The following is a 72089-nucleotide window of genomic DNA, read 5'->3' as shown; positions in this document are numbered from 1 at the left end:
GAGAATTAGGGTTAGGATTATTAATTTTAGGTTATTTCAGAAGAAGAAAAGAAAAAGAAAATGTATATATATTATTATTGTTTTATTATTATAATTTTTCAATTATTTTTTTATAATATTTTCATAATTAATATTATATGGACCACTAAAAATTTGTCACATGTACACGTAAACAGTGTACCGTGACACTTAACAAAAACTTTTAGATGGAAGTATAAAAACCAAAACAAAAGTGCACTTCAAGTTTTGCCGCTAAAAAATTAGTTTATGTAGTTAAGTATTACAAACCATAAAATTTAAGTAGTTTTGCTATCAATATCCCTTATTTTTTTTTAAATTTATTTTGAGCACAAACAGACTCACGATCGTAGATGAATTGACAAAATGAAAATTAGATATATTCTACAAGTCTATAATTTTTATCTAAATTAATTCATGCAACAAGAAAAAGGATAAACTATGGGTCCCCATGAGTGACTGACTCAGCTTATCAACTGGCTACAAATACAAATGATGGACAAAGATCAAGTCATTTCCATTCCCATAATATATATTGAGGGTTTCCCATAATAATTATATAGATAATTACAAAATGCACATGATGTGGGCCAAGGTAATGTAGGAGAATAAAAGGTAAATAAATGACTGTAGATAAATATGAACTTGTTAGGAGGACCACATTAGCCATTTGAGATTCGCAATCAGCACTTACTTGTTATTGGAAATTATTAGCTTTTCTTGTAAAAAAAATAAATAAAATGATCATACAGGTATGTTGTACAATCAATCTTGAGTTTATGTTCTTGTCCTAACATGGAGAATCAACACACAAAAATAGTAATGAGAAGACTAGGCATTATTCCAAATAATCAAATATATCAATATCATAAACCACCAAAAGAAAGAAACCACATCACACTGTTTAGAATTTTCCAATGCAAAGAACAATACCAAAAGAAAAAGAAAAAGGCAAACAAGTATTTTTTGTCAACAGAGCCAGTTCACTTCAGCCAATCCATGAAATGGAAACTAGAATAGCATTTCACAATGTATACATAAGTTTACAAGGCATAAACAATAATTTAAGGTACAAAAGAAGGTATAGCATCATGGCACATTTCTAATGGGGAATGACCTTTTATACCCCACATGTTTTTACACCCCAAAGAACACAAAATTCAGCATCTAACAGAAATTGAAGACAACATTGAAACAATTGAGTGAATTTTCTCTTCTTTTTTATTTTAATTTTTATTTTTGCCCCTTGAGAAAAAATAATCAGGAACTAAACCTTGACATTAATAAATTAGATAAAGGAACAAGAGTAAATTGATGGATGTCAATCTATGAAAAAATGATCAAATGGTGTGTCATGGACAAACTCAACAGGTCAGCAAAGAGTTTGCCACGAAATGTGGCGCTACTTTCACTTGCAGAGAGCGAGGGACCTTCAGACTTCACAATAGATGAACCTTTGTTACTGATGTCAAGTCCCTGTAACCGACCAACAGGATAATTCTGCAAAAATTCGGAGGTATTATTATGAGAATTTGATTGTTGAAGATGGTGAGCTGACATGGTAGCCTGGGAATGACTGAATGGAAATTGCATGTTTTGGTGGCCAGCTTGTTGTGGAACTGGAAAATAATTTGAGGAATTGCATGACATCTGGTGCATTCCCATGTTAAATGATTCAGAATGGTTCTTCATCTCTCTTGTGGCAATCTTTAACCTCTCAACTTTTGCTTAACAAGTTATCTCTTAAAGTGAATTATGGAAATTCACTGGTAAATGGTGGGACAGAAACTCCATGGATGTGCTGAGGCAGCCACAGTTCACAGGAGCAACAAATGTATCTAATGTATATACAATGAATGGTCAACATGGTGAACAGTGAAGAAGCAAAGAATAGCCTAATTCTACCTCAAACTAAAATTAACCTTAAATTACCATGTTTGGACCTGATTACCCACACAAGTTACACTCATTACCCATACTGAACAGTCAACACATTACAAAATGCCCTAGAAACTATTATGTACTCAAACAGAAGACCAAAACTAAAGTTTGATAGAATCATCTCCACTCTACACAAGCCACTATGCCACAACCTTCATGTTGCACTTGAAATATATTCTATTGCCATTAGATTTTATACTTCATTCTATCCAAGGTGGGTTCCAGTGATCTCTTTCACACCCAAACAATGTGTTCATCTGCATTCTTTTTAAAGCATCTAAGTCAGAGGTGAAATCCTCAACGAAAACCACCACTGCATACCTTCAGTATAAGGCTACATCTTGCAAGAAAGGAAAACCAGCTCCAAGACCAATTTTACTGCAATTACCAGCATTCAACGACACAACCACTACAAGGGCCTTTACTAATGGGCTCAGAAGTCTTTTGAAGGCTGGTCTCCCTACGAAACATGAACCTTTACTTCACAATGGATTTAGGACTACCAACAAAACTCCCTTGTTCCCAAGAAAACCTCTCAAATATAGGCTTCCTACCAAGGAATACTTGGAGTCTTCACCAATTAATTTCCTTATGTTCCCCTGTGCAGTTTGATTACACAAGTAATGTGTCACAAGGACTATGGCAGCCATCTACTGGAACGAAGCTCTACAAGCTGAAATACGATTACAATGTACAAATTGTATTGCATGACACAAGTATTGTCACAGCAGAAGACCATCCCATCCCATGCATCTTCACGGATACCATTTCTACATTATTGGATCAGGTTTCGGCCTCATCAACCCACAAAGTGATCCTGCTAGGTTCAACCTCTTTGACCCACCACAGAAGAATATCATTAGAACTCCTTTAGGTGGATGGGTAGCCATTGGTTTTGTAGCTGATAACCCATGTAACTTTCTTGCATTATCATGTGAGCAGACATGCTTTTATACCAAGCAACCCTGCCAAATAGAATTCTCCCTAATTCAATACTTCTCACTCATTGTCTATTTGTAGGAGTTTGGCTGATGCATTGTCATCTTTTTGCTCACCTTTCCCTTGGTTTGGCAATGGCTCTTCTAGTTGAAAATAAATCTGGACGACTATAGTCTGTGAAACCTCCCTCTCCAGATCTTTCCATGTTAAATTATCAATAGGGACACACCCACTAGAAGGATTTGTTGTTTCTTCTTGTGTGCTTATATTTAAAGATGTTGGACATGGATGTTATAGATTGAAATATATGTATCCATTTGGAGTATTAATCTAGAATTAGACTTTGTTGAACTAAAATAGATCAACCGTGGTCGTGTTCTTAGGCTTATGTAATTTATTCTTTAAATGAAAGAAAGGATTACAATATCAAAGTAGAGGGTTTCATTTATTTTTTTCTAAGATTCTCACCTAACCCTACAATATTTGGGGACTCAACCCTCAAACATATGTGATTTCTTTCAGGAAAAAGACTGGAAATTCAAAACCAACATTCATTATTCATACAACATAGAGTTCAAGCATCCATTTTCACTATACAAAATTTTTCACCACTAAAGAAATCAAGCAACAAACTTAAGACAACGAGTATCTTTATGTATATAGTTTGGCAACCACATGAACAAAAGCGTACAACACACCTCACACACGTATATTTAGCAGCAGAACCACAAACCGTACAATAATGAGGTTGAGCTCGGAATAGTATCTAAACAAATTGTCTAGTTCATTCAAAAAATATGCACACTAATCTATAAACAACATGAATTAAAGATACTCTTGAAAATTTAATTCTTTTAACTATTTTTTAGCATTTATATAGTCCTTTTTTTTTAGATTTTTCTTTAATATAATTTTAAAAGGAGAAATTTTATTTACACCCCACAAATTTCTAAAGAAATTCTATTTTAATAATTTTTATTTTATTTAAAATTAATATCTTTAATTCTACTAAATTTTTTTAACTTTTTTCTTCCAATTCATATTCTTAAAAAATATACCTATCAAACAAAATTAAATTATATTTTAACATATTCTTAAAAAATATACCTATCAAACAAAATTAAATTATATTTTAAATATTATGGCAAAAAAATTAAAATAAAAAATTATATAAAATTTTCTTAGAAAAAAATAAAAAAAAATATACATGAGTTAGAAAAAATTATGAAAATGAAATCAAAATAAGTATTGAAATTAACATAAAATAATGTGAAAAAAAAATTTAAAAAATATTAAGAATACTTTCTAAAAATTATTTAAGTTTATATTTTTTTTAATAATGAAGTGTATTTATAAATTTATGTGGTGCAAATAAAACTCCCTTTTTAAAATTTCTTAATTACAATTATACCATTCACTCTTTCTCCTTCTTACTCCTCCTCGCACAAACCCATCTGAGGCGGCAGCCACCTCCACTCCACACTTCCAACATCGCTAGACCTCATCTCTAGTCCCATGTTGTCACACGAAACCTCTTCTCAAACCTTCTACACCGCTATTTAGTGGGAAAAGTAAAAAAATTACAATAATTTAAATTGTTTCAACTTAAATAAGTACAATTTTCTTCTTCTCTTTATACGGATATTTTAATCATTTTTAATTTTATCCACATACTATTTAAATATAATCTAATAGATTTATACATTACTTAAATGACGAATCATAAGAAAAATTTCACATTTATCATTGCACTTATATCAATTTGTATCTATAAAAAATTAAGCAGCTATTTAGTATTTTAGGTACAACTATTTTTATTTCATATTTATAAAACTTAAGATTGTTAAAGAAACAGCTTTAAATTATGTTATGACAGTGAAAAGTTCTTCCTTTTATTATCTTTCTTGTTGGATTTTAAGCTGCCAACCAAAAAACTAACCTTCATCTATACAACTCAAAAGACTAAAGTGCTTCCAAGTTCCAATGTTACTAATATGCAATAATGCAATGTGCTTCAGAGTCAGTCTAAACTAACCAAAATTATATTATATACGACATAGTAACCAACTCTCTGTATATACATTATATGGTAAGTGAATAAGAAGTTTCTCTTAATTATCTTCTTCTATTTCATTTATTCAAATTGTATATACACACTGTTTTTCTAGATCACCCTATTTAACAAATTTCAAAGGCCACCTCAGATTCCTGCATTGATATGTGAATTTAGTTTACATCAAACTAATTATATGTGCATCATTTATCTTCTCCCAAGAGCTAGAGAAACCATAGAAAGGGATTGAACTGGTGAGTTATTAAGAATTGATTGGGTGTATCTATCACTAAGTATGAACATTTATGAGAAACTGATATATGTTGGGATGTAAAATAGAATATGTGGAATTTCAATTAAGTTTACTATTAGACAAAAAGGGTCAAGATCAAGTCCTTTCCATGCCCATGATAATTATATAGATAATAATAGAAAGCACATGACGTGGGCCAAGGTAATTTAGACAAATAAAAGCTACTAGTTCAGTAGTACTAGATAGATGACTGTAAAGGTGGACTTTTTAGGAGGACCACAGTAGACATTCTAGATCTGCAATCAGCACTTGCTATTGGAAATTATTAGCTTTTCTTGTAAAAATTCAAATAAAATAATAAAATCAGAGTTCATCTAGAATAGATACAACAGGTATGGCTATAAAATAAATCTTGAGTTTATGTTCTTGTCCTAACATGGAGAATCAATACACAAAAATAGTAATGAGAAGAAGTCTAGGCCTTTCAAATAATCAAATAATATCAAGAAACCACATCACTCTGTTCAGAATTATACAATGCAAAGAGCAATACCAAGAAAAAAAATAACATCATTTTGTTTTGTTTTTTTGTTAACAGAACCAGCTCACTTCAGCCAATCCATGAAATGGAAACTAGAACACTTCATAATGGATACATAAGTTTACAAGTCATAAACCATAATTTAAGGTACAAAGAAAGGAAGGGATAGCATAATGCTACATTCCTAATGGGGAATGACCTTCCATACCCACATGATTTTACCCTTTTAAGAACACAAATATCTAACAAAGACTGAAGATAACATTGCAACAACTAAAAGTGATTTTTCTTCTTCTTCATTTTTTTTTTCTTTTGCCCCTTGAGGAAAAAATATATCAAGAACTAAACCGTGACACAAATAAATTAGATAAAGGAAAGGAACAAGAGTACCCCCTCTAAATGGATGGATGTCAATCTATGAACAAATGATCGGATGGTGTGTCATGGACAAGTCAGCAGGTCAGCAGAGAGTTTGCCTCATAATGTGGCGCTACTTTCACTTGCAGAGAGTGAGGGACCTTCAGACTTCACAATAGATGAACCTTTGTTACTGATGTCAAGTCCCTGTAACCGACCAACAGGATCATTCTGCAAAAATTCGGAGGTATTATTATGAGAATTTGATTGTTGAAGATGGTGAGCTGACATGGTAGCCTGGGCATGACTAAACGGCAACTGCATGTTTTGGTGGCTAGAATGTCTGGCTTGTTGTGGAACAGAAAAATAATTTGAGGAATTATAGGACATCTGGTGCATTCCCATGTTAAATGACTCAGAATGGTTAATCATCTCTCCTGTAGCAATCTTTAGCCTCTCAACTTCCTTCTTAAGTGCTTCATTCAAAGCTACATAACATTTTAGATGATATCAATAAGGTATGGCACTAAAAAAGAAACATTATTTACGTACCTGAGGACAAAGAAAAAGATACAGTACATTACATACTTACCGTCACGTAACTGAGCCTGTTGCTCCATAGCTTGTAAGCGAAGCTTAAGCTCTGTGTTTTCTGTACTCAGACCTGTAGTGTCCCTCTACATAAGATAACAAGAATTGATAAGCTCATGGCTCAATGATGTGATAAATAGTAAGATGTACTTAAGCATGCAGAGGGGATCCTCAAAGAATAACAGGACAGATAAAGTTCAAATTATGCAGCAAGAACAAACAAAAAGTTGAAAAAATTCTAACATCGACCTCATATAATCTATTTTTTTCATTAAGAAAATTGTATGAATACTTTAACTTTCCAACGTATAGGTTCCTCGTGTCCTGTGTGTGGAATCTTTAAACAAATTGTGAATAAATGCCATGCTAAAAGCTCACCAGTCACCAACACAAACCTGGAAGAGTGTGAGTTGGGCAGATAGAGTTGTAGCTTCTGTTTGAAGAGTCTGAACTTTGCGCTCGAGTTCTTGTATATACCGGGCTTTCCTCTCCTTTGAGCGAGCAGCAGACTGCCGATTAGCCAGTATCCTTTGACATATAATAAACATGTCAGGGGAAGAGAGCATACTAGGAAATGGAAAAAAGTAATACAATATATAGAACTTAAAATATAATGCAGGAATTTAGTTAGCGTCAAATTCTCAAAAGAATCATATTTTGCTCTCAGTTTTAGTATCCAAAACCTTTTACAAAAGAATACATTAATTAATTGCCTGCCCTTACCATATATAAGGTTATATAGCATGATAATTTCATTGACCTTCCTAGTCTCATCTTCTAACTAGTGTTATATTCGTTTTACTAAAAGCTAACAAATTTCCATGATGATGGCTACCTTTTCAAAACCCCAATAGCTACCTGCAGCCGTTCTGGTAATCAAATATCAATATAAAGCAAATACTGCATTCTTACATCCTCAAGCATAGGATGCTAAATATTATTATTTTCACATTTTCAACATTATCTGCCCTAATTCAACAGTTAATAACACATGATTACCTTTCTTGTTCTCAAATTCAAAGATAAAAGTCAGGCAATTCATAGTAATGACGTAAAATTACACAAGTTTAAAGCCAAATCTCAAAGGCACTTTGTGAATAAAGGAAACATAACTATGAGATCTATGATGAAGCAAACGTATATTGTTACAAGATCAAAAATAAAACAAATTCATTTGAATTAAAACATTCAATATTCCAAATCACCACATTCCACTCGAAAATACTAACAATAAACAAAGAAAGAATCACTCAATGTCTGTGTTTCTCGGCATCAAAACATACAAAAACAAAACTTTCCCAATTCCAATTGATAAAAATCAAAAGCATGTCGTATACCTTTTGGCACGCTTGGGATCTATCGTCCAAAGTTCAGCTAGCTTATCAGGCGGCATAGCCTTCTTGGCATCCATAATCTCCCCAAACACACTAGTCGACGTCGAAGACCCATCAACCGAGCTGCTATGCCGATGCCTTGGTCTCCCACTCCAATTCTTCTCTCCCTCACCACCATTATTACCTTCCGCTTTAACCTCGGCACCACCACCACTGCTCTGATCTGCACAGTTTCCTCCGGTAGCATTCCCGCCAAGCTTTTCAACGTCAATGTAGGTGGAAAAAAGGTCGTCCTCGGACCCGATCTCCTCAAAACTAGCCGTTGACGATCCACCGGCGTTGAACGGATCAGACGACGACAGATCCATCATATCCTCCGGCATCCGAAAAGTGACTTCCGAGTGAGCCCTCCTATGTCCTCCTCCACCGGAATTGTGATTGGGGTTAAGATTAGGTTGCATTGTGGTTGTGGAGGAGGGTGTGGCGGGGAATGCCGGTAACGGTGCTAAGCTATTTTTGAAGGTAAAAACGCCATTGTTGTTGTTATGGGTAGAAGGAGAAGTAGTAGCAGAAGAAGATTTGGGGAAAATGGGGTTTGGGGTTGAGGAGTCGGATTGTGGATCTTGCATCTCTTTCTTCCTTCTTCTTCCGTGGTCATCTGATATCGTTTCTTTCTCTCTCTCTCTTCTTTCTCTCTCTTACCCCATTTGTTCCGCTCGCTTCTTCTCTTCGTCACGAGGAATAATTAACCGCCTTTTTTTATTTTCCTTTTTCAAACAAATTAACCTTTTTAAGTTTTCTATTCATTTTGGGATAATTATTTGTTTATTTATATAAATTTAAAAATATATATAAAAAAAAAACATAATAAATTAATGGATTTTTTTTTATTTTTACACCTCAAAATAAATTTTTTTTATTTTTACGGAATTTTACATAAAAATCTATATTGCAACTAACGAAGCAACCTAAATTACAAGCAAAATTCGTGTAGCGACCCATATAAAAATCACCGGAGAAACTAAGAAACTCAAACCGTAAATTTAAAAAAAAAAAAAATTAAAAAATAGTATATGAGGTAATTTCTCTACCATTGAAGGTAATTTGCAGCAAAAGTCTCAAAAAAAATTTACTTTAATACAAATTAGTCCTTAATTTCGAGAAATTTTTCGTAAGTCTATTAGCCTAAAATTTAATTGATTTATTGCCACATATCGAAGTATTATTAGTCTAAATGATAATTTTAATTTTAAAAAATAAAAAATAAATAAATTATTTGAAAATCTTAAAAATTACTTTTTTTTCTGTTCTTCTTCTACAATTCTAGCCCCGATTCATCCCAACCTGACCCCCACTCTCAGCTTGGATCTTGTCAACAAGCCACCAAAAACTCACCACCCACCTTCTCGGTCTCTCCTACCATTTTCTTTTTTTTCTTTGGGCATTTTTATATACACAACACCAAACCAAAATCTCTTCCTTTTTTTAATTCTTGAAAAAAAAATATATTATTTTTTATTTCAATTTTCCTACCCAAGCACCTTTAATCCAGCTATCAAATTGGAATTGAATTCACCTCCAATTCAATTTTTTGTAATTTTTATTTGTTAATTCCATTTTTGGCATATTTAATTGACAAAAATATTGTATTATTTATTGTATATTTCGGCTGGTATGTATTAATATGGTTTCCTATTTTGTGTATTCAAACTTAGAAGGAAAGTTGTCTAGCTTTCCTATTTTTGGAAAAAAGGTAAAAATGGTAAGTTTGGTTACCCATTTCTTTTTTATTTAACCAGCTGTATAATCTGATCTTGTGTTGAGTTTCCCATTTTCTTAGATCAGATTTCTTGAAGAGAAAACCGGAGCTAAACTTTCCTTTTCTATAAAAGGAAAGTTGTAGTTACTGCCCACGATTCTGTAGGTACAAAAACAGAAATTCCTGGACTGATTGAAGAATTATTTTAGGGAAGTTTCTAGTGGGCTGAGGTCTTGATCAGACCGAATGTAAGCTGTCAATAAGATGTATATTCATTATAAATACATCTTATAGCAGCTAAGTTTTGAATCTCTTTTATACACTTAGAATTGTATTCATATCTTAAGAAAAGAGTGTCTTTGTTAATCTCTTTCATTCACTTTCATATCTTAAGGAAAGAGTGTCTTTGTTATGTAGAGAAGAGCTGTTCAACTCTTACTCTGTTTATTTGTTGTTTGTATTGTCTTGAGTCTGTATTCAAGTCTACAACGAAGAAGAACATCAGTGCACCTTCGCAAGAAGGTATTTACAAGCTTTCGAGAGATTGCTTTTGAAGTCTTGCATCGGGAGGATACAAGCACACCTTCGGGAGAAGGGTTTTACAAGCTTTTGGGAGATTACTTTTGAAGTCTTGCATCGGGATGATACAAGCATACAACCTTCGGGAGATGGTTGTATAGGCTTTCGGGAGATAGCCTTTAAGCCTTGAATCGGGAGGATTCAAGCACTCTTCAAGGTGATCGAAGGGAGTTCGAGCTCTTGGAGTTTTATCAAGATTCGGTTAGTAGGTGGAATACATCAAGCTTGCGGCATACAATAAGAGGGAGTCTATTTATGCATAAGTCAATTACTTTGTATTTTTTATACCAATCTATTGAATCTTATCTCTGGGCGTGGCCCCGTGGACTAGGGCTGTACAAAAAAGTTTGTAAACCGCCTAAATCAAATAACCCGCCCAAACCGAACCGAAAAAACCGATAAAAATTACAAACCGAAATAACTCGAAAAAATTACAAACCGCCCAATCTGTTAATTGGGCGGGTTGAAAATAGGTCCAACCCGCCCAATTAAACCGACCAACCCGATTTTGCACCTTTATTTTTTTTAAAAACTTTTTAGTTTTTATTATATATAATATAAATGATTAAATATATAATAATATAAAGTTATATACTTAATTATTAGTTTTAAAGTCATATATATGGTATTGTACTTTGGTGGAATGTGATATTTTTAATTTATTTTTTTAATTTTTGTTGATTTTGACTTTTAAAACTAAAAAAAAAAAATTGGCCGGTTTGGGCGGGTTAACCCGACCAAACCGCCCAAACCGTTGGTCGGTTTGTAGATTTTTTTTTTTTAAATTGGGCGGGTTGCACTTAAATTTTAGCAACCCAAACTTTAGATGGGGTTAGAAAATATATAGGATAAACCGCCCAAGCCGACCGATGTACAGCCCTACCGTGGACTAGTAACAATCTGAAAGGATTGTTGAAACCACGTACAAAAATCTTGTGTGTTTTTACTTTTATGCATTGTTTGTTTTTCTGGATTTCTCTGGAGTTACAGAGTTGTATTCTATAACTACGGAAAAACTGTTTTCAGTACCAGTTTCATTATTCCGCATTTAATTAATCACTTAATTAAATAATTAAATTGGGAATATTAAAATACAGAATTTCAGTATTAGATTCATTGAGATGACTTGTTTTGCATTGGATTCGAACTGTATCAAACCTTAGTTGAGAATGGGCACCATTTCTGGTGAATGATTTTTTATTTTTTATAATTTTTTCTATGAAAGTTTGAACAAAATGTCGATTTAGCGCAAAGAAATGACCAATTCAATAATGGTTCATCGCAAATGTACTAGTTTTCTTCGCCCAATAGTTTTTGGTCGAAGAATCAATGTTAGTTGCAACGAGGCCTCTCTACCAACGGTGTCCGATCACAACGAGTCACCACCCACCATCAACTTTGAAAAAGGGTACCAATAACTCCAATCCCATTTCAGTGGAGGAGTACAACAGGCAAACATCAAATTCTAAACACTGAGAGTGAAAAGGGAGAGATCGAGAGGGTCAATGGCGAGTTTTTGGTGGCTGGTTGACAAGATCAGGACTAGGAGTGGGTTAGGTTGGGGTGAATCGAGGCTGGGGGGTTGAAGATGAAAAAGATGAAGAAGAACAAAGAAGAAAAGAAAAAAATAATAATTTAAGATTTTAAAATTATTTATTTATTTTTTAAAAAAAATTAATATTATAATTTTGACCAATAATACTTCGACACCTGGAAGTTTTTGAATAATTAAACGGATCAATTAAATTTAGAATCAACGACTCGATGTTGGGGACTAATATGTATCAAAGTAAATTTTTTGATAATTTTTACCGCAAATTTTCCTAAAAATAATACAATAAAAAACATAAATAATTAGAAAAATTATATATGTATAAAAAAAAACGTATTAAAAAAAAATTAGAATTTAATTCTTTTTCACTTACTCGGGTAAATTTAAAGTGTCAAGTACTATAAAAAGTGACATATTATTTTTTTTGTGTATTTCAATACGAGGGAGCTATGAAGCTAAAATTCTTAAGTGCTTTTTACATATGAGAAAACAAAAATTAAAGTTAAAAAAATAAGACACAAAAAATAATATCAAAATATATGGGACCCAAAAAAATGTTAAAATTAAAAAAAAAAATGTATAAAGTATAAAATAGAGATACTATAATAAATTATAACAAATCACAAAAATCTTTCACGCAATTCTTCTGTCGTTTGAACTTTTTCTCCAATTCTCCTTCTCTCTTTCATAGATTGATCGTTGTTGAAGCTCCTTCAACTATCGATCGATAATAAATGTTGATTGTTCTTCATCAACTCCGATGACTGCTCCAGACAACATAGACCACCATTGTTGATTGTCTTATCTAACTTCGGTGACCTACAACTTTAGTCCTGCGAGTCCTCTTTTGATCATAATCTGCATCAAACACCACCAAAAGAAAAAAAAAGAAGCAATCACATATATTGTTATGCCCATATTTCAAACAATAAATATAGTCGCGACACGTGTACAAGAACCCGAAAGTAAGTAATCTTGCAAGCTAAAAGAATTAATGTGTTGTTTAATGCGTCTCTGTAATACCCTAAGATTAAGAGAAATGGATTAGCAAACCCTAACTAGTTAAATGTATATTATTGTGGGATTATATTATTAAATAATCTATTATACGTGAATTAATATGATATATGACATGTTAAGATCCTGTTGGTGAGCTAGGGGCATTTTAATAATTTTGACCTTCTCGAGTAAGACTGTGAATTTAATTTGATTACGTGCTTATGGACTATATTATTATATAGTATGCATGTTTTGTTATTTTTTCTGGTGTGTTCTAACAAGTTGGTGTGGTATAGTCACAACCGAATATTTCGGGCCGAACCGGGTTTGGGGCCAAAATATAATTTTGGAGTTATGTATTGGTATTTTATTGATGTGTTAATAATCTAAATTTATTTGAATACGTGAAAGTGTATTGGGAATGACCTATTTGCCCTTAATTGAATGTGTGTGTTATATGGCCCTAGGGGCATTTTAGTCATTTTTGGACATTTGATTTATTTGCAAAAAGGATTTTTTGGCATTTTAGGAAAAACCAATTTTCGCTTTGTTCTAGCCCTAGCCGAACCTCCCCCTCTCTCTCTCTTTCTCTCAAATTTGCTTTGCTTTGAATGTTCCTTGTAATTGAATTGGTGGTATTGAGGCTTGGCATTTAGAGCTTGGTTTTGTGAAGGTTTGAGGTAATTTTCATCTTTGATTCTGAACTTAATTGCTGGAGTTTGAAGTTGTTTAAATATGCTTAATTATTGTTTTGCTCTTGAATGCATGTTTAAAGAAATAGATGAAATTATGATGCTTATGTCATTCCTTGTAGTTAGATGGGATTCAAATTAATGTTGTGATTATTGGGGAACTTAGACTGACTTTTAATGAGTGAATTTAAGTTTTGAATCTTATTTTTATAAGCTGAAAGTATGGCCTGATGTTCAAGTTTAAAGGTGTGTATTTGAGATGAATTTTTCTCATGTGGTGAGCTTGTTATTATAGTGATTAAACATGTGATATGAAGCTTGTATTAGGGGTATTCATCCGTACCAATCCGCACTTTTTTGGTCAAACAACATCCAATCTGCACTAAGTGCGGATTTTATATTTTAGATCCAATCCGATCCACATAAGAGTTTAAATCCAATCCAATCCAATCCGCAATAGTGCGGATTAGATCGGTTATTTTTTTCATAATAAATTATTTAATATTTCATAGAAAAAAAATTAAAAAAAACTATTGTTTCTTAATTTCCAATAATAATCTATTTCCATCTCTATTTATATACAAATTAAACCAATATACATATATATATATATCAATATATATAACTTATCTTTAGATTTACACTAAAATATATATGTATCTGTTACTAAAATAAATAAACTAGTATATATATATTTAAACTTTATGTGTATGTGTCTATATGTGAATAAGAATTATTTTTTTTGTATTTTTTATTACAAAATAAATAAAATGCACCAACTCAATATATTAGTAAAAAAGATTAAGAAATTAGAAGTTTGTGTATTTTTTTAATTAATATATATATAATTAAGTGCGGATTGGATTGGATCGGTTACTTTTTGAGGTCAAACAACATCCAATCCGCACAAGTGCGGATTTTAGATTTTTCAATCCAATCCAATCCGCACAAGTGCGGATATCCGCATTTTGCGGATTGGATTGGATTGGATTGGATCGTGCAGATTGGATTGGATCGGATACTTTGTGAACACCCCTAGCTTGTATACTATGATTTTGAGCTTTATGTATGTGTTTCAACTCTCCGTATGTATATTGATGATTTTAATTTATGGTTTGAGGGTTTGATTAAGTTTTGAGCATGAATTGGTGTGTTTGAGCATGAATTTTCGAAGCTGAAATGGGAATTTTTCTGGGTTTGGAACTCAGGGGCCGCGGCCCGCCCCTGTTTTGTGGCCTGGGATTCGAACTCAGGTGTCGCGGCCCCATGTGGGAGTGCCGCGGCCTGCCCTCATGTTGGATAGCATGCATATTTGTTAGGGCGTTACAGTCTCAGATGTTCAGATTTTGAAATCTTGCCTTGTACCATACGGATAAGTCAAAATTATTAATCATTAAGTAGTATGTGAGTGAGGCCAAAGACCTACAATATGGTCTCCTCAGGAGAAAACACTGTGCATATAAACACATGGCTTCTACAGACTTGTATCAATAAAGAAGAGGAAAACTAAGTTGGTTGTAAGATCGAATGTTGTGATCACAAGAAGCACAAGAGATACAATTTGAAAAAGTTTGCCTATAAGTATTATACAAAAATTCTCCAAAACCTCATTTGGGATAATTCCTTACTAGAAGAATGTTTGACGAGCCACTCTAATTGCAAGAAGCATCCCAATGGTATATACCAATTCATCTACGTTATTTGCGAGGAGAAAAAGTATTGAACAGAATGACATTTCGATAAATGACCATTCAAAGATTAAAAGTGGCAGTTATTTGGCATTATTCAAATTTAGATAGTTATTAATATTATTCCTACATGTTAAAATAACATGAAACGTGGTGAATGTTCATGTCTCATGAACCATCATTTAGATAAGAACAGAAAGAATAACTGCCATAGTAAATTCTTATAAATAGTGACAAAAATCATTGTAATGATGACAGCGCATTCTTCTCTGATAGAGAGAAATTTTGCTAAGTTTTATCTTGCAATTAGAAAATTCGTAAATAAGAGTGACTCGTGGAGTATGTAAATTTTGTTAGAAATTAATTTTACTAGGATTTAGATTTACTAACATGTATGTTGATTATAATTATATAATTTAACATCCTAAATATGAAATTCTTAAAAACGATAAATAAACACATTAGGGATTAAGAAATCTTTACCGTGATAGCAGCAGAATAATATGATTCATTCTGTTTAGATCTCTAACCATCGATCCTTTTTGTTACAAAGTATGATCAAGATCTGAACTTGGATTCTCCTTCTGCGATGATTGAACTACATAGTCTTCCTCACTATGCTGAGTATTACTTTGATATTTGTGGGTAATCTCTCAACACCAAGGAACACAAAATTTTGAGTAAGAAACCAAGAGAATTTCAAAAATAATGAATAGAATAATAATAGCTTTCTTTTTTATTCAGATTTTGTTAGACAAAGAGAGAGTTAATAGTCTTTGCATCAAAGGCGAGTATGTTCTATTTATAGGGAGATACTAAGGTTAGGCTTTAGTTTAAATGGGCTGAATAAAATAATAAATTGCTTAAAAATTCAACCCTTGGCCGAACTCAACATCAAGGCCCATGGGTTTGAATTTTGACACTTTTACTTCCAAAAGTGAGATAATATTTTATATTTTAAAAATATCATTTATCTATTCTAATTACTTAAATGCTAACTTTATCTATTTAATAGTTATAATTAATTATTAAACAAAATTCTCATTTAAATATATTTATTAATTAGACCCTCTAAGGTTTCTTAATTAATAAACAAACTATGAATTCTCTTTTCTTCTCAATTATATCATTCCTTAGTAAAGTTCATAAATAAAGTTATTATTTAGAATCTTAATTGATTAAATAAATCAATTAATTGAGATTACAAAATAATATTGTTTCAGTTAGTGTGGGGACTATAAGCCTATGTAACCAAGCTCCTAATAAATAAATTTTCTACCTTATTAATTCCTCCTGAATTCACTACAGATTTGGAATTACACTCCTGATTACACAAAATACCCTATTTACCAAATATAGATACATTATGAATTATCTATTGTTACAATCTAAATAGGCAATGATCCTCTATAGACGATTTACATTGAGTAGGGATAAATTTATTATTTTACCCTTCAATTATTTTATTCTTAAAACACTTAGCTAATTGTAAAATGATATTTCAGTAAACTAATATAAGTACTGAAACGAGCGCTCTATCATTTATCACATTAAGCCAAACTCTAAGAAAACTATCGTTTCACTTCTAATAGCTATAGAAGTTATAAATTCCATATCTATGATTCTCGCTTCCCCTCAATTGCATTGTTGAATTTCCAAGATGTAAGTATGGGCTAGTCCTACGGACAAGCTAGAAACGAACAAGTCAAAGAATCCATATAGTACAATTAAGCTAGAATTTAACCATCTTAGGATTGAGATCAATTGATCTAAGATCAACCAAGTGACATTGACTTAAAAAAACATAACATTAAGTTTATGATATCCTTTCCACTGTCAATATCAGTCCAGTCCATTGTAAGATGATACATCCGATATTATTACTTTGCTAACGCCTTGGAAAGGACATTTCACTTATACAAAAGTAAGTAAACCACATCGCTGATTATCACGTTACTTTAAATCCAGTACACTAATGAATCGTGGGACTAAATAGTTTCAAGCATATAATCACGATTATGTTCCACTGTACAGACAACACTGGACATTCCACTTATACAAAAGTAAGTAAACCACATCGCTGATTATTACGTTAATATATATATAAATTCAGTGCACTGGTGAATTGTGGAACTAAATAATATGAAGCATATAATCATTATTATTTTTCACTGTGCAGACAACACTATAATCATAAATTTAGTGCACTAATGAATCGTGGAACTAAATAATATGAAGCATATAATCATTATTATTTTCCACTGTGCAGACAACACTATAATCATAAATAACTATATATTCAGGATTTAATAGAACTTATATAATAAACATATAATCATGAAATTAATCATTTGAACCATGCAACATAAAATGAATTCTGATCTTTTAGTAATGTTGGGTTTTATGCCCTAAATAAAACTCATTTCAATATAATTAGATTTACTTATTAATATAGATCAGAAATAACATTTAATGTTGCATGGTTCACATGATTTATTTCATGATTATATGTACATAATGTATAAATTCATCTGAAACCCTTTTCACATACTTGATCCTGTTTATTGTGCCGTCAACACATTGGAAAGTAAACATGACTATGTGAATAAAGTTTCCTAGATTTATCAGACACAGGGTTTTACTGATATGATAATCTACAACAAGAGTTTACTTGTATTTGGAGAAATACTATGTTCTTTCCAGAACATTGGTTAAAGTAAAGCTCAGGTTGGATGCATGGAGTATGCATCGGAAGGGACCGATATTGAACTTTGACTTAGATTTAATTAAACTTACCGTAAAATCTATTCAAGTCAATATCGCCTAGTTGATCCTAGATCAAATGATCTTAATCCTGTTATGATTAGGCTCAATCTTGAAAGGCTATTCGTGTTCCTTGAATTGTTAGTTAAGCCTACCTTTTGGTCAGGGTGATACGTACTTTTTGGGAACATGGTAGTGCAATTGAGTGGGAGCGCTATCATAAACATGGAATCTATAGCTTCTATCTGGCGAATAGTAAGCAAAGGATGATCTCCTTCGAGCTTGACCAAACGAACATAAATGGTGGAGTACTCATTTCACATAAGCTGAAATATCATTTATACGGGGTCAAGTGTTTTAAGGAATAAATACATTGTAGGGTGTAACGGTAATTTAATCCCTTTACAGTGTAGATCATTCATATAGAGGATCATTGATCACATTAGGATTATAACAATGGATAACTAATGATGTGTCTATATGGTGGAACATATAGAGCATTCTATATAACTGAGAGTGCAATTCTAAGTTCTATGCGTGGATTCAACGAAGAATTAATAAGTTAGTGAATTTTAGTGCTAAATTCTTGATCTACTTATTGGAAGCTCGGTTATATAGACCCATGGTCCCCCCACTAGTTGAGATAATATTGCTTGTAAGACTCATGTAATTGGTTTTGATTAATCAATTATAATTCTCAAATTAGACTATGTTTTTTTTGTGAATTTTTCACTAAGTAAGGGCGAAATTGTAAAGAAAGAGTTTATAGGGGCATATTTGTTAATTATGATACTTTGTATGGTTCAATTAATAAATATGATAAATGACAATATTATTTAATAATTATTTATAGTTATTAAATAGTTAGAATTGGCATTTAAATGTTTGAATTAGGAAATTGGCATTTTTGAGAAAATCAGATACAAAAGGTGGTAAAATTGCAAAATTGCAAAACCCAAGGCCCAATCCACTTATGTATGGCCGGCCACCTATATGTATATTTTAAATTGATTTTTTCATTATTTTAATGCCATATAATTCAAATCTAACCCTAGTGGAATGCTATAAATAGATAGTGAAGGCTTCAGGAAAACAAGACTTTTATTCTGACTTTTTCTATTCAGAAAAACTGAGCCTTCTCTCTCCCTATCTTTAGCTGACCACTCCCTCTCTTCTTCTTCAATATTTCGAAATCCTTAGTGTATGAGTAGTGCCCACACACATCAAGTGATACCTCAATCATAATGAGGAAGATCGTGAAGAAAGATCATCAGCAAAGGAGTTTCAGCATCAAGGATTCAGAGAAAGAGATCCAGGTTCAGATATTGATAATGCCCTGCTACAGAAAGGAATCAAGGGCTAGATATCTGAACGGAAGGAGTCATATTATTCCGCTGCAACCAATGTAAGGTTTCTTAAACTTTATATGTGTTTAATTTATCGTTTTAGAAAGTTCTTATTTAGGATGTTAATAAACATACTTCTGAGTAGAAATTTCACGATCGAACTACCAAAATAGAATGGGAAGATCCTGGTAAAATTAATTCCAACAAGTAATTAGTAAAACTGATTATATTAAAATGAGTTTTATTTAGGGCATAAAATCCCAACAAACTCCCACTTGCACTAATATAAAACTAAAAGTACATTTCAATTAATATTATCTCCTTCATGTCCAAATCAAGTATAGTATGTAGTATTATCTTTGTAATAGGATCTGACAGATTGTATTCAGTATCAATCTTCTCCACCATTACATCCTCCTTAGTCACAAAATTCTTGATGTTGTGAAATTTCTATCTATATGTTTACTCCTCTTAGGGTATTGGATTCTTTACTATTTGGCAACTATATGTGTTATCAGAAAGTAACACTAGTAGTTAATCCATGACTGAAATAATGCCAAAAATTATATAGAACTTTCCATAGGCTGAATAAGTATCTGGTAGCCTTCTGGGCCACTTTAACATTCAGTCTCACTAGTAGAATTAAAGACTTTGGATAGGTTTTTACACTTCTCCTAAAATTACTGCTCCACCCCCAGAGTAATCACAATCCTAAATTTAGACTTTCTAGCATTAATACAAATCTAGAAATCTTAGTCAATGTAGTGTAAAGAGTTTCAAAAAATCACCCTTATAAACTACCATATAGGTCCTACTTTAATCTTAAGATTTATTTGATTATTTTTCAATGTTCTTTTCCTGGATTAAACTGATACCTACTCATAACTCTCACTCAACAACATGTGTCTGGTCTAATGTATACAGAAGTATACATGAGACCTCTCATTATTGATGCTTAAGGAAATATTTCCTTGGCCTTTATCTTTTTTGGAATGGTTGAAATTGTTCCTTAGATAAATAAACTCTATTTTTGAGAGCCAAAAGAATTCTTTTAGAGTTAGCCATTACAAAAATGCTTCAGCATCTTACTGAAGTAAGTTGCTTGTACCAGAGTAAGTAAATTATAAGGTATACCACAAGCTATAGGTTCAGATAGTCCCAAACCTATGATACTAGGATCGAGAAGTTTGCTTAAGTATATTGAATAGACTTATTATCAGAATTTCTCTTCTTGTCCTTGCAATAGAAAACTTATGGTTGCTCCATGTAAATGGTTTTTACCACAGTTATCTTGGATTTGATTCTTAGTTTGTATCCTCGGGGTCATTGGTGTCTCCTTCACCTTCAACATTCACCCTAGAAGCTGCCTCTTCTTCTTCTGGATCCTTTGGGTAATTAGGTTGTTGTGGAACGAAGTGTTCCTTGTCACCACCATTGTACCATGAGGCTATTTATGATTTCCTCTTTTGGTAAGCTTTCTACAACTCTCAATGAAAGTACTAAAATATTGACCGAGGTTTTCAGCAACTATTAATTAAAGTTGTGTGAAGTAATTAATAAATGTTAGAAGAGAGGATTTTTACGTGGTTGGGGTATTAATGAGCCTTAGTCCACGAGTCATTGTATTAATGAGAGTATTTATTATAGAGAATTTCCTTATCCCCTTTGCTATACATCATTGGAGTATTTATAGGCTCTTAATGGTGGTAAAAGACCACCATTGTCGTGTTTGTATGAACCATACTTTGCACAATTTCCTAAATTTAATCTTAGGACATGATTACCTACTGCTTATGGTAAATTGGGGCCGTCTATAGGTATTTGGTGAGACTTGACTTATCCCTTATTTATGATTTGAAAACTCATTTATGCAGCCATCATTTGATGTATGGGGTCTCGTGAAGTCAGGAAATTATGGATTTAAACCCTTAAGCATGTTTGTTCAACATAAGGTGTCAGATGCTCTTCCCCATACCGCATTAAATGTGTGTACAGTAGTTTTAGCCTTGAGCAGTGTGTTACACTCCACCTGTCCTCTCTTATCCCTCTCCTAGTCGAATTCACTCACGGAGAGAAAAAGACAAGAGATATCCGTTCTCTAGTTAGACCCTCTCGGAGATTACTAATCTGTCATTATTCTTTTGAAATATTAGACTCCCGGAGTAATTTAGGTGGCGTGTCCCGTAGTGTGGGTCCCATTGCTACCTGCCTCGCTCCTGAATTGCCACATATTTTGGGAGAAATTCTAGGCAAAAACAACAATAACAACAACAACAACAGTAATAATAATAACAAAAGATTGGGATAAAAATCAAGGGCTTACATATGCAAGCATGCACTTCCTAAAACGATGTCCCGGGTTTACTTCTGTCTAAGATGTTCTTGCAATCCACAAAATGCCATAGTAACAATTTTGAGGACCCCTTTCATTGACGGAACCAATCACTCCTTTCGACCTTCCACGACCAAGCTATTGTAAGAACCCTCCACGTCCATTCTTCTCCTACCACGATTTGAATCTTATAAGCTTCCTCTCGATTTTCCCTTCCAACCACCGCTACTGTAAGAACCCACACTTCGATTTTACCTTTGGCTACTATGAGAACCTTCCCTTCAAAGCTTCCTCTCGATTTAGGAATTAGGCTTATGTTTTTCTATAAAGGTTTGGGTTTAATAAAGGGCTTTTTTTTTTTATCAAAGGGTTTAATAAGTATTTGATTAATTAGTTGTAGGTTTAATTTTTAACTTTGTAATTTATTTTATGTTTTCATTTTATTATTGAAGAGAAAGCAATAAAACAAAAAAAGGGGATTGAAATTTAAACTAGAGGTGTATACGTGTAAGTTAACTTACACTAACAGAAAGGGAATGAATGAACTTACAAGATAAGCGAGCTTAAGTATTATTATTGATAATTCTTAAGATTAGGGACTAATCTGCAACAAAGTGAATAATTTGATGACTTTTGCTGCAAATTTTCATAAAGATTATTATGAACAATATAATATAGAGAAGAAAAAAAGGGAGAAAGTGAAAGTAAATAATAATTTCTACTCGTTTATTTCAATGGTGTGAATTTTTATTTATACAATAAAACAAGACTTAGCAAATAAACATAAAAGAGTAATAATATGAGATGAGAAAGGACAAAAAAAGGTATAGTAAAAGATAGAAAGGTCGAATAATCATTTAATCAAATTGTAATTTTTATTCGTCATATATAGCTATGTAATTAGGATTCTAATAAGTAGTATTAGAATTTGAGATATGGTGAATGTGGTTCCATCTCAAAACCAATTGACAATAGGAGGAGTAGCTTATTCATCTTATATATGATAATTTATTTCTACACATTAGCAATGTGGGACTAACTCTAATACACTCTCCTCACGTTTGGGTCTGGAAAGTATGGGTATAATAAACGATCTTTAAGAGACCACAGGGTCGAACGTATTGGCGAAAAGGTCCCAAATAGAGGTTAAAGGGGAGATAGCAGAAGTATTTTTTTTGGACCGACAGTACTTTAGCTCACAACGAATCACAAACAGTTTTTTGGACCAGTGACAATTTGGGCTCACAACGAATCACAAGTGACTCTGATACCATGTTAGAATTTGAGATAAGATGAATGAGGTTCCCAGGGGCGGAGGTATATTGTAGCCAAGGGTGGCCCTGACCCCCCACCCCAAATATATATGTACACTATTTTATTCATAGTTTTCTTTGGCTGTTGTTAGTCAAACCAAAACTAAATATAAAACAATTTGAAAGTAAATATTAAAACAAACGTTGAGTGTAAAATAGCTGCATGTATATAATATACACATATATGATATTAGTATCTGTATATAAAAATGTAATGATATGGCAAATATTAAAAATTTTAATATTAAATAAAAAGTTAAGAACAATTTTAATACTTGCAAAAACTTTCTATTTTATAGTTTTGGCAATTATTTTTAACTTAAGATAGTGGTTGGTAAAAATAGAAAAAAAAATTTCTTATATATAAAGTGATAATTTTTATTCTTATACTAATAATTTTTACAATTACCACAAAATAATCTTTTTCAATCATGAATATAGTGAAGACTACATTTTATAACAACATGAAATATAAATTCTTAAGTGAATTTTTGCTATAGTCTATATTAAAAAAACAAATTCTTGAAAGAATTTGTAAAATAATCATTTATAGATGACATTCTTGATATAAAAAAGAGACGCTTATATTTTAATTTTAAGTATTAATTAACAGTACTTTTCAAAAAATTTGTTACTTAAATTTTAATATAGTTTTGGCCACCCCTAATATTTGATCCTGGTTCCGCCCTTCGAGGTTCCATCTCAAAACCAAGCAATGGGAAGACTATCCCTAATATTTGATTCTGGTTCCGCCCTTCGAGGTTCCATCTCAAAACTAAGTAATGGGAAGACTAGTTCATTCATCTTATATATGACAATTTATTTTCACACATTAACAATGTAAAATTAACTCTAATAAGTAGTGTAATATACATTACATTAAAATTGAAACTTCCATTCCATTCCAAAATTGATTACACCAAATCAAATGGGATGTAAGACTATACAATCAAGAATTTTTATAATATTTATTTATGTAGTATAATATCTATACCTTCATCTGTTTTAAAATATATCTTTATATATTAAAAGTGTCTATCTAACGGTAATTCTTGGTTTAACGATGTTGTTTTGTTTCCTCCGTTAACTTTAACAGAATATTCCCAATTTTCCCAATTAATTTATATTATTTTTTTAACAAAAGTTTAGTCAAAAAAATACACATTCCGTTAACATAACATTATTTTATTAAAAAAAAAAATACACATTCCGTTAACATCCCAAAAATAACCAATTATGCTAAAAATTAGGAGAAGAGAATGAAACAAATTGTTAGACTTATTAGTTAAAGATAAAGATAAAAGGGTGAACGAATCATACATAATTATCCTGTTTCAGAATTATCTTCTTCTTTTTTCTTATATATATAGATACAGATTCATTTATTGATTAGCAAACAAACCTCCCCGTAATTATTTTATTATTTCTTTTTAAATAGTATTTATATTAATTAATATATTTTCTTTGTATAAATTAAATTTTTAAGCAATTTTAGGGTTACAGTAGATGAGAACCAAGCGACCCCAGGCGAACGACCACAACCTAGCTCTGCGTGTGATGATCATCTCACCCTCATCCGACCTCTCTGTCAGTCTCTTTATGTCTCCTTCACAATAACCTTCGGTGTTTCTCCATCTTAACAGAGTATGTGACATAATTCATATTAATTTTTAAGAAATATAAATAGAATTTTGGAAGAAATTAGATTGATAGAAATTGTAATGTTATTTCAGTGATTAAGTGGCTTTGTCAGTATTTCCATTAGACAAATTAAGGAGCAAGATTATTTGCAGATCATGTCTCTTTTCTTTTACTTAATCTGTCTTTCCTTTCCATTCCCAAATTTGCAAATGCAGTTTGATATTTTATTATAGAATAAAAGGGCATCGAGATCCCCACCCTTCAAAATATCATACCCCTATAATTTCTGCCTCCCCAATTATAACCTTATTCTCTATATCAGAACTTGAAAGAACTTTGGGTCTAATCTGTTGTGACCCAAATCTGGAACGATCAGAATCAAGAAAGAAGAAAAGAATGAGTTATCATGAACTAGCCTGAAAGGAAAATGTTCAAAAAATGGTGAGACAGTGAAAAGAAAAAAAAAACTCTTACAAATATTTTTATTTTAATTTTTATATAAATTATTTATTAATTTTTGCAGGACCAACACCGTTACCGCGAATGTTAATTTGGAAACAAAGTACGCTACCGATCAGATCCGTTTTGATTCATTTACACTCCTACGAAGGACCAAAGGAGTCGAGGCTCCTAACCATGCTTACATTTGTGTGAGAAAGTCGCTCATCGCAAGGGTGTCGCGCACCGGATCAAACCATTTGAATATATTATAGTAATGACATTGAATATATTATTATTTTTTACTATTATTTTAGTTAATTTATTATCAAATATAATATATTATTATTAAAAATAATAATATATTATATTTAAAATTACTATTATGGTTTCTACTTTGACAATAATATTTTTTTTACTATATGTGACATTATTTATTATAATTATTAAAAATAATAATATATTATATTTGAAAATATATTAACTAAAATAATAAATTAACTATATGTGACATTATTTTTTACCATTTGAATATATTATATGTGACATTATTTATTATAATTATTAAAAATAATAATATATTATATTTGAGATAAATCCTAATATTTTTCTTTATATTGCTTACTTGACAGTGGTATTACCAATTGTGGGGTTAGTGGAGAGATTCCTTCTACCTTTGAAAATCTCTAAAATTTGTAAGAATTGTATACTGTTTATTCTATGTACCATCTCATGATGATATGCCATGATTTAAAATAAGTTTAAAAAGTTTGTTGTCGAATTATAAAATGATCATCTTTTATTTACCAGTTATTTCCTTTTTTTTATAACTTGTGTAGATGGGCATTAGATATTAGACTTACAGGCAAGATACCTGATTTAATTTCATAGGAAGTTGGTCAAATCTTACTACCTTGTAAGGCAAGATGAACAAATATCTGTATTTTGATGATGTTGCAATATCTACATCCTTATTAACAATAGTTAACTACTTGTTTGTTTGATGCAAGGTATCCTAAGGGAACTCTTTCCAAGGACCCATACCATTCTTTACTACAACAGTGAGAGTTAACAGGACTCAACAGAAATTTAACTATATATTTCAAAGCTAATAATCTTACATGTGAACTATATATATAAATATTTATATAGGCGATGTATTTACTGCAAGCTCTTCTCTTTGATTTATCATTAATATGAAGTCTCTTTCAATCTTCTAAGTGTAACATGTTTTAATCATAATCATAAGTACAGTTTATAAGTACATCATAAGTTTATATATACAATTATGGCATTCTTAACAAGTCTATTTTTATAAAATAAATAATAAAAAATAATTTACAATTAGTTACCGAATTTTTTTAAAAAAATCACTAAAACTTAAATAAAATTAATATTTACGTAGCTCGTCACGTAACTTTCATCTAGTATATATATATATATACCATCATAATCTTCCTTATTATAATGATTGTAATAATTAGTTAGTTGACTTTAGTATTCATGTAAATGTGTGATGAATAACACTAACTAATTTGTATGAAAATACATATAAATAATTATATACGGTTCATGCAATTGTAAAGAATTAACTAATTAATTTAGGTTTGGTTTGGTAAGTCGTATTATATTATATTGTATTGTATAATATTATATTAAATTATATTTTATATAATATTTTTATGTAAAATTATATGTAGTATTAATTTTTATAAGCACTTAAATATATAATATTTTAGTATAAATTAAAATTTAATATAATATTATATAAAAATATAATATATAATCTAATTTAATATAATATAATACGACTTAATACAAAATATCTTAATTAATAAATAGAATGGTACGTATGAAAGAAATACTAGTCTTTATATATACATATCTTCCTTAATTTCAAGGGAACTAATAATTGATTGCACGGAGACTTTCGTTGATGGAGATCGAACATTATTATAAAATTCTGCAGCAAAAAAAAAATAAAAAATAAAAAATAATTACTATTATTATATTATTCACATGCATGGTATGTAAGCCGTTGCATTATCACATGGTCGTATTAATGATTAAATTAAGTAAGTTTACCATGTGATTAATTATATAAATATCAACCCTTTCCTTAATTATTTATTAAATTAAATCTCCTGGAATATTGAACCGGCCTATAGTACATTTTACCACCATAAAGAAAATTACGAAAAATACAATGTGATACACACCTCACCTACCTACCCAATCAATATAATGTTAATGTTTGAACATAAATAGATATATAATAATTTTTTTTTTAAGGAAATAGATATATGGCAATTTGCATAAAATATTTTAAATGGCACTTCTTTTAATATTTTTACATTTTTTTTTTTAAAATTATTACTGTAATATTATATTATATTTTCGTAATTTGATTTAAAGTATTATTTTTAAAAAATAATATAAAGGCCAGCTTTTTTTTTTTATATATAAAAAGCAATAATCTTCTCAAAAAGAATTAAAAAATTGTAAATTCTTAATTTTTTTTTTATATTTATAAAATAATTTATTATATTTGTTTTGATGTAATAATTCATAATATTTTATTACCGAGTAATAAAAAAAACTATAAATTAATTTTTAAAGACAAGTAGGCAATATTTGTCTATGACAACTATCATTGATTAGGTGTCAAATAAAGGACACATGGCAGCACATAAATTGGATACAACCACTTGTCGCAATAAGAGCGAGCGAGTGTACCTTGGCTTAACTCCGTTTTTTGGCTTTAAACAAGCGAGGGTGAGAAAGCGGTAGGTAACAGGCGGTGTGAGATTATCACAGAAAAACACAGTTAAAGAGTTAAAACTAAAAAAACGGAGAAAGGGGAGGACTTTCTTTGTTTATGGAGAGCGGTGAGGTGAGTAGTAGTAGTGTGTTCAAGTGTCGTGCATGCATTTTATGCATCTGTTGCTTTGCATGCACTCTCTCTCCTCCTCTTTCTCTCTCTTCTTTCTCTCTCTACACACACAAATAATAATACGCTCTCCATCTCATACGCTTCCACGCGTTCTTCTTCTTATTATTTACTCATACAAATCAGCCGTTTTCTCTTTCTCTCTCTATTTGTTTTTATTTTTCACTGGTAACTGCCCAGTTGACTCGTTTCTTCACCCCATTATATATAGTGGATTTATGGGTTTGGGTTAAATAATCAGAGCAGAGGTGGAGTTCTTTTTGGGGGTGTTTTGATGTGTGAAACTTGTTCTTCTTGTTTTTGTGTTTCGAGATTTGGGGTCGTGAATTTGGAAGACACCCAGGTTGGTTGGTTGGTTGGTTTTTACTGTTTATTTATTTGTTTTTACTAGTATTTATTTTTCAATCTGAAATGCTGGTAACTGGCGTTGTATATATCTGGGCGATGAACTTATATTGGGTTGCTGATTCAAAGCTGGGTTTTTAATCAAAAAGGGGTTTTAGGGATTTGATTTTGATTTCTTTGTTTTGTTTGGTTCAAAGGGTATTGGAAAAGATTCCAATTTGGCTTAATGGGGACTAGGATTTGCATGAATGCTTCGTGCGGTTCGACCAGGACGCTGGAATGGAAGAAGGGGTGGACTCTGCGATCTGGTGGATATGCTCATCTCTGCCATTCTTGCGGGTATTTATACAAATATGTTTACTTTTATCCTCCATTATAAGTTGTTAGATTTTCAAATTTTGATATAGCAGATAATTTCGGGGATTTATGTACATCATGTTTATGGTTTTTTTTTTCCCTCGAATCCGAGATTCTATGCGTATTATGGGTTTGTTTATAATTGACTATTGATTTTGTGACATCTGATATTTATCAAGTTGAGAATTTGGGTCGTTGGGTCGTTGCCTATTTGCGTCTAACCGTTACAAACTTTATTTTGATTTTACAACAAGGAATTAACAACGTTTTAGTTGATAATTGTAAATATTATGTAACCATTTATTTTTTTGGGGCAGATTAGTATTAGTATTAGGATTTTACGTTTTATTTTTGTTTAAAAAAGAGATTCTAAAAATGTGAACTTTTTATGATTGGAGTAGAACTCCAATTCACGTACGGTCTGAGCAAGTGAAATTGTTGGCTCCAAGCAATTTTTTTTCTAATTTATAATCTTTAACTACTGATTGACTCCATTTATGCAAATGAATTAGCTAATTTCTCAGGAGTCGGATAATGTAGCCGGTCTAAACTTGGGACAACCCAAAACAACCTACATTTCTTCTTATTTGATTATCTGGATCATCTTCTTTTGTTTGTTGTATGTATTTGTTCTCACTTTGATTTGAACTTTTTGGTTTCAATTGTTACACTGAACTTCTTGCTGATCGATATTATTATGATGTTCAATTGTTACACTAATTTGTGTTGTATTTGTAATATGCTAATGCTACTTTGGTAAGAGACACTTGTCTACTTACCCGTGTTGATCTATATCCTCTTGGTGGTGTTGAAGTATGTATAATGCACAAAATTGCCTGAATGTTGTTGGAAATTGTTTGGTATTTATATCTTTTTTGCTTCTATTTGGCTGGTGCTGGTGTGGCGGGCATGCTTCTCAGATCTGCCTATGAAAATTCTATTTTTTGTGAAAGATATCATTTAGACGAAACTGGTTGGAGAGATTGCAGTTCATGTGGCAAGGTGAGTTGGTGGTGTTTATTGATTTGATCTCGGTAGTCCTCTTATTTTGCTTTAGATCTTAATTTTTGAAAACTCAATTGTCTGTTGCAGCGTATCCACTGTGGATGCATAGCCTCCAAGTCCTTGTTCGAGTGCCTCGACTTTGGGGGCGTTGGATGTATTAATTGTGCAACTAGTTCTAGACACCGCCTAGTAAGATTTACTAGATCATATTATGTATTATCTATGGCTCTGTTTGAATTTATAAAATTACATCTGTTCAAACTTCGTGAATCTAAGCAAATAAGTGCGCGTATTTCTTATCTAGCCAAAATCTCTCCTATGTTTAGTAAAACATCATAACTTGAACAAACTATGTGTTTACAATTTTATTATTTACTAGTTGATTCCATTATTATGTCTTCTGACTGCCTCTTGGTATTCTTAAGTATAACAATGATTAGCTATATTGGTACATTTTTTAGAATTTTCTATTGCCATGCATACACTTTTCTGCTTTGCATGCATAAATGCATTCCATTTATGTCATGCAGATTCAGATTGATGAAGCAGCTAAAGGATTTGGTGGATCAAATGATGCCGGTGAGTCACAATCGACTATAGTTCAGACTAGGATAGTCGGCGATGCTGTTGATGAGGGAAGATTGATGCAACTGTGTAAAATAATGGAAGCTAATGAACCCAACATCTTGCCTCGATTTCAGCAGGCTGAGATAAATGCTTTTAGTCAAACAAAGCGAGATGACATGATGCATCAATTGGGAGATGTTGGCCGGGAATTTTCGAGTTTGACTCAGTCATCCATTGGATCATTAACATTTTCCAAACCAAACAATAATAAAACATTGCTAGAGGTTAAAGATAGTCACGAGTCTCATCTTCAACCATCTTTGAATATGACTTTAGGAACCCCCTCAAGGACCTCAAGCTTTGTTCTTCCTTATACTGGTGGCGCTGTTGATGGGAAAGAACTGAGCAAAACTCCCTCTCCCTCTTTTGAACCACATAGAAGTCGTCCGATACTGCCTAAACCTTTTAAATCTGGCATCAATGCGAGTTCAGAGTCAAATAAAACTGTTGTTCCTCATATGCGCATAGCTAGGCCACCCGGTGATGGTCGGGGCAAAAACCAGCTACTTCCACGATACTGGCCAAGGATTACTGATCAGGAGCTGGAGCAACTATCTGGAGAGTATCCTTAATTGGTACTTGCTGTATTTTGTTTCCTTTTTTCCATTTATTTGGTTAGATAGTATCTTTCCCAGTGGGATTAGTAGGCTTCTGTTTATAAAGTTTACCTTAATATGTTATCTTTAAGTTTGAACTCCACTATTGTGCCACTGTTTGAGAAGGTGCTAAGTGCAAGTGATGCTGGTCGTATTGGTCGATTGGTTCTTCCAAAAGCATGTGCCGAGGTATATTTATGAACTCACAACTATTTCTTAGTCTTGTTTATTAATTTTCAGTGGAGGGGTGAAAGATTTTCACTTTATGTTTTGCCTATTACGTGTTTCGTACATTCATTTATTGAACTGGTATTTATGCAGGCATATTTTCCTCCTATTTCTCAATCAGAAGGCCTTCCCTTAAAAATTCAAGATGTGAAGGGAAATGAATGGACTTTTCAGTTCAGATTTTGGCCCAATAACAACAGCAGAATGTATGTTTTAGAAGGAGTGACTCCTTGTATGCAGTCTATGCAACTTCAGGCTGGTGATACTGGTATATTTCTGCTTTGTAATATTCTTGCTTAGAGCTTAATATATGAAGTACCAAACATACATAAATTGTCATTTTCTATATAATTTACTTCTTTACATGTATCTTAGAAACTTGCAAGTTACACTGTGACCTTCAGATCGTTCTGTGACCCCATATTTACACTGTGTGATGTAAATTCAATGTGGTTATTTTGCAAATTTCACTTTCCTCAAGATGAAATGTGTTATTCCTTCAATTTTGATAACAAGTCTGAGGACTTAAAATTTGTTATTCTCCTCCCTTTCTATGCAGTAACATTTAGTCGGATAGATCCTGGAGGCAAGCTTGTTATGGGATATCGAAAGGCATTGAACACAGAAGATGCGCAGGTTAGCTACATTCCCATGCATTGCAATATATTATTTTATCTTTTTAGTATAAATTTGAGATGACTGAATAATTAGGAAGCACAAGCACCTATTCTTCCCAACGGCACTCTTGGAGAGACTTCCAATTCTGGTGGTGGAACAGAGAATTTGTCGACCGGAAATGGGTGTTCTGGTCTCCTCCAGACTAACAAAGGAAGCAAGGACTCTCGTGTAAATGCTATGCCAGAACAGTTGCATTTGACTGATGAAGATCTTGGGCTTCGAAAAACGGAAACTAATGGTTGCAACACAAATGAAGATTCACTACAGCAGCAAGTAACTAAGTTGGAGAAAAAGAAGACTCGCAATATAGGGTCTAAAAGTAAGAGGTTGCTTATGCATAATGAAGACGCGCTAGAGCTGAGATTGACATGGGAAGAAGCACAAGACTTGCTTCGTCCACCACCAAGTGTGAAGCCAAGCATTGTGACCATTGATGACCATGACTTTGAAGAATATGATGTACGTATAAGTCACTGTCTTTTTTGATTCAAAATTAGAAATGACACTGCTTTTATGATAAGCACTAAAGCTGGTATTTTCTTCTTTTTCTTTCCTTCCCTCATTAATTATGTTTATATCATTTAGGAGCCACCAGTTTTTGGAAAGAGAACGATATTTGTTTCCAGGCCAACTGGGTAAGTATAAATATGACATGTTTATTGGGATGATCATGTTTTCTGTCCGCTGTTTGTTCCTCGTAAATAGTAAATAGAAACTTCTATAAGCTTCAGAATTAGGTAGATTCAACTGTTTGAAGTGTTTCTTGGAAGATCTCGACATATTTTCCCATCATTTATTTTAAACCTCTGGAAAATCCAAATTTAAAGCTTTTGTAACTTTTCAATGGGAGTGTACATGGCGTTTTTTCTTGTACTTCTAAACTACAACGAATTTGTGTTTTACTGGCTTTCCAGTTATGCCATTTTAACACAATCAGTTTTTCCTTCTTCCACGTTCTCTTTTGGAAATTTTCATCTAGTGTTAGACACCCTTGTATCCACCAACTTGGTTATTCACCATTTGATCAATATACATAGCTTGAGTGCATCAAATACTAACTATATTTTAATTTGTGCATGTATGGCTAAGGGTATTCTTAGTGCTGAACATAGGAAATTTGTGATTTAGGGACCAAGAACAATGGGCACAGTGTGATGATTGCTCTAAATGGCGGAAGCTGCCTCTGGAAGTGCTCCTCCCTTCGAAGTGGACTTGTCCAGACAATGCTTGGGATTCAAACAGGTGAATATTAATATCTTATAACCATGAGATGAGGGCTTGTTGCTTGGTTTTGGTCTTCTTATTTTTCCAATGTGCTTCCTAGGGCTTCATGTTCTGCACATGAGGAGATAAGCTTGAAGGAATTGGAGAATCTCTTAAGATCAAGTAAAGGTAGATCTATATCCTCTTCAACCTTCACTTGATTTTTCGTTTATGGAGTTTTACAGTCTGTTGTGTAAATATATTGGTCATTAAATAGTTAACCAACCTAGACTTGTACCACAACTAATACTAATAATAACCAAGACCAAACTCATGTTATTATACTTCTAAGAAGTGATGTAAATTGTCTGGTTCCAGTAGGCTTTTTGTAGTTCTAGAGTATTACTTGAATACAATAAGTTGTTTAGATGGATGATTTGTGTAATTCTTGAGATTTTTCTACATTTTTTTCTTCTAATGTTGGAACTAAAACTATGATGTCTAGAACCCTGGTTGCCATCTCATTCCTCTTACTTTTTTGAGATTTGTGATGAATATTTTGAGTGGCCTTCCCCATATTGGGGTTTGCTGTGTCTTTTTTTAATTAATGTTATTGCTTATGCTTTAAGGTCTGGTACATTATACCCCTTGTTAATTAAAATGCAGTTTGAAGAAATATATATGTATTTGTATGTGTAAAAGAAACCGAAAATGGTTTTTTATTTGTCCCTCTTCCTCTCTTTTGACTCTCGTAAACGTTCTCTGAATATAGAATTTAAAAAGCGAAGAACCACAGAAAACAATAAAATGGCCCAGGAACACGAGCCTTCTGGCTTAGATGCTCTGGCAAGTGCTGCAGTGCTTGGAGATAATGTTGGTGACTCTGGTGAACCTTCAGTTGGAGCTACCACTAGACATCCCCGACACCGCCCAGGCTGCACTTGTATTGTTTGTATTCAACCCCCAAGTGGAAAGGGTAAACACAAACCAACATGCACATGCAATGTGTGCATGACCGTGAAGCGTCGATTCAAAACCCTCATGTTGCGGAAGAAGAAGCGCCAATCAGAACGTGATACAGAGGCTGCACAAAAGGATGATAACCAATGCAAAGAAGATAGAGGTGCATTGTTGATTACAAATTATATGGAGAACGAGGGTATCCATTGCCGAGTTCAAGCTGATGTTGCCGAGAGCAGTGCAGGCCAAATTGACTTGAACTGTCACCCTAGTCGTGAAGACATGCAACCGGAGGTTCCAGAACTGATGATGATGGGTATTGTCCAAGCAGCTAGTTGTCAGTTAGAAAATTACATGAAACAAATTCCTAGTATGATGTATGAACAGCAGCCTACTCTTGGCTCTTCTTTGCTCAGTAAAGCTACCGGAGAAGGTGGTAGAGACCTGTCCGATGAGGGGTGTCGTGCATCTGCTTGGGAGCGAGAGAGTAGAGTCGATGGAATTTACCGTGATCCTAAATTAGACTGAAACACAGTTAGTAATGTTCTTCGCCGAAAATGAAAGTAAGTTTGTTTTCTTATTTATTTTTATACTACTATAAACATGAAGCGTATACACAATCTGTCAGTGGTTAGAGAGAATACATATAATCGTTCTTTGGTTCTTTTTCGATCATGTGTTAATTTTTTTATTTATTTTTCTATATATCAGTAAACAATGCTAGCAGAACGAAAATGGCATTTTAAAAGAGTGCTTATTGAGCCACATTGTGTATAAATCCATATTATGTATTGTAGCACTGATTACTTGGAAAAATTTCTTGCTAAAAAGAGAGCTCATAGAAAGTACTTATTATGGAGAAAAGTCACTAATTTTTCTTCTTCTCATGAGAAAACCTTTATTTATGCCAATTTTGAACCATATTATGTTCACAAACCAGGAGTGAAGAAGATTGTTTAGTGTTTGGTTTTTTCTTCTGTAAAACCATAAAATTAAGGTAAGAACAAACTGCAATGGTGTTTGTTTCACTGTTTCTTAGATCATTACGCGTGACAGATCTTAAGTTGTCATTAATTTAAAATCTGAAAGTTGAGAGCTTTGGTTCTACCAAGGAACAACACTTAAAAAGGTAATGAATCAACTACAGCTAGTAAGAAAGTGTTGTTAATAATAATTAATTAAATAATTGTTAATAAGACCGGCCAGCTGAATCTTACTAATTTGTTTTACTACTCATGACCTGGTCGTTATTATATCATAATGCATATTCCATTAATAAGTGAGTTTTAGACTTGTCTAACCTCATGTTTGGTTTGTTTTAATAAGAATCATAATGGAATCAAATTATTTATTATATTGTTAGTTTTGCTTTTAAAAATGGTGTAATGGGATTATATTGTAATTTGCATTGTAATTAATTATGATTACATTATAAAAGATAATTTCCGTTAATTAGAAAAGCTATGTAATATAATGAGGATTACCCTAAAATGATTGTAATACTTTTTTTATATATGTAAATATAAAAATTAAAGTATGGGATAATTTTGTCAATTTATCATTTATTTTAATATTCATTCTAATAATAAACCAAACATCTTAACTAATTTCTATTCCTATTTTATTCTATTACATTATTATTATTATTATTATTAGATTCCATCAAACTAAACATCTAACTTCTCAAAGTTAACGTGGCATGAGATAAATGACTCTAGTTATTTTCAAATATATTTTTCAAGTATGTACACAAGGACAAAGCATAAATTTTAATCTCTTTGTTGTAAATTCTTTCATACACTAGATGGGAAAAACAACATTGTATGTGACCGGCATATTCCAGCTATAATTAATTTGGCTTTACGTTCGTCTTCATTTCAAAAAGAAATTTAACTATTAAATATATATAATTCCCTTTCAACCTTTGGTTTCTTACTTATTATAAAAGGATCCATTTGACTCAACTATACACTCCTCTCCTTCGAAAGTTAATAACATTTAGAGATTATTAATTAGTATTAGGAAGCCAAAATAATAAGAATGGGGGACAATGAAAAGGCAAGAATAACAAAGGCTAGAATGGAGCTTGAAGAATTGTACTCAGGAATACCAGATGAATCAGTTGATCTCACTTTTGAGGACCTAGCTAGCTTCAATAACTCACCACAAAATAAAAACCCCACCACTTCTACTACTAATAAACTACTCCAACCAACCACTTCCAAAGTAAACTCATCATCATCAGTTTCTGATCAAAAACAGCCCCATCTAAAGAAGATCCCAAGTCTTGATTTCAGCAAAGCCCTTCAAGCCTCCATAGATAATCATCGTCATCACTACCCTCTCCTTCAGATAAAAGAGAACGACGTTATTCACCCCTTCAGTGCTACTAAAACTAGTAACAAACATGGTCAAGGCCATGTTGATGTAGTGAATGGTCGTCATGGATACATTAATGGTGGTGGTGATCATCGTCGTGGCCAAAACTCGTCGTTTATTGCTGAGTCGGGATTCAGGCAAGCGGTGGAGATGAGTAGCATGGCTCGTGATTATGATGTGAGCATGGCTTCTACATATCAAGATAGACCAGGTGCTACTGGGAGACGAAGACCTGGGATTCCTCATTCTAAAATTTGTGCCGTTTGTTCTACTTATATCTACATTTTTCGCCATCGTTGCTTAGTACGTTTTCACTAACATATCAGTTAATTTGTTTTGAGTCATCATTTGTTATCCAATTGGGTTATGATTTAATTGTTACAAATATTAAAATTAAATTATTAAATTTTCCTTTGACAAAATTCTTTAGTTTTAGCTAATTAAGAGATCATTTAATTTGTTGTTTTAGGTTTGTGGAAGAGTCTATTGCAGGCAATGCGTAAAGTTAGGCATGGGAGAAATGACGGAAGGGAGGAAGTGTATTCAGTGTTTGGGTAAAAAATTTAGCCAAAGGTACTACTAAACATTCATTTATGAATTTCGTCCTTTTTTTAAGAATACAAAACTTTAATTTCATGTACTCAAAATTCTTCATACAAAACTTAACTAAACAAAATAGTGGACTCTTAGTACTCTCCTCATAATTGGTGGTATGAAAAATTATATGTATTATAAGCTGGCCGGCAAATTATTATGATTTATGAGAAATACAAGGGGACTTTGTGAGAAGGAATAAGAAATTGTACTTGCTTTGCCGTCCTTTTTCAATTTGTTCTCATACTAGGAAAGTATTCCTAACTGACAAATTAATACACTATTATTATTAGTGGACCACAAACACAACTCCGGGGACCTCAACCACCCTATTTCATTAAAAATTATAAAGACTGTTAAATTAATAATGTGGCATTATACATAGATAGTAGTTGAAAAATTATATACCATTAGGAAAATAAATTACAAGTCATAAAAATTACAATCACAAGAAAAAAAAAAATGAAAAATAACATCCCAAAAAATAGAATATCATTACCTTAATTTTTCAAAAATCTCATGTTCTTTCTAGTGATATCCATCTTTTCAAATACTGTAGAATCCTAATTTTACACCTTTTTCTAATTTGAACTGCTAAAAAACGATTGGAATTATTTTAATAAAATTATTTTTATTAAATTTTTTTAAAAGGGCTATGAAATCATTTTTTAATCATCTTTCATTGTCAGTTATTATGCCACCTCATAGTCAATTTTCTCTCTAAAAAGAGATGAAATTACTACTCTATCCTTTGTTATAATACCACATCATCAATACAAACGGTATTTTTAAACAAAATAAACAGAAGGACTAAATGTATGCATATAAAATTATATAAGGACTATTCGTAACAAGCTGAATAGATTAAGGGGCATAATAGTATAGTGTCATAAGTACAGGGGGTAAAAAAGATGTGTCAATGCACTATTTTTATTTTAGTATTCAAAATAATTTTTTAATTTTTTTTTTATAATTATACATGAATATTATAATTATTAAACACAGTAAAATTTTAAAAAATTTAACATATCGAAAATAGGATTCTAACAGTGTTACATGTGTGATTATTTTATTTTATACGTAGATGAAATATACTATTTGAACACTACTTTTTATATTGTAAATTATTCTAAATTTTTTAAAATTTTGTAGGAGGTTCTTAAATAACTATAATGTACACGAATATGAAAAAAAAAAATTATTAGACTAAATTTTTTTTTTTGAATGCCGAAACAGGTTGAGAGTGCATCAGTGCATTTCTTCTAAGGGAGTGCATTGTAGAATCACCCAATAATTTATGGTTTATGTACAAAATATGTACTAAAATAATTTTACAATACACTCTAAAAGGAGTGCACCGATACACCTTAGTTACAACATTTGGGATAATTTTTCAGTCTAATTTTTCTTTTATAGTCATCTATATTGTAGTTATTTAAAAAATTTTGTAAAATTTTGAAAAATTTAAAAAAAATGTACACGCCAAAACTAAGATTCAAAAAATTTATTTCTCATGCGAATAACAGATTGTTTGAACCATATTTTCAACATATTATGTTTTTTTTCGAATTTGTCAAAATTCAAAAGATATTTTAAATAATTATAATATAGACAAGTATGAAAAAATTAGATTAAAAAGATCTCCTAAATGCAAATAGTGCATGGTGCACCCTTAAAAGGTGAGTTGTAGAAATTTCCTATACTATATTGTATGGTATTTTTTTTTTCAGCCGATTACATCCTACTAAAACAGAATCCAAAGTTTCAAAAGAATCTTAACTATACAGTGTAGTGTTTTGGTATATAATAATATATTTTTGTGCACATATCTTCACTCTATTCTATTAATGTAATTTTAGCCAAGGGAAATGATGTTGTATGAATCTTAATAGGTACATTCAGAGAGCAGGGGAGACAGGATGTTGCTGTTCAAGGTATCCGACTGTGATGAGGCAAGCAGAGCTCAAATGGGCCGAGAAAGGGCCCAGAAGACACAGCGAAAGAGCGCTTGGACGCAGTGCAATGATGTCGGCCACCATGATGGCTTCAATGTCAAAAGGCCCAATATCACCAAGGACCCCAAATGGGCTTCATGCCTCCAGTGAGCCCAATTCCTTTGTCATGACCCCATCATACTCCACCTATTCTCCTGCTCAACACCATTACCCCTTTTAGAGAACATATTTTAATCTACCAATAATATTCCTCTTTTTTGCTTATATAGTATTCAACATCAATCACACGTTTTACTTACCTTTAACGTTGGTCCTATTTTTCCCTAAAAAAAAATGTTGGTCCTATTTGTCTTTTCTTCTTACAATAATCATGACGCTTCATTCCAATCTTATCAATATTAAATTTCATTTATTTAATTTTTATTGTTTGTAGTATTTTTTGTTTTACTGTCATCATTTCATCGACATTTTAAATCGACAATTCAGTCTTTCTTTTCCTTTTGAGAAGAAACATTGAGATGAAATCTTATACACGTTGACCTTCACCAAACAAATCTTCTCATGTGACAAAGAAATATTAATACAAGAGATGCACCTTTACATTAGATATGAATGTGTTCATATGTAACTACTATTTCACACACAAAACAAAAGAACAAAAAATTAAGCAAATGTAATAATCGATCACCTAATAGAATTTCATTTTCTTCTAGGGCAATATTTTTTAAGTTATCATTAACCTAATCTAAGATTTTAATTCGTCATCTTGTTCTCTCTAATATAGTTATAGATATTAGATACTGTATAAATAATTCTAGCACACATTCAGTCAGGAATATATAAAACGCAATAACACTAGTCATCAAGGAAAGTTTCAGACCTGAAATGAGTTTAATATTGTTCATTACTAGATTATTCTTTTCTTCCTTCGCCATTGGAAGAGGCCTCACCTGAACCCATTTGTGTAGAAAAAAATCAAACTTCCACTGCTTTAAACAAAATGAAATCATGTCTAGAATGCAACGTAAGTGTTCACAAGCCATCTTCACGGGAGTAGATGCCTTTGCCTACATCAACCTTTTATGCACACAAAAGAACTGGAAAACATAGCTTTGAAACATCATTTTTTGACAAGATGAATCCACATAACCGCTCTTTTGTTTATAACCAAACCTTCCTTCACACCCAAAATCCTCTACTTCTGCATTAACATGACTATCACATTAATCTGCCCAAAAGTATAAACATCTCAAATTACATATTGCTAGAAATAACAGCAATTAAGTACCTTCTTTCATGTTTTTATATGAATGAGGAGTTTTATCAGCACGATCATCCCTGGAAAGAAGTAAAATAAAATGTAAGCACTATAAGTATTTTTTGAGGAGTGCAAAAGAATGCTTATATAAATGAGTGGGAAAACAGTATTCCTATCTTTGATTAACATACTCATCATATTCTGGACTCCCAATTTTATCAGTGATATCAACGGATCGTGATGTCTCCTCAAGATCAGGCAAACTTTCCTTCCTATCCTTGTGATCATTGTCCTTTGTATGTGAAGCATCTTTAGCCTTCTTGTCCTTGCAGACCAAATCCCCATTCCTAATACAAAATTCTTCCTCCAGCTCAGATGGTCCACAGTTGGATGGTTCAAATTTCGGTTTATATTCAACATCCTTACTAAAGCTTTCTTGCGCTGATAAATCAGGAGATGGCGTCTCACCCTGAGAACCAGCTATAGAAGATGAATCCTGAGGCCTCCTCCTCAATTCACAATCTACATGAATATCTGGCTCCACATTCATTGAGGAAGCATGCAGAGGAATCTTGGGGATGAAAAGCTCAGGAGGTGAACATTCAGCTGAATCGCAGTTAAATCTATCACAAGAAGGGTTAGAACCACCATGTAATTTTGGGGTAGGAAATTTACAGAAAGGGTCTTCGTCCAAAAAATCAGAGTGAAAGCTATTATTTTTTGTTCCTAAATTTTGATTGAAAGAGTCTGAGCCTGGATTCATATCAATTGTAGTATGTGCTCCCTCGAAGAACGAAATATCTTCTGCTCCAAAACTTCTCTGAAAGCTTGAGGGATATGATGGTTTTGACCTCAAATTATTTATCATATTTATGCGCTTTGCAGAGCCACTTGCCATATTTTCTTGTTGGATATCATCCTTGTTTACATTGGCAAATGCCTTCTTAAAAGCATGCTTATCGCCGGATCCAGCAAAAACATTGCATTGTCTTCTCCTGCCCTGTCTTGATGAGTTTGATAGGAAATTACCAGTTGCCTGATACCTCACTGAGATCATTGCATAAAACCAGTCAGCATATTAATACAAATGCCAAAATAAGGATAGAAAAAATAATTGGCCAACAAACCTGCACTTGATGAGCATGATTCTTCACTGCAAAATTTACAAGATGAAATTTAAAAACTCGAATTATGACACAAGTAAAAGAAACCTTCTGAAATCATTGTGTCACATTAACTGCTTACCTCTGCAAGCTCGAATTATCAATTGCATCCTCTGTCGTAAAGCAAAACCGATCTGGTGGGCTTGTTTCTGGTTTGAAATCCAAGATGTTTTCTACAGTTGGGGCCCTGTCTACCGTCACATTTTCACTGAACCTTGAGAACATTGAAATGATCCCAAGAAACAACATAGTTTGCAATATGATGCTTAGACCTCTAAGCAGTAGGCATACCTATCCCAGTTGGACATATAGTAATCGTGGTCATATTCTGCAGTTGGATGCCGAGCATATGAAAATGTTGAATCTGATCACAAAAGAGAAGTGATGCAGCGACGTAGATAAGAACACAAACATAGATAGCTATTTAGCTCATAATAAGATAACTGAATACAGCATAAAAATTTTCCCATCAACCTCCATATAACAAGACCATAATAGTTGGAATAAAAACCCAAGACACCTTCACTAAGTCACCCATATATATATACAGCACAACAAAAATATCCATTCTCCACATAACTAGTTTGAAACAGATTGAGGATTCAGTCCCTATTTATAGCTTAATACACTGCCACCCATGGATAGAGGCTAGAAATGTGACCACAACAACAAATACCTCTGAATGAAGTGTTTTTCACCAAAAAATGGAAGTGAAAACAGCAAAACGAAATCTACTCAAAAGAAATGAAGAACATAAAGGAAAAAAAAGTGTAGGAAATAAAATAGGGGTGAGATAGAGAGCACCTAATAAATCAAACTTGCTCGAGATTCTGTCACCAGCCCTGTACAGATTTAACAACTTTACCACGAAGGTTTGCATGTTGCATCAAGAAATAGAGCAGGAAAAGTAAGAATTAAAGACCTCATAGGTTGGTGAAGGCCTTCGAAAGAGAAATCTGACATGTCATTCTCTGAATTTCTATATAGAAAATGGTCAGCAGAACTGTCGTGAATTTGACTTTGCCAGGTTTTTCTTGACGTATCATGCTCTCTCTCATCAAAGAACCTGTGGTGTGAAAAGGTAGGCCTACCTGGCAGACAGAAGCAAGAGAAAAAGAAGACAGATTACATTTCCCCCCTGAGAACATTAGTAAGGCACAGAGAACTGCTTGAATGAAAGCACAGCAAGTTCAATGTTTATAGAGAATACAATGACATGTATATAAAAGAAACAGCACTACACAGCCTTGTCAGTATCTAATCCTCATAACTCAGAAATCAATGGTAAATCAGAGGCTAAAAACTATAAAAACTTCCACCCAGAGAATTGCATGAAAGCTTGACATAGGGATCGGATTATAAATTTATGCACATAATCTTCAAATTGTTACTGGTAATATATCCTTATTCAGTTGGAAGTATCGAAACTAAGATCTATATCAGCATGGTCAGAATGATTGTTCATGAGGAAAAGGAAGTGTATATCTACCAGTCCATTTATCTTCATTGTCATGACCAAAGGCACTATTTCTTTTACTACTGCAATTATCCTGTTGCCAACTATCTCTGACAGTAAAAGAATCATTATCTGGACTGTTTATTGAGTCCATAATATTTGTAGAAAACTCAATATTACTCAGGGGATCATTAAGACCATCCAACATTGCATCCTGCATTTATCAAGTTAAAATAATCAGCCTAGTCACAATTGACATAACAAAACTTAAACTCAACTTCAATTTCTATTAAAAGAGTGAAGGATGGTTGGTAGCTTGGTGGCAAGGTTTCAGTTTTAAAAATAATCAACTGTAGAGATACTCAAAAAGCTTGTACCACCTCAAATTCAAGGTCATCTATCTGAGAGTTAAATTTTCTAGATGACTTCTGCCGCCCTGCAGCTTTCAGAGGAGAGGAGATACCATAGGAAAAGGTTCTACAATAACAGAAATGTATTGTTGAGTTCTTAAGTAATTTAGTAGAATTTATTGTTTGGGAAAACTACAATCAGGTCAATTTAAAGTATAAGGATAAGTTTCAGCTCATGATAAAATCCCCTTTTTTTCAGTTGCCAATTTTTTTTCTTAATAATTAAGTCAAATTCTCCAATCTTCCTTCTTTCTTTCCCTCAGAAATAATACGGTCTTGAACGAATTCTTCTTAAATGAAGACAACCCCTATATTGCATATGATGCCCACATCTTATGTACTGAAAATATGAACAATGAGAATAAATTTGTAACAGAGAAATAAAAATACATGTATTCAAGTGGGGAACTAAGGGCAACTCATATCAACTAAATGATATACAATCAGATTTTATGCAAGTTATAACTTATCTTTATGCACGCCACATAAACCTTAAGTCATATATTAGAAGCTGGAATGTTTGTAAGCACACAAAATGATGCAGTAAGAGTTTATCATATAATGAATGACAAACTTTGAGAATGGAAAATAATAATAATAATAATAATAATAATAATAATAAAAACATAAATAGTCCATTGGAACTGCTTCTAGTTACCTGCTGGATTGTTGAGGTGAATGGACTGGTGTTTCCGCTCCTACTTTACCCAAACCTAAAAGGTGCATTAGTTGCATCACAGAAGACTACAAGCCAATCAAACACTGATAGATTTTAAGTTTACAAGACCATACCTTCAATTGAAAACGCAACATGAGCTTCATGTCCTGGATTTTCTACAACATTGCCATTCAGCCCATCATCACCAAGCAAATCAAGAACAGACATCTCTACACAAAGTTTAATGACCATCGGATTTTTGAGGGTGGGCGGGGAGAGAAAAGGCACAATAATTAGCAGCATAAATAAATAACTATAGTCTGGTCATTCACAATATGATGCAGCAAAACTGTCATGATTAAAATTAATAGTTGAGGCAACTTACCTTGCTCTGTAGCTGATGTTCGCTGATCACGTTTACAATCAACTCCATTGAGGGCATTGTTATGACTATCAGGAGCACTAGGGGAAATCCTGTGACTGTGAGGCAATAATTCATCAAATGTTCAAAAATAAAATTTTAACATTGAGCACAGTTTAAGTTGAGAAATATGAGTTAATTAAGAATAATATGTAAGTTCTTGGTGTTCATCAAGTCATTTACAGGTGAAAAAGCTACTTGTCCAGTGGATTTAAAGGAAATAGTTTTGTGCGTGTACAACAGTATGTGAATACAGAAAATGCCTTACTTCTTTAGGGATGATGTCTCCATGTGAAACCCTGATGGAATCGCTGTAACAGAAAACATCACCATTCCTTAAACATTGCATAATACTAAAAAAACGAAAAGCATAAACAAGACTTAGAAAGCATACACTGTTCATTAATTCCAACAAGGTTGGCAAGTACAGCTCTGTCAGGAAGGATTACAGGTGAATCATTGGTGATATTATACTCCCTTGTTGAAGCATTCACATCTGGATTTTTTCTTCCTGCAGTGTTGTGAGTGAGGTAAGTGATGGAAACATCATAAACGTCTATAGAAAAGTAACAAAGTGCAGCTGTCATGTTTTAGTTTTAAAATAATACAGCAATACCACTTAAACAACCAGATTTCCTTTCTTTAGCATTTTCTGACAAGTTCAAAATACTGAGTATGTCCAGCGATCGATGTTCTTTCTGCTGTTGTCCGGATATGTCCATTTCATCAGCATAGGTCTCACACCTCTCTGTTTGTGGTTGACACTGCTGTTGTCGTTTCCTTTGTTCAAAGTATTGCTTTTGCCTATTGAAGATTTTTGAAAGCATTAAAACATATAAACTCGATAGACCGATTACATTTCAGTAGTCATGATCTTTCATCTAGCTCTCAGTTAAATTGTATAGATTGAATAGCACTTATTTTAGTTCCCATGCATTGTAATATTCTTACAGGCTCAGTCTTAAACTTCTAACCAACTTTATTGAAAAGCTAGGAAGTAGGATATCATTCAGCAGCAAGTTATACTTACATAAATAACAATTGAAGGTTAATTTACAGAATTGGAAAATGTTTTTCTTATTTTACCTTTTCTGTGTGGATCTCCTCGACTGAATAAATTTCCCATTTAATAAAGTGGCATCATGCACAACAAAAATGCTTCAAGAGTCAGAACAGAATTTAAGGCATCATATTAGATGCTAGGTGTGCATAAAAGTTGCACCACAAAATCACCAAATCTGCAACTAATGGTTTTTAAAGTGCCATTTTTTTGAAAAAAAAAAATAATTGAACTATCTTAAAGTACAATATAGTAAAGAATATCAGAATTTTACAAGTTTGCTCAAATAAACCTTGATCCCAATCTCATAACATTCTTAAAGGCAAAGAAACCTACAGCTTCTAACTGATTCTTCGTAATTGTCATTGTAACGCGATGAAATATAAGTTTTTCAATTCTCAATCACGATGTGCAGCTTTTGTATACCATACATTGCTCATGTAAAAGAGCACGAAGGATCAAACAATTCAAAAACAAGAGAAAGCTGATACTCACAGTAGTGACTTTCCTCCTCGATCCTCCCATCCATTGCAACATTCTAAACGATTCAATCTTAGACTAAATACCCAAAATACTGAAGCGAAACTGTCATTCAATAAAAAATAAATAATCTGTAATTAATCATAACGAAATAAATCTTCTACCAATAATATAGTTCCTTTTTCCTATCGATAACGCTTACCGGAAATTCATTCACTCACAAGAATCTAAGCTCATTGAATTCTCAAAAAAAAAAAAAAAAGAAGGCAAATATAGAAATGAACAACAAACAAACATATACCTTTAACGACGAGAGTGAAAAATGGCGGCAGAGAGAGAATTTAGGGTTTTTTTTAGTGAAATTGAGGAAAGATATGGAGAGAATAGGAAGGAAAAGCAATGTGCTTGGCTTGGCATTTATCAGGAGAGACAAGTCAATGGAGAATTAGAAGAAATGGAGAGTTAACTTATAAGTCTTATTTTTCCCGCCACGGAAACATAAATGGAGACTTAAAATATTTAATTCATAATAAATTTCATTTATTTGAAAGAAATGGAAATGAAAAATTGAAGAATACTTTTTTTTTTGGGGAAAAAAACAAAAAAATACAAAAAAGGAAAAAAAATTACAAAAATACTTTGGGCCGGCCCATTAAACATTTATACAGTCCACATACAAATATTTACAAAAATACCACATGCACTAAGCCTTCAACAGACAGAAGCGAACCATGAAGATGAAAATACGCGCTCGTTTCAAAACCGTAAAACAACCAAAATGAAACCAAAACGAGAAAAATACAACTATTAATTCTGGCAAAATCAACTGGAAAAAAATACCTGCAATGATCTAAACTGAAAATGACGAAAAAAACAAAAACCGTGAAGAAGCGAAATTACACATTTGTTTTCTGTTTTATTCGATCAAAACAACTCCCCCTAATATCGAAATCCAGATTCATGAAATGTAGATCTGTAACAAACAGATCTGGACCTCCCACCAAATTCAAAACAATGTATGATGTGACAATTTTTAAAAAAACCTCATGAATAATACATCTACGTTATATACAGTTACATTTTGATTTATTTTTTGTTTTGGTTGCCTTATAGTTGCATTATCGTTTTATGATAGTTTATATATTATGCAAGAATTTAATTTGATGGGGACTAAGAAATAGTAGTTATACATAGTAAGTTTTGTGCAAATAGTTGCATATTAATTTTATAGTGAAATAACATATGCAAGTAGCAAAACTATAATAAAACTACAAAACAACTGTATGCAAGTGCAAATAGTTGCCTTATAGTTGCATTATCGTTTTATGATAGTTTATATATTATGCAAGAATTTAATTTGATGGGGACTAAAAAATAGTAGTTATACATAGTAAGCTTTGTGCAAATAGTTGCATATTAATTTTATAGTGAAATAACATATGCAAGTAGCAAAACTATAATAAAACTACAAAACAACTGTATACAAACTAAAATACAGGAAAAACTCTTTGAACATCAACATCCATGATAAATCTCATTGTTACCCATTGATGATATAAAAATGGACATGAAACAACTAGATAAAAAACATATTGAAAAAATACATACAGAAGGTGTAAAATTTCAAATATGGGAGAAAACCAAAAAGAAACCGAAAACAAACCTCGGTTCGAACATCAGCACCAACATTAGCTTTTTTCCCAGAAACGTTGACAATGAAATCTCTGCATTATTTGTTGAGCAAACATACATAAGAAGCACAATGATTTCCTAAGATTGTGCCTAAAACCAGTGAAAATATTTTTCATTTCTCAGAACACTTTTCTTGGCTTCGTAAGAATATATAAGAAACTAGCTTTACAATTAAAAATTAAAAGTAAAAAGAAAAGAAGAATTGTTATGTAAAAAAATTAAAAATTAAAAACTGAAATAAAATTAAAAATTAAAAATTAAAAACTGAAATAAAATTAAAAATAAAAAGAAAAGAAGAAAAAAAGAGAGTGAAATGATGGATTGATTGATAGAAGTCAATCCTAGACCTAAGCAACAATATATAAGAAACTAGCTTTACAATTAAAAATTAAAAAGAAAAAGAAAAGAATAATTGTTATGGAAAAAAAATTAAAAATAAAAAACTGAAAATAAAATTAAAAATAAAAAATTAAAAACTGAAATAAAATTAAAAATTAAAAATTAAAAGCTGAAATAAAATTAAAAATAAAAAATTAAGAAGAAAAAAAAGAGAGTGAAATGATGGATTGATTGATAGAAAATGAAAAAAGAGAGGGAAGAGAGTAGGATTTGATTGATGATGGATGGAATGATGACTAAGTGGTATTTGTGTAATAAAACCAACTTTGTAAGTAAAAATGTAGACATAGGCGTGTAGAGGTATATAGGTAATAAATTGTGCAAAATGGATTTTTCATGTAAAAATTTCTTTTTTTTTTTATATATATATATTGTAATATTCTGAAAAATATAATAATATTAAAAGTTTTGTATGTTGACACTTCAAAATATTTCTTTTTTTTGGTATTTAGAAATTTCTATTGCAACTAAGGGAGCAACTTAAATTGCAACTAAAATTCGTATAACAACCCACATAAAAATTACTGGGGAAATTACCTGTCACCTGTGAAACTCAAACCTTAAATTTGAAAAAAAAAAAAAGAGTTAAAAAATAGTATATGGGGTAATTCCCCTAATATTTAATTAGACATATTTTTATTAAATATGTGATTATATGAAAATTAGGGTAAGATTATAATCTTAATTAAGTTAATTAGTGAAATATTAACTAATGAATAATTAAAGCGTAATTTATTAATTACGGAGATTTTATCGGATTATGGGGGTATTGTAATTTAAAATAAAATATTTTCAAGTTCGGCAGTCGTGGAAACTCGACGGAGTGGTCTGAAAAGTCACGACAATAAAGGTTGAGTTATATTAAAATTATACCGGACTAATTTAGAATGTCGAAAATTCGATTTAGTCGGGTAGTTAGAAAATGACCAAATATGTGCTTAACTTATGTTTTATTTTAAGTGTTCTTGCAAGGAGTAAAATAGTCATTTAATGGTATTTAGATTTTTGTCCTAAGTAAGTTTCTAGGCTGAAACTAAAGATTAATATTAGGTTTTTATTTCTTTTTCTATTTATTTAGTTAATTACTTAGAAAAATAAAAAGACAAACTTAAGAAAAGTCTACAACTTTCCTTCTTCCTCTCTCCTTCTTTCGAAGCCCTAGAAACCAGTTGCAACAAAGAGCATTCTTTATCAATTTCACCATTTCCTAAGAAGGACTAGAAGTTGTTCAAGCTTTGGGGTAAGCTTCTTCCTCTTTGTCTCTTTAAATTTTGAGGTTCAGGTTGAGTTTGGTTAGGAGATTTTGTAATTTTAAGGTTGTGGTGTTGAGTTAAGTTCAAAACATGCTTTTGAGTTTAAGTTAAGTTGTTTAAGCTTGAATTGGATGGAAATTAGGGTTGTTAGGTTTGAGTTGGGCTAAATTGAGTTTAAGAACTCATTTTTCACTCTTTTTTTTTATTATTTAAGCATTTATATATTACAATCATATTTTACCTGGGACTCGAACCTAGTACCTCCAGCACACACACCCTCCTATGATCACTTGAGTTAGCCTTAAGTGGTTAAAATACAATGTATACAATCAATCAAAACTCATCAATTCATCAAACTCATCTATGGTGTTTTGATTATTTTGATGAATTGATGAGTTTTGATTGATTGTATACATTGTATTGATAAGTTTTGATTGATTGTATACATTGTATTAAAATATTCTTATTATATTAATAAAATAATAGAATAATAAATAATATAAAATTTAGTGTAATTTTTAGTATTGTTATTGAAATTAAAAAAGAAAAATTATTATTGTGTTAAAATAGTAGTTTTTTGGTGTTGTTTTAACACTAAATTTAAGTTTTAACATTAGGAATAGCCTTATATAAAATCACACTATATTTAATGTTATGAAGTCTCATTAGAGTTGGTGTAAGCTTATATTTTTTTGTATTAGGTCATAGCGTCAAAAAAGGGGTAATTTGAAAAATACCACTTTTATTAATCAATTAATCAAATTTACGTCTAATTTTATATTTAATTAAAACATATTTCTTTTTATATGTATCGTACTCATACTCTGACATAAGAGAATCACATGGAAAATATCTTGAAGTGACAGGAGTAAAATTGGTTCAATATTTAAAAAAAGAGGTAAAAATGATAGACTTTAAAAAAGAAAGTAAAAATAAAAGAGGACAATATAAAAAGTAATCTCCTCCTCTGCCGAACCGTATTACTATTTATAGCTCTAACTATCTCTTTCTCTTTTTTAGTTGGCAATATCCTAACATGGATCAATATTATTCAATAGTGGCTGCGTACAACCATGCTTTTAAAAATCATAATAATTATGAGGTATATGCATGCGTTTACTCTGCTGAGATATATTAATTAAATAAAAAGAGGCCATACAACAAGAAAGAACAAAGAGTAGAGGAGAAGAAACCAATAAATATAAAAATGAGACTCTAACATAAGCAATGACCAAGTCACTTAATAATCTATATATGTATCCAAGTGTGTTATATAATAACTAATAGTACACAACAATATTATCAAAAGACCAATTACAAGTTCAGCCATAATGGAAGACAAAGTGGTGTTATTGGATTTCTGGCCAAGCTCTTATGCAATGAGAGTAAAAATCGCCTTAGCTGAGAAAGATATTCAATACGAGGTCAAAGAAGAAAACTTATCCAACAAGAGCTCTCTTCTTCTTGAAATGAACCCAGTTCACAGCATGATCCCAGTTCTCATTCACAACGGAAAACCCATTTGTGAGTCACTAAACATCGTTTACTACATCGATCAAGTTTGGTCTCATAAATCTCCTCTGCTTCCCTCTGACCCTTATCAACAATCCCAGGCCAGATTTTGGGCCGACTACATCGACAAGAAGGTTTGTTTGGGCTTTGGCCCATATTACATAAATACCATAACTTTTTTTTTGAATATTACCAACTAATATGAAGTTTGGGGGGATGAATAATGCAGATATATTCACTTGGTAAGAGGGTGTGGAAATCTAAAGGGGATGAACAAGAGGCTGTAAAGAAGGAATTTATTGAGAACTTAAAGACCTTAGAAGGAGAGCTTGGTGACAAGCTTTACTTTGGTGGTGATAAGTTTGGATTGGTGGATTTGGCTTTAGTTCCCATCACAAGTTGGTTTTACTCCTTTGAGATTTGTGCTAATTACAGCACTGAGTCCGAGTGTCCCAAGATTGTAGAGTGGGCCAAAAGATGCATGGAGAAAGATAGTGTGGCCAAGTCTCTTCCTCACCCCAACAAAATCTACGACTTTGTTTTGTTACTTAAGAAAATATATGGCTTGTAATACATTTGGAAACAAAAGAAGCAAAAGAAAAAAAATGTACTTGCTAGTGTGTACTTTTATAAATAATAATAAGAATAAATATATGTATAAATAGTAATCTAATGAGAAATTATAAGATTTTGTATCTATATTTTTGTACTTAGTTCATATGTTAAAAATACAATCTATTCTAATAGTAATTTATTGGATAATTTACATATATAAACGTTTTTGTAATTTATTATTAATAATAACATTAACGTTAATTTATTATTGTGCAGTTTATTATTTATAGCTTAGTTTGACAACTTTTTTTTTTTTAATTTTCTTTTGTCTTTTATTTGAACATAGATTCTAGAAGTATAAAATAAAATAAATCTTTCTCTTTCTATCCTATACCCAACTTTCTCTCAAAGAAAACATAATAAAATAAATCTTATCCCCATCTAGCTATATTTTTTGCTTCCCTGCTCAGGAATGTTCTAGGGTCCTTTCTGATTTTTCCAGTTTTACTCCCAGTTTCTCTTCCAGTTCACTTCCACTTCCCAACCGTCGTTTTTCTCCTTCTCTTTCTCTAATTAATGCATCTTCATCATACTCTGCATTTCATCATTGCTTGTTCTTTAATGCAGCCCCTGTTTTCCCTCTACCGAGGCTACCATTAATGGTTGCTCAGAAAACCTTTGGTTCTCCTTCCTTTCCCTATCCTTTCATGCATTCAATAACCGTCTTGTTCTTCAGATGGAGGCGAATCATTGCCCTATGGCTGGGCAGACGAGGATCTAGACCTCCAGCAGCTCGAATGGCGCACGTATCTCCTCATCTTCCAGGTTCTACTTACCTCAGGTACATCTTTCTTCCTTTTTTCTATTTAAAGAGCAGCATTTTGTTTTCTGATCATCTTTCGTCTGTACCTTTTATCACTTTTGCTCTCTTACTTTTTCTTGCTTTTGTACCTACCCATGGCTCACCTACCCACTTCCCAGTCCACTCAGCTAACCCCCGAAGAAGCTCTTGTCCATGATTTTGATCATGTCTCCCTTCACCCAGAACCCCAAACCCATTCCTATTGCTTGGTTGTTAAAATATTGTCTCCTAAATCTTTGAAAATCGATTGGATTCAGAAGGCTACTACAACAATTTATGTTATTAGCGGCAGACTTATTAGCGGCGGGCACTCTCTGCCGCTAATAACAGGGGTATTAGCGGCGGAGAGTGGGGTCCGCCGCTAATAATGGGGGATTTTTTTTTTTCTAAAGAGTATTAGCGGCGGGCAGTCCGCGGTAATTGCTCCGCCGCTAATACTAGTAGCGGCGGGCCCGCCGCTATTGGTCCGCCGCTATTAGTATTAGCGGCGGAGCCCGCCGCTAATACTCCGCCGCTAATGAATGGGCGGGATAATTCCCGCTCATTCATTTCAAACTATTAGCGGCGGACTATTAGCGGCGGGGGTCCGCCGCTAATAGTATTTTTTTATTTTTTTTTAATTTTAGACTATTAGCGGCGGACCCCCGCCGCTAATAGTCCGCCGCTACAGGTGTTATAAATACCCCCATCAGCCCCACTTTTCCAACTTTTGTTTCCATTTCAAAATTTAAAAACCCCCTAAAACCGAGCCTTCCCCATCAGCCCCACCCCATCAGCCCCACTCCGATCGGCGCACCACCACCTCGGCGCACCACCATCCCGACGCACTCCGACGCACCAACAACACCATCCCCACGCACAACCGGCTTTTTAGTAAGTTTTTTCTTTTTAAATTTTACATTTGTATATAGTTTTAAGTTTTAGATTTGTATTTGTATGCATATCTTTGATTTAAAATCTGGGTATATATTTATGTTTAGATCGGATTTTTTTTTGTTTTTGTGATAGATCTGTATATGTATATTGTGTATTTGAGTGTATAATTAATAATATGTGTATATGTATATATCATTTGGGTATTAATTTTTTATTTTTTTGTATATATATATTGTATTATATATTTTATTTCTTTATATATATATTTGTGTATATATATATTTTTTATGTTTTCTGTGTATATATATTGTATTATATATTAATTGATATATATATATATATTAATTGATATATATATTTTCTGTGTATTTATATAATTTATTTGGGTATTTATTATTTTATTTATTTATATATTAACTGTATATAAATATTTTTGTCTATATATATATTCACTGTATATATATATATTTTTTATGTTTTATATTAGTATATATTTTCACTGTATATATATATTAATGAGATATATTTTTAAAATGTAATGTATTTTTTTTTATATATTATATATATAATATATATTTTTTATGTTTATATATATGTAAATTTAATATATATAATTTTAGTGAGTGTATATACTAAATAAATATATTTTGTAAAATTTATATATTTATTTTATTGTTGTAATTTTTTTTACTTTTTTAATTTATTTGTTGGAATTGAAAGTATATATTTTTGTTATTTTTGTTGTTATATTGTAATTTTTATTTGATTTAATTTATTTGGTATAATTTTAGCCTAAAATTTTTAGGATAGTTAAAAAATTATTCGGTATAATTTTAGCCTAAAATTTTTAGGTGTTAAGTTTTGTAACTTATTATTTTTTAAATAAAGAAAAATAAAAATAATGAAAAAAATTAAAAAATTATAATATTACATAAAAATTTGAATATTAAAAATTAAAAAGTTAAATAAAAATAATTTTTTTCATTTTAATAATAATTGTAATTAAATTATCAAATTTTTATGTAAGTTTTTAAGAAAAAATATGTTAATGGAATTTTATGTATTTTTAAGGTGGTAAAAATTAATTATTTTATATTTATTTTAATTTAAAAAATAAATTTATTTTTATATAAATGAAAAATAATTCAAAAATTTAAAAATTTAAAATTTAAAATTTAGTAATTTAATGAATTTTTATAGTGTAATATGTAAAATGAATTTTTTTATAATATAATTAGTTTAAATTTTGATAATTAATTTTAAGTTTCAAAAAATAATAATTCATTTAAAATTTAATTATTTTATATTTATTTAAATTTAAAAAATAAATTAATTTTTTTATGAATAATAAAAATAACACAAAAATTTAAAATTTATAATTATAATTATATTTAAAAATATAACATAAAATTTGTATTCATAAAATTTCATAAGACTTTACAAAAATTCAAAAATTAATAATAAAGAACAATAATAATTCATATTTATAATTATATTTAAAAATATATCATAAAATTTGTATTCATAAAATTTCATAAGATTTTACAAAAATTTAAAAAATTAATAATAAAGAACAATAATAATTCATATTTATAATTATATTTAAAAAATAAATTAATTTTTTTATGAATAATAAAAATAACACAAAAATTTAAAATTTATAATTATAATTATATTTAAAAATATATCATAAAATTTGTACTCATAAAATTTCATATGACTTTACAAAAATTCAAAAATTAATAATAAAGAACAATAATAATTCATATTTATAATTATATTTAAAAATATATCATAAAATTTGTATTCATAAAATTTGGGACATTACTGACAACGAAGATGAGACTGATGTAGATGTTGTTAGTGATTCTAACTCTGCCAATTTTGTGTTGACGGTTGATCTTGGAGAGTTGATTATGCAATCGAATGAACCTCCAGTAATTGTTGAATCGTCCGATCAGTTAGTGGATTCTGAGATAGAGAATAATGAACTGGATGAGAATTATGTTGCTGAAGAAGTAGATGATTTACTAGTTGAACATGTAGAGGATGAAAATGTAAACTTAGTGAATGATGGAAATGATAGTGATTCTTCAGTGTAACTTTTATTTTGTAAACATTTGTTACTAAAATTTTTACAATTAAAGGAATATTTAATTTCTTTCGTATTAACATTTTAAATACTTATATTTCAATTATGTGTTTCACATTTGTGAATTCTTACGTTTTTTTCCGTCTTCAAAGTAAAGTAAAATGTCAGCTACGTTAGCGACATACCACGGTGGGGATGGTGATGGCAGGGATCCCCCTGATCCTTCTAGGGTACCGTCGTCTTGCGAAGCAGGTTTTCATATTTTTTCAAATCTACAATTGTTCTGAATATAAATAGTGAATGTATGATTTACTAATAAAATTATTTTTCCCTCGAATATATATAGTTCCACCTCGGTCGAAAGGGTCGTGGGGTTGCCGCAAACGCTAATCTCGAAAAAAGGAGAGATCTTTGGTAAGCCCTTACCGGTGGAGGTAGATACGGAAACGAGGCAAAGTTGTTGGCGCTGAAGCAAGCAATTATGTTCGATTTCTTGGCCAACAAGTAAGCATGTTGTGCCCGGGTGGTCATCTTAATTTTTCTGATGTACCCCAACAATACAAGGATCAAGTGCTCAATCGAATTAGAGTGAGTGATTTTGAATTATTAAAAGTTGTAATAATTTTATGTCCTCATTTATAAATTAACATAACTTTAAATTACTTTTATCACATAGTACTACTTTGATATCGATGGGAATCCCCATCGAGACCTACTTATGGGGACTTTATATTCGGTGATGGCGGAGCGGTATAGTGAGCGAAAGACACTCAGACACAAGCATTTCAAACAACATTACAAAAAACCAGAAGATTGGGACACAGTTCTCAAATTCCCCCGACTACTTGAATACGAGACTTGGAAACCGGTTTGCGAATTGTTCGTTAGCGAGGCATTTTTGAATCGTTCAACTAAAAATAAATCGAATCGGCAACTAATGAAATATCCAACAACGCAAGGCACAAAATCGTTGGCGTCCATTCGCCACGGAATGGTATGTATTAATTCTTTAATTGTTAAATGTTTCATAAAAAAAAATTCTTTAATAGTTAATAATATTTTTGTTTATAATAAACTAATTTAATTGTTTATATTTGTATAGGGGGGTCCTCCTGGAGAGCATGTAGTTGAAGCATGGAAGGAGATCCATGTGAAAAAACCGTCTGGAACTTTCGTTAATGAATTAGCTGCAAAAGATTATGTAAGTGATTAAAATGATTTATTATTAAAATTTATATTTTATATTGATTACATATTCTAATAATTTTAATTTAAATAGGAGGAACTGATCAAGGAGCTTGATAGGAAGCGACTGGAACGACAATCCCAGAGCGATGCGGGGCCGAATACGAATGCGATGCGGTTATCAGTTTGACGTTATGGAAACAGTCCTAGGCCAAAGATCTGACTATCAAAGAGGCGTGGGTAAAAGGCTCAAGGGCAAAGGAAAGAAACCAATCCCTCAAACTCAATCAACGGTGCCGCCTCCCCAACCAACTACTGAAATGATGAGCACTGTGGCAGATATATTTTCAGCTATGCGTGCCACTTGGGGGGGTAATTTGACGCCTGAACAACGTGCCCAAATATTTAACCCACGCTTTGACAATTTCATTCAAACGTATAGTCAGTCGCAGTCGCCTGGTGGTTCGTCTTCTCAGAGTCATGCCGCTCCTCCGGAACAGCAACAACAACCTCCTTCGCAACCACAATTTCAGCCTTCCTCGCAACAACAATTCCAGTCACAGCAGCAATTTGAAAATTTTTTGCAGCAGCAACCCCAATCTTTTCCTCAGCAGTTTCCTCAGCAGCAACAACAGTCTGCTCCGCCAATGGGAAATCAGTTCTTATACCGTACACCGTCAGAGTCTCCTCCGCTCGGCTCAAACTTTGCTGATTTTGGATTATTTGGGAGTTCATCGCAGGAGAACCAATTTTTTTCAACTCCCATTTTCAACCAAGCTGAGCTCGGTAATTTAACGCTGGGTTTATCATCAGACCAAGCGTATGTGCCTTCTCCGCCACGGGCTTCGGGGACTCGTACCGAAAATAATCCAGATCAAGACTTCATAATTAGAGACCTGAATGAAGATGTTAATGAATAATTTATTTATGTTTTGTAATAATTTAGTTTAATTTTGAGACAATATTTTATTAGTATTAATATGTTAAAGTTAATTACTTTGGAGACAATTTTAAATTATTAATAAATTTTATTAAATTGTTCTAAATATTAATTAGATTTATTTATTAAATATTCGTATAAATAATTAATTATTTATTTATATATAACTTTAATATATATTTATTATTTATAAAAATTTTTTATTTTTTTTTTATTTTAATGGGTATTAGCGGCGGAGCAATAGCGGCGGGACCCCGCCGCTATTGCCCTTTGTCAGTCTCGAAACACAAAACTGACAAAGGGCAATAGCGGCGGGGTCCCGCCGCTATTGCTCCGCCGCTATTAATATTATTAGCGGCGGACCATGTTTTTGGCCGCTAATACTAGTAATAGCGGCCAAGCAATAGCGGCGGACCAATAGCGGTCGAGGTCCGCCGCTATTACCCTTTAGCGGTCACAATTGATACTAATAGCGGCGGAGAGGTCCGCCGCTATTAGTGTTAAATGTTGTAGTGCTATGAATGAAGTCTGGGTTGCCCGATGCCCCTTTACGTTCTCTGAATACCATTCTGGACTCTTCCTAGTCCAGTTTGGTTGTGAGGGTGATCGTCGAAGGGTCATGGAAGGCCAGCCATGGCACTTTGATCGATCTCTCATGATCTTCGCCATCCCTGATGGCTTTGACACCATCCTTCCCTCCCAACTGCGATACATCCCGCTCTGGGTTCAGGTTCATTTTATTCCATTTGGGTCCAGATCTTATGGTCTGGCTCAATTTGTTGTCGATGCTATTGGTGACCTCATTGAGGTCCATCTCATTTCTCTTTATGATTCTGTCACTCCTTTCATGCGAGTTCGTGTTCTCCTGGACACTACTAAGCCCCTCCACCGTGGAATGAACGTCCGATTTAGGAAACTCTCCCTCACCAAATGGCTCAAGTTCCTTTATGAGGGTATTCAGAACTATTGCTATCATTGTGGAAAACTTGACCACACTTTCAACAAGTGTGACAAGTTTCTTCATCATTGTGACCACCACCCTTTTCCCCCCAGTTTAAGCTATAAGGATGCCCTTCGAGCCCCTGCCAAATCCATTTATAAGAAGAGTATCTTTGAATTGTCCAACTCCATTCCCTTTGAGGAACAACCATCCCTTACCAACCTTGATCACCATAACCCTCAAGGCCAAACAAATAGTTTTCTTGTGACCACCGTCCCTACCACCTTCCCTGCTACTGTAGCCTCCTTTTCATCCTCTACTTTCATACATCACACTATTGATCCCACTCCCAACACTACCTATCCCAATCAGCCTCAAACGGTCAACCCCACCCTCCACTGCACTCTACCAACACACCCCATCATGACTACCACCACCCCTCCTACCATTTCCAAAGGCAAAGCACCTATGTACCCACAACCATCCCTGGTTTCTCTGAACAGTCCGCCTCTCTCCAGTCTCAACATCAATGATTCCCCTGCTGCCCCATCCTCCACCAGGAAAAGATCTTTTGCTCGACAGACCTGTCAAGTTGGCTCCTCGGTTCGTAGTATGCTGAAACGGGCCCGAGCCTCTCATGCTGACTTTGCTGTTGTTCCATCCATGTCTGACAACGAGGAAACGGCGGGTGTTGCTCAGCAACCCCGCCGAGAAAAATGAATTTCATCAGTTGGAATGCTCGTGGATTAGGGAGTTCCCGAGCATTCTAAAATTTCTCCCTCCTTGTGAAGCAGCACCAGCCCCAGCTTCTTTTTGTCATGGAAACCAAGCTGCCAGATTCCTCCTCTTTTGTTGCTAGGGCTAATATGTATTTTGATAATGTTTTTCAAGTTCCTAGATCGGGTTTAGGGGGGGGTTTGCTTTTGTTTTGGAAGGAGAATGTTTTTGTTAATATTTTGTCACATTCCCTTCACCATATTGACTGTATGCTTACTATAAACAATACTAGTTTTCATTTATCTTACTATTATGGATCTCCCTATGTTGTTGATAAACAAGTTTCCTGGACTTTATTGCATCGTCTTTTTGATACTGCCCCTCTCTCACCGTGGCTCATTATTGGGGATTTTAACGATTACCTTGGCTTTAATGATCGTAATACCCGTGGTCTACCTCCTTCACATGCCATGCATTCTTTTCAAAGCTTTATTGGTAAATACTCTCTTTTCCCGCTTGCTTTCTCTGGCAGCCGTTTTACTTGGAAGCATGGTACCACCCTGGAGCGTTTGGATTGGGCCATTGTTAATCAAAAATGGGCCGATCTTTATCCAATGGCCTCTCTCCAACATCTAGGTTTTTTTGGTTCTGATCATAGAGCGCTAAAAGTGTTGCTTGATGGTAATCCCGTTATGTTTGCTCGAAATACCACTTTTCGTTTTGACAATCACTGGTTACTTGAGCCTGATTTTCCTAGGCTTCTAAGAGAAAGTTGGTGTACGGACTTAAATTCTTCCGCCTCCAATAACCCCATCCTCACTTTTCTGTCTAAACAAAATAATTGTTCTGTTTCTTTGTCCTCTTGGGGTCGAAATAAAAATCAATTCTCAAATCGTATCAAAAATATCCAATCGGACATGGAGCGTCTCATGGTGGGTCCTACTGTTTCCCCTTATGACGTCAAAAAGGCCAATGATCTCCAGAAAAATTTAGATACCCTTTTAGTCAAAGAGGAAATCTTTTGGAAACAACGCTCTAGAATTAATTGGCTAAAAGCGGGGGACAAGAATACTAAATATTTCCATAACCGGGCCTCGGCGCGAAAACGTACCAATTTCATTAAATTTCTAACTCTGGAAGACAGCTCTCAAGTAACCTCTCTCAATGACATTACCACCTCTTTCGTCCAGTTCTACACCGACCTCTTCACGTCCCAAGGCATTAACACTGAGGCTATGACTTTTGCTACGCAAGGTCTCTCTAAACGTCTCACCCCTACTCAATCAACTTTCCTTTCATCTCCCTTCACTTTGGATGAAGTCAAAGCTGCTCTCTTTCAGCTGGCGGGTGATAAAGCCCCGGGTCCCGATGGTTTTAATCCTAGTTTTTTCCAAAAAAATTGGGACTCCGCTGGCAAGGATCTCTGCCAGGCAGCTTTATATGCTCTCGCTACCAATGCTGACCTGAGACAGGTCAATGAAACTATCTTAGTGCTCATTCCCAAAATTAAAAATGCTTCTCGAGTCAAGGACTTCCGTCCCATCAGCCTCTGCTCCACTCTTTACAAGGTAGTTTCTAAAACCATTGCCAATCGCCTCAAAACTACTCTCCCGGATCTAATTTCCCATAACCAGGGCGCTTTTCTCTCAGATCGCATTATTTTTGATAATATCATTATTGCCAATGAAGTCATTCACGCGATCACCAACCGTAAGCTTGGGAAAGTGGGTTGGGCTGCTCTGAAGCTAGATATGGAAAAAGCTTTCGACAAAGTGGAATGGGCTTACATTGAGCACATCCTACATCATTTTGGTTTCCCCGACCCTTTCATCTCTCTCATTCTCAATTGCCTTTCCTCTGTTTCTTTCCGTCTCCGCATTAACAATTGTCTCTCTCACCAAATTTTCCCCACTCGTGGAATTCGTCAAGGCGATCCTCTCTCACCCTATCTTTTCCTCCTTGTTGCTGAAGGTCTTTCTGGGACCATAAACGCTAAAGCCCACTCTAACTCTTTCCACGGGATTTCTATTTCTCGCTCCGCTCCTATTATCTCCCACCTTCTTTTTGCTGACGACAGTCTTCTTTTCACGAAGGTAACTCCCTCCACGGCCATGGAAATCAAGGATATTCTTACCCTTTATAACCTCACTACTGGCCAATCTGTCAATTTCCACAAATCCTCCATCCTTTTCTCTCCCAATACCATTTCCTCTGATTGTCGTTCCTTCAGGGATACTCTCCACCTTGACGACAAGCCTTTCATTGATAAATACTTGGGTGTCCCTCAATGTTTCTCTAGGTCAAAAACCTCCTCTTTCCTGTTTCTTCTTCAAAAAGCCAGCTCAAAGCTCTCAGTTTGGAACCAAAATCTCTTTTCTAGAGCGGGAAAAGAAGTCCTTTTAAAAGCGGTCATTCAAGCCATTCCTTCGTATGCCATGTCCTGCTTCCGCCTCCCTGTTTCTCTTTGTAAGCATTACACCAAGTTAATGTCTAAATTTTGGTGGGGGTCCCTGGGCCAAAACCATAAGATTCATTGGAAAAAGTGGGACAATCTTTGCACTTCCAAATTTTACGGGGGTTTGGGTTTCCGAAACATTGTTCATCACAATCAAGCCATGCTGGCCAAGCAGGCATGGCGTATTCTCACCACCCCTGACTCCCTTGTTGCCCAAATCCTTAAGGCTAAATATTTCAAGCGCAACGATTTTTTGCACCACCCACTGGCCACTCTCCTTCTTTCTGTTGGAGAAGCATCCTTTGGGGCCGGGATCTTCTGATCAAAGGACTTATCTGGAAAATTGGGGATGGTAACCTAGTCAATATCTCTGAATCCAATTGGCTTCCCTCCCATGGCAACGCTGTTCTAAAACCTGGCCTTTTCCCTCCCTCCCAAAATGTTTCCTTTTTTATCACTGAAGACCGTCATTGGGACCTTTCAAAACTCCGGCGTTTTTTTGATGAGGAGATGTGTAATGCCATTCTTGCTGTTCCCATAGACCCTCATAACAATGATACCCTCATCTGGAATCATCACCATTCGGGTGTTTTCACAGTTAATTCTGCCTACCATTTGGCTAATTCAAATCTTTCCTCTCCTGGTCCTTCAAACCTTGCTACCTACAAGCGTTGGTGGACCACAGTCTGGTCCTCTAACATCCCACCCAAAATCAAACATTTTGTTTGGAAAGCTTTCCACCACATTCTTCCCTCTAATCTTAACCTTTTCCACCGTAGGTCCACTCCCTCCCCTTTTTGCTCCCTTTGTCTTTCTCATCATGATTCCAATACTCACTCCCTTCTTGAATGTTCCAGGGCAGGTAAAATTTGGAAACACTCCTCATTTTATCAATTTTATCTTAAAAATAAAAAGTGTGATATTAAAGAATTTATGTTAAGAGGTTTTGAAAGTTATGACAAAGATCAATTTTACTCTTTCTTGGGTTTAATTTGGGCCATTTGGAATAACAGAAACAGAGCCATTTTCAATCCTAACCATGTCACTGATTTCTGTGTGGAGAGTTCTGTCAGTTATTATTTGCAGGAATACAGGGATGCGCAGAATCGGATATCCATATCATGTCACACCTCCCATCATCCTTCACCGAATGTTCAAGTTCCAGATGACACATATCGGCTTTCTGTGGATGCCGCTCTTTCTCAATCAACTAACCAACATGGGTACGGGGCGGTTGTAACTGATTCTAAAGGAACAGTCATTGCAACTCTTATGGCTACTTCCCATACAGCTCTTCCCCCTATTTTTGCCGAGGCCGAAGCTCTCCACCGAGCACTCCTTTGGTGTCAAGCAGTCTGTTTCCCAATTGCTGTCATTACCTCTGACTGCCAAACTTTGGTGCACCGTATCTAGAATTTTTCTCCAGATCGTTCAGCGCTCTCGGGTCTAGTCGCCCTCATAGTTTCCTCTTTGTCGTCTTTTCCAGGTGCTGTTCTCCACCACATTCCCAGATCTACCAACACCGCAGCTCATGACCTTGCCAGATCAGCCCTCGGAACGGACAAAGAGATAATTCGGAACCTTTTCAGTTCCCTTCCTTGAAGATCTTAGCCCTTCTCTAGCTCTTGGTTTAGATCTTCTTTTTCAAAAAAAAAAAAATAAATAAATAAATAAATAAATCTTATCCCCAACTTCAGAAAAAAAAAAAAAAATCTACTAATACGGCTAGTTATTTGGCCTAAAAAATAATACTATTGCAACATACTTTAAATATCATCATTTTAAAATATAAAGAAACATAAGTAGGAATATTTTTTTTAGGGCATTTTATAATTTTGTATACATTATTTTAATTAATTACAAATTATGTGCAAAAAAACTTATTATTATTTTCTCATACATTTTTATATATAATTAAAAACTTTTTTTCAATTTCTTTTATAATATATATATATTTATATGGTAATAGTTATTGATTATTATATATATGGTAATATTTGCTCTGTTTATTTTTATGTTTACAATTATAATAAAAAACATACCAATAATATAAAATATTTTATATATGTGTTTATTTTATTTTCTATTAATTAAACATACTAATTTAATAAACAAAATAATAATATTCACATAAGTTTATTATATCACTTTATGTGTGTTATGTTTATTTTTTAGAAAATAAATAATATATACATATAAAAAAAATTGTTTATCTTTATCTTTTTCTTTGTTTATTGTGTCATGTTTATTTTTTCTAGTTAAATAATTTTTGGAGTTTATAAAGTTATGTTTGTTTATTTATTTTTTGATGTAAGAATTATACTTCAATAGAAAATTCGTTCACTAATTCATTAGAAAATAATCAATATATAGAAACAATAGAAAAAAATATATTATTTTAGTATAATATAAATTGTCAATGTCTGTTTTTATGTTTACAATTATAATAAACATACTAATAATTAAAATACTTTGTATATATATGTTTATTTTGTTTTCTATTCATTAAACATACCAATTTAATAAACAAAATAATAATATTCAGATATGTTTATTATATCACTCTATGTGTCATGTTTATTTTTAGTAATTTTAAGTATTGATTTATATTTATATACATTAATGTTTATAATTTTGATATTGTATTTTCTTAAAAAAAATCTTTTTAAATTATAATAATTCATACTAAAATAGATAATAAACATTTTATTTTTAATAAAAAAAATTAACTTGTTTATTTTTATAAAACTGTTTAATTAATTTTACGAAATTGTTTATTTTGAGTTTTAATAAACATAGTTTATTATTTAATGATTAAAATGTATGATTTGATGTAATAAGTTTTTAAAATAATTTTTTTTTGCACATTTTTTGTAATTATTTTGTTTTTGTTGTACATTTATGAAAAAAATCCTTTTTTTATCCATTAATCAAAAATACTATCATTTTATATTTCATTAAAATGTACTCACTTTTGTGGGTGAGTTACCAATATACATTCACCCTCCACTTAAGTATAGTACATAATTTTTATTAACTTAAGGGGTATAATGAAGACATCATTTATAAAAGTGGGTATATCTTAAAAAATATAGAAATAAAGGTAAAAATTAAAATATATAAAGTAATGTGGGTATACAATGTAATTTCCTCTATATTTTCTCGCCTACTTCAAAATCAAAGCAACTATTTAATTGATTACTATACCAATTATATACTCATTAGTTACATTTTAACAATGTATACAAATAATTATAAAAATAAAAATTTTATAAACAAGTAACCTACCAATTAAAATATCGTCGGTCAGCATAGAAAAAATTCCAACATTAGAATATTTTTTATTGGCATTTTAAGCAATTAAAAACTTTTTTTCTTCAATAAAGTAAGGTAGTTAATAAATGAATGAATCATTTTTTTATTGTTTGTGAAAAAGTAGCATCGTAATTGCTTTATTTTAAATATCAGAAGTAACTAAATAGTTCCTTTTTATTATGATAACGATGGAAAAATATGTATATATTACATTCAAGTGTAATTTATTTTCTATTTAGTTAACCAAAAAGTAACAAATTTTTTTTACAGTTTAACCAAATATAATATGAGATCAAATTTATTATTTTGCTATTTTATTTAAAAGTTACTATATATTAACTAATTAGTTTCTATATTAAATAAAGTAATGTTACTTAAATAATCACAACAAAAAAGTAATGGTATATTACAATGTAAAGATTTACGTTTTGAAGGTAATTATTTCAAAAAGATGATCTAAAAAAATTTATAAATAAAAGTCACACTGATTTGTATTTTACCATCGTATAATTGTAATCATTTTATTGGTATGTATAAAAAAATCTCTAACTTTCGTTTATTAACAGGAGAATTGGTGTGTAAAACTAGAGACTGAACACATTGTAGAGACAAGAGAATGGCTTTTCCGTAATATTATGAAAACTTTACATGAGCTTAGCATATAATTATGGTAAAGACTGAGACGAATTCCTCTGTGATTTTCAACTAGCTGATCAGAATGGTGGGAGTCGGAGGAAGCATTGTCGGACTTTTCATGGCCGGAAATATATGAAACAGAGTGGGAGTCGTAAGACTCATCGCCATTGGTGGAGAGGGAAGAATAAGAGTACTCTTGGTCCGAGCCATTTTCGTTGTCACTCTCATCCTCTTCTTCTTGGTGATCATCTGACCCCTGTTCTGCTTCTTGATGATTTTCTTCCTTTTCTTGGTCAAAGTCTTGGTCATACCCATCTTCATCACTTTCATAGTTAAAGTCTTGTTCTTCTGACCCATCTTCGGATTCATCTTCTACATTGACCACAGTGAATTTAAGAACATCCCCAGGTCTAATTAAGTTTCCCGCTAACACCTCATTCTTGTTTTCCATGCTCATCCACACTCTAGTCTGAAAGACCCCTACTCGTGGCACTTCCCTTACAGATAATTGCATGAAATCCCAAATACTTTTATTGATGTATAGTTCTTTCTCGCAATCTGTACGAGTCAGAACCTTTTCTTTGAAAAAAGCCATAATGCAAAAGTTTGTTTTTCTTACAAAAAAATTACGCATTATCTTATTTGTTTCAATTTGATTGGATTACTAAATGAATTTTATGATTGACTTTAAAAAAGAATTAAAGGTGAACCCAAAAAAAAAGTTATTTTCTAATTATTATCTTTTTTTTTTTGTTTTGTTCTTCATATTTTAAATTAAGCGTAGATTTTTTAATTATAATAAATAAAAATCATAATACATAAATAGATAAATAGATATATATAGTTCATTTTGAATTATAATTCTAATTCTAATTCTAAATAGATAACTAGTCTTTGTATAAATACCAATAAGAAGATGGAAAAATCAGATACCCCTAATTAGTTAATAATTGTTGAAAAGTAGTAGAAGAAGAAGATGTCGGTCGATGAAGTAGTTACCAACAAAGATATACTAGTTGAAATATTCATCAAGGTGGGTGATATTAAATCAATAATTCGATGCAGATGCGTGTGTAAGATTTGGTTCTCCGTCTTGGATTCAATTTACTATCAACACAAAAAGTTACTTCATGATTATGAATCTATTGATAATACTCCCTTTACTTTCATATTTAAAAGCGATACCCTCAGACAAATAAAAGAACCATTCTATGAGTATATGTCCAATGAATCACGAATTCTCCATCATAATAATCACATACTAAGTGATCACCATTATCTCCACTTTTTACCACATAGATATTTTCGTATATTAACCACATGTGATGATTTGTTATTAATTTCAGGTCTTAGATTCAAGGGTTTATTAATATGTAATCCACTTACAAAGCAGTGGATTAAACTCCCTCCAATACAAACTCAAGCCCTAGATTTATGGAATTTAAGTTGTGGATTAATAATCGATCATCGTCCTCACCAAATGATCAGATACAAAGTTATGGTAGTATGGACGCATACTTACAATGTTATTACTAGTATTGCAAATTGTTGTGCTATAACATTTTCTTCTGATACTGAAAAATGGACCACTGATAAACCCTACTTGTTTTCAATCCCTCGAATTGACTCCCCAAACTTTTTTTCTCCTATTTCTTACAACGGCACCTTATATTTTCTACTCACATATAACGATTGTATTTCTAAAATTATTTCTTTTAATGTCTTCAATAACAATGCTGATACAATATTAGCTCATGATGACCAACACCATATTGTTAAGTTTCCTTCAAATTTTAATCAAAGACAGCGTTGTCGTTATCAAGGTATGGTTCGTCTTGGATTAGTTCAAGGTCGCCTAAGGCTTTCACAAAATTATTTCGAATCCAATGATTGTATTTTGAAAATTTGGGAATTAAATGATACTATTAATGATTGGAATTTGGTACATGACACCAATATTAAAGCTATAAAGGATATATGGAGAGATCCAAGAAAGCGTATGCTTGATTTTCATCCCAACAAGCCTAATGTGGTATTCTTGTTATACCAATGTCATCATTTATATGAATATGATATTTTAGAAGAGAAGCTTTGTAAGGTTGGTCAGTTTCCTTATCTTAGTTCGACATATTATAACTACTCTCTGTTACATCCGTTTTGGCCAACACACATTCCTGCTCTTCAAGTTTCTGGCCCTTTGTAGTGTCCTCAAAAACAAAGAATACCTACGGTGAATGTGCGACGCAGTGACAAGACTAAAAAAGCACGATTAGTGTAAAATTAGTTATCAAAGCGAATAAATAGAATGTTATGAGTATTGTTTTTTTTTAACGTTAATTTTGAAATTGACATATCTAATTTTGTTGATTTTAAAATTTAGTTAATTAAATTGAAAAGAAAAAGAAACTGATAAGTTATTTTTTATATCGATCATCTTTTCGAGAAATGATGAAACAATATATACTTTTTGCTTATCAAAATAATTACCTCAAAAAAGTAAATTATAATGGTATAATTTTTTGGTTTAAATAATTACTAGTGAATACTGATTTTTTTTTGGTTTAGATAGATTTTTACCAATTTTATAAGCTTTTGAGAAAATAAAATAAATAAATAAATAAAAGAAAAAAAGAAGCAAATTAATAAAGTGAGATGATGTTAGAAAGAAAAAAAATAGTCAGAGTTGACAAAAAGAAGAAGAAAAGAGTAAGAAGATTCTCGGTACAGGTGTACCATTTTATTGACAAGAAATTCGTTATAAGGTTAGTTAAGACATTAGGGTTTGTAAATATTTAAAAAAGTTCGCTTGTAGAGGTAATTTTCTCTAATTTCTACTTGTATGGGCTTAGGCCCGAAATAAAAAGCCCATTACAAATGTTTGGTAGTTCTATTATGTAGGAGACAAGAATATGGGTTTTCGGTAATTCCGAAACGTATTTGCCCTAAGAGTATGGACTGAAACCCTAGTCCACCACTCCCTTTTCGTGTATAAATAAAGGATTAGAAAAGTTCAGAAATATTACGGTGGCGGACGGTGCTGAGAAAAGCAGCAGCCAGCCAGATTTTCATTCTTCTTTTGTTACTGTTCTTCAATTTAGATTTCATTTCTTGTTTATCATTTAGTTTTTGATTCTGTCTTAACATTTTAGTTATAGTTTTCGATTAGTGAATGGAACCGTGCACAATAAGCCGATGCTCTGGAACTTGATAAAGGATGAAGGAAGCATGGTAGTGTGCACGGAAATTAAATTAAGGTCCGCATGTCTGCACTCTTTGATGCTTCGGCTATTGATTAGAGGGCCTGGTTACGACCTAAATTTTCTCTATTTTCTTTTAGTTATATATACGTTTTCATAACCATTGTGATCAAAATCTCATAGTATAGTAGTGTAGTGATTCAATTACGGTAATTTATTGTTTTGTGTTTTCCTTCAAAATTGCTCAATATTAAAGCAGATCAGCTCTGATTCAAAGTCTGAAAAAACAATTTGGTTTTATTTCGAATAAGAATTTCATGTTTTGTGTTTTGTTTTTTAATTGCTGAGATTTGAACCCTCAACACCCATTTTGACTACGAGTGAGTCTTTGGTAAAGTTTCTACTCAGTTTATGAAAGTTCATTGTTCAAAAAGTTATAAATGATTTTTTATTTATTTAAATTGATCTAGGTTTTTATTATTCTTATTTGGTTTTTCTCTGAAACTTGAGAATGGAACCTTGAACAAGGTAAGTTATTCTTCTTCCTTGAGGTTGATTAACAGCGTGATATCTTTATAACTTACAAGAGTCGGAATATTACATTAACATTGTTATTGTTTCTAAATCCCAAGCTTGTAGTCATTGAGGAGGTCAAACACATCTCGTTAAGGGCCTAAATAAACACTAGTAATTGGAAGAAAGACCGGTCCAAACATTGATTCTCGAAACAAATATCAATATTTGGTGCTGAATGGTTAGGGAGAAAAATAACCATAACAGTTTTGCCATTGGGTTTAAAAAATGTTAGGTTAATGTTATGGAGAAGTTGATAAAAACTATTATCATACTAGCTATTGGTTTTGAACAACTTTTTTTACTTATCTCCATGGAAAAAGAAATATGCACTGAAAGTTAGTAAACAGCACAAATCATCTATCAGGACTGGCCTTGTTGATTTGATTTTTGTTTAAAAACCCATGAAGTCATAGGGGGTTACAGGCAGCCAATTTAATAACCACAGCTCTTGCTGGATTCAATAATGAATTTTCAGAACAACAAGTTTTGGCTCTCCAAAAACTCAGAACCTTTTAACTAAGATATTCTAAGCAGTTTCAATAGGTTTTTGTGTCTAAGAATTTCACAAGCACATTAACTCAACTTAATGATGACTACAGTTTTTACAAAGGTGTAAATATGCACACCAAAATATTAACAAAGAAAAAAAGCTCTTTTCACTTGTGGCTAGCTGATTCTTCTGGACAATTCTCTTGGCTTGGAACCGGGACGCAAAGGTTATCATCGTGATGATTTGAACATCCACATTTGAAAATGTCATGAGGATTCACTGTGAATTGGCAGTAGGCAGTTTGCAACATTTGATGGATTTCTACCATGGCTCCAGATCGCTCATCTCTCTGATCCATATCAATAAGAATCTCTGCAACATGGTTCTTATAAATGGGGTTGAATCTCTGCCGACAGTATTCATTAAAAAGAATAGTGAAAATAATCAGTGGAATGGTGAAACCTGATGCAACTGGAGACTTTCTTAATCCAAAAACCCCAAGAGCAATTATTTGCATTAACAGTAATGAAAATATAGTGGTATTGTGAACAATAGGCCAGTACTGTCCCCCACTTTCGTATTTTGTAACATACACGTTCAGAATCTGGTTTCGGTAGACAAAGAATGCCATTATAAAATAAACCAGCAAAAAGGGTAATATTAAGGGAACCAAGATAGAACATGTGAAGCCAATGAATCCAAATAGCAAAAGTCTTGGAATTTCGGTATGATATGGAAAGGAGAGAGCATCACTTGGTGAGACTGATGATGAGTCGATTCTTAGTATAAATTTTTTTATCAAGTTGCAAAGGAGAGGGTAAAGTTGCATGACTTCACATGCCAAGCTTGCCCAACCAGATGACAAAACATAAGTCAAGAAGAAACCTGCTTGAGCTGGAACAGCAATAGCAAGCTGTGCAGGTATGTCCTTCACACTAGAAAAGACTCTCAATTGGCGGATTACAGACCCGGTAAAGACATTGACAAAAAACACATTCCATATTGTGAAATACAATATTTTGCAACATGCACTCTTCTTTCTCCCACTTCTTGATATAGTTCCTTCTACTGCTGAAAATAACATCATAACTGGTGGAACTGTATAAAGAGCTAACATCAAAATCACACTTGGAAGGTAACCTGTAAACAACCCACTTACAAGTTTCTTCTTTAAAATTCCTTTAAGAAATGGAAATGTTTGTTGTAACTGCTCTAGTTGAGTCATGCCTTGAACAAAGGTAACTGGAATAAGAAACACTAGCATGAAGGCAATGGCAGAGATATGAATTGCTATCTTACGAACCCAGAGTTGCCCAAATGGTATCCAAAGGTTTGACCAATAAACATCATGTGGTTCAGGCGCCATGTCTGTCACCCATAACATGGGATTTGATGATTGAAGAACCTGTGAAGCAACAACGGCTGCATGGCGCGTCTTGAAGAACACAAAAGCAGTGGCACACTCCTTTTTACTACTTCCAGGAAAATCCATATCATCACAAAAGTCATGAACAACTTTTCCCTTGACATTATCCTGATCTGAAGAAGAAAGGATCTTAAAAGAATTTGAATGCTCTACAACACATGATGTACCGCAATGGATTAAACTAGGTGCACAATTCTTTTCAATTGCAGAAACATCCTTAAACATCATGTACATTTTCTCTGCATCATTCATCAATTTCTGAATTGTACCAGCTTTATATACCATTTGGTGAAACAAATAACCTGCTGATGCATGATATTTCATAAAGAATCTTTTCACACTATTACTATACGAGTCTTCAACAGACCAAGGAATAGCACGAACTAGAACCGTAAAATGACTTGGGTTTGGTGGAGATTCACTAATATGAGCAAGCCTCATTTTCGAAATGCTTTTATACTCCAAGTAAAGAAGCACACAAGCTGAGCATGTTATGATATATAATGCAAGACAATGAACCCAAAGCCACTTTGAGGCTTCTTTAACATTTAAGATGGTAAATACTTCCAATGACTCCAATGGAATTTGTTGGTACTGCCTCTTTTGACCATAATAATTCACCGGAAGAACCAGAAAACAACAAGTGAGTGCAGCTATAGTGAAAATTCTAATACTAAAAACCACAATCCTGAGGAAAACCACAGCATCTAACCCACCAATATTAAAAAACTCTTGTTCAGTACTTTCCCAGGCTCTCAATACCCAACTCGGAGAAGGAATAAATCTCTCAAAGCAATAAGGATCAATATTTCGCCTTGAGCGACCGGTAGCAATCCTCCGCCCAAAGTAAACACTTATATTACTTGGTTGTTTTCTCAATATCGAGTATAACGACACAAGTACCAAACACACACCTATATTGATTCCAGCAGAAGTCAAAAGTGCTGAAATCTTCATCTCCACCCAGATCCAGACTCACTATATATAAATATATATATATATATAGTGTCTATCCAAAGGACATGCTTAGCCAAATCAAACACCGCAACAATGAAGCCA

At 32.6% G+C, this 72089-nt stretch overlaps 7 protein-coding genes and 1 non-coding gene across 8 annotated transcripts in view; 5 read left to right on the top strand and 3 right to left on the bottom strand.

Annotated features, from left to right (window-relative positions):
- Window positions 1–5668: 5668 nt before the first annotated feature.
- LOC115720900 (transcription factor RF2b) lies at window positions 5669–8797 on the bottom strand. Its single transcript, XM_030650104.2, has 4 exons — window positions 8031–8797; window positions 7089–7221; window positions 6695–6779; window positions 5669–6590 (listed from the first exon to the last, which is right to left on the bottom strand). Exons 1-4 carry the CDS (start codon window positions 8654–8656, stop codon window positions 6223–6225), a joined length of 1212 nt encoding a protein of 403 aa, XP_030505964.2. The 5' UTR covers window positions 8657–8797; the 3' UTR covers window positions 5669–6222.
- A 19125-nt stretch (window positions 8798–27922) lies between these two features.
- On the top strand, window positions 27923–34908 carry LOC115719023 (B3 domain-containing transcription repressor VAL1). Its single transcript, XM_030647895.2, has 13 exons — window positions 27923–28422; window positions 28622–28763; window positions 29702–29783; window positions 29874–29975; window positions 30317–30975; window positions 31102–31198; window positions 31331–31505; window positions 31797–31873; window positions 31949–32374; window positions 32501–32550; window positions 33044–33157; window positions 33240–33307; window positions 33891–34908. The coding sequence occupies exons 2-13, from the start codon at window positions 28651–28653 to the stop codon at window positions 34604–34606; spliced, it is 2679 nt and encodes an 892-aa protein (XP_030503755.2). The 5' UTR covers window positions 27923–28422; window positions 28622–28650; the 3' UTR covers window positions 34607–34908.
- Window positions 34909–35723: 815 nt separating this feature from the next.
- Window positions 35724–39428, top strand: LOC115721262 (uncharacterized). Its single transcript, XM_030650525.2, has 3 exons — window positions 35724–36760; window positions 36927–37030; window positions 38944–39428. Exons 1-3 carry the CDS (start codon window positions 36119–36121, stop codon window positions 39224–39226), a joined length of 1029 nt encoding a protein of 342 aa, XP_030506385.2. The 5' UTR covers window positions 35724–36118; the 3' UTR covers window positions 39227–39428.
- A 119-nt stretch (window positions 39429–39547) lies between these two features.
- On the bottom strand, window positions 39548–46616 carry LOC115721261 (uncharacterized). Its single transcript, XM_030650522.2, has 19 exons — window positions 46214–46616; window positions 45928–46017; window positions 45459–45481; window positions 44989–45176; window positions 44767–44883; window positions 44641–44683; window positions 44337–44431; window positions 44086–44181; window positions 43952–44006; window positions 43264–43360; window positions 42917–43097; window positions 42350–42518; window positions 42232–42269; window positions 41719–41791; window positions 41510–41614; window positions 41392–41417; window positions 40456–41311; window positions 40295–40344; window positions 39548–40207 (listed from the first exon to the last, which is right to left on the bottom strand). The coding sequence occupies exons 2-19, from the start codon at window positions 45967–45969 to the stop codon at window positions 40074–40076; spliced, it is 2388 nt and encodes a 795-aa protein (XP_030506382.2). The 5' UTR covers window positions 45970–46017; window positions 46214–46616; the 3' UTR covers window positions 39548–40073.
- A 2440-nt stretch (window positions 46617–49056) lies between these two features.
- Window positions 49057–51463, top strand: LOC115718701 (probable glutathione S-transferase parA). Its single transcript, XM_061110608.1, has 3 exons — window positions 49057–49243; window positions 50277–50902; window positions 50998–51463. Exons 2-3 carry the CDS (start codon window positions 50588–50590, stop codon window positions 51337–51339), a joined length of 657 nt encoding a protein of 218 aa, XP_060966591.1. The 5' UTR covers window positions 49057–49243; window positions 50277–50587; the 3' UTR covers window positions 51340–51463.
- Window positions 51464–61900: 10437 nt separating this feature from the next.
- On the top strand, window positions 61901–62992 carry LOC133034357 (uncharacterized). Its single transcript, XM_061109426.1, has 2 exons — window positions 61901–62795; window positions 62877–62992. Exons 1-2 carry the CDS (start codon window positions 61901–61903, stop codon window positions 62990–62992), a joined length of 1011 nt encoding a protein of 336 aa, XP_060965409.1.
- A 5370-nt stretch (window positions 62993–68362) lies between these two features.
- LOC115718439 (CSC1-like protein RXW8) overlaps window positions 68363–72089 on the bottom strand; it is a 4127-nt gene continuing 400 nt past the window's right edge. Inside the window, exon 2 of the mRNA XM_030647222.2 lies at window positions 68363–72089. This exon is cut by the window's right edge and continues 57 nt beyond it. Within this exon, the coding sequence (XP_030503082.1) occupies window positions 69771–71987 (2217 nt within the window). The 5' untranslated portion in view covers window positions 71988–72089 and the 3' untranslated portion in view covers window positions 68363–69770.
- LOC115721599 (small nucleolar RNA snoR100) lies at window positions 68554–68661 on the top strand. The gene has a single exon (XR_004012610.1). It is a non-coding gene; the product is annotated as a small nucleolar RNA snoR100 (small nucleolar RNA).

The sequence above is a fragment of the Cannabis sativa genome, chromosome 2, assembly GCF_029168945.1.
Source record: "Cannabis sativa cultivar Pink pepper isolate KNU-18-1 chromosome 2, ASM2916894v1, whole genome shotgun sequence".
In the NCBI taxonomy this organism is placed as follows: Eukaryota; Viridiplantae; Streptophyta; class Magnoliopsida; order Rosales; family Cannabaceae; genus Cannabis; species Cannabis sativa.
This window is presented reverse-complemented; position numbering and strand designations above follow the sequence as displayed.

Excerpts from the sequence above, each read along its gene's own strand:
- LOC115721262 (XM_030650525.2), top strand. The coding sequence starts at position 36,119 with ATGGGGGACAATGAAAAGGCAAGAATAACAAAGGCTAGAATGGAGCTT. Across the intron at positions 36,761-36,926 it reads TTTTTCGCCATCGTTGCTTA|GTTTGTGGAAGAGTCTATTG; the intron begins GTACGTTTTCAC and ends TTGTTGTTTTAG. Across the intron at positions 37,031-38,943 it reads GGTAAAAAATTTAGCCAAAG|GTACATTCAGAGAGCAGGGG; the intron begins GTACTACTAAAC and ends GAATCTTAATAG.
- LOC115718701 (XM_061110608.1), top strand. The coding sequence starts at position 50,588 with ATGGAAGACAAAGTGGTGTTATTGGATTTCTGGCCAAGCTCTTATGCA. Across the intron at positions 50,903-50,997 it reads CCGACTACATCGACAAGAAG|ATATATTCACTTGGTAAGAG; the intron begins GTTTGTTTGGGC and ends TGAATAATGCAG.
- LOC115720900 (XM_030650104.2), bottom strand. The coding sequence starts at position 8,656 with ATGCAAGATCCACAATCCGACTCCTCAACCCCAAACCCCATTTTCCCC. Across the intron at positions 6,780-7,088 it reads CCCAACTCACACTCTTCCAG|AGGGACACTACAGGTCTGAG; the intron begins GTTTGTGTTGGT and ends TATCTTATGTAG. Across the intron at positions 6,591-6,694 it reads ACAGGCTCAGTTACGTGACG|CTTTGAATGAAGCACTTAAG; the intron begins GTAAGTATGTAA and ends AATGTTATGTAG.
- LOC115721261 (XM_030650522.2), bottom strand. The coding sequence starts at position 45,969 with ATGTTGCAATGGATGGGAGGATCGAGGAGGAAAGTCACTACT. Across the intron at positions 44,182-44,336 it reads AACATCAGCTACAGAGCAAG|AGATGTCTGTTCTTGATTTG; the intron begins GTAAGTTGCCTC and ends AACTTTGTGTAG. Across the intron at positions 40,208-40,294 it reads ATATAAAAACATGAAAGAAG|AAGTAGAGGATTTTGGGTGT; the intron begins GTACTTAATTGC and ends ATGTTAATGCAG.
- LOC133034357 (XM_061109426.1), top strand. The coding sequence starts at position 61,901 with ATGTGTAATGCCATTCTTGCTGTTCCCATAGACCCTCATAACAATGAT. Across the intron at positions 62,796-62,876 it reads CTGCCAAACTTTGGTGCACC|GTGCTGTTCTCCACCACATT; the intron begins GTATCTAGAATT and ends CGTCTTTTCCAG.
- LOC115719023 (XM_030647895.2), top strand. The coding sequence starts at position 28,651 with ATGGGGACTAGGATTTGCATGAATGCTTCGTGCGGTTCGACCAGGACG. Across the intron at positions 31,874-31,948 it reads TGAACACAGAAGATGCGCAG|GAAGCACAAGCACCTATTCT; the intron begins GTTAGCTACATT and ends CTGAATAATTAG. Across the intron at positions 33,158-33,239 it reads AATGCTTGGGATTCAAACAG|GGCTTCATGTTCTGCACATG; the intron begins GTGAATATTAAT and ends TGTGCTTCCTAG.